At 39.4% G+C, this 72089-nt stretch overlaps 3 protein-coding genes and 1 long non-coding RNA gene across 7 annotated transcripts; 2 read left to right on the top strand and 2 right to left on the bottom strand.

Annotated features, from left to right (window-relative positions):
• Positions 1 to 29232: 29232 nt before the first annotated feature.
• LOC113023697 (protein Wiz-like) lies at positions 29233 to 36818 on the bottom strand. Of its 2 annotated transcripts, none has more exons than XM_026169982.2 (9): positions 36748 to 36818; positions 36130 to 36223; positions 35483 to 35971; positions 34071 to 34880; positions 33543 to 33899; positions 31726 to 31940; positions 31506 to 31647; positions 31248 to 31407; positions 29233 to 30066 (listed from the first exon to the last, which is right to left on the bottom strand). In XM_026169982.2, exons 2-9 carry the CDS (start codon positions 36140 to 36142, stop codon positions 29910 to 29912), a joined length of 2343 nt encoding a protein of 780 aa, XP_026025767.2. In that variant the 5' UTR covers positions 36143 to 36223; positions 36748 to 36818; the 3' UTR covers positions 29233 to 29909. The 2 variants fall into 2 exon arrangements, with proteins under 2 accessions (XP_026025767.2, XP_080158835.1); XM_080302709.1 differs by lacking the exon at positions 36748 to 36818 and adding an exon at positions 36387 to 36409.
• A 4076-nt stretch (positions 36819 to 40894) lies between these two features.
• prdx2 (peroxiredoxin 2) lies at positions 40895 to 45503 on the top strand. Its single transcript, XM_026169981.2, has 6 exons — positions 40895 to 41060; positions 41986 to 42106; positions 42227 to 42380; positions 44381 to 44503; positions 44630 to 44760; positions 45113 to 45503. Exons 2-6 carry the CDS (start codon positions 42004 to 42006, stop codon positions 45193 to 45195), a joined length of 594 nt encoding a protein of 197 aa, XP_026025766.1. The 5' UTR covers positions 40895 to 41060; positions 41986 to 42003; the 3' UTR covers positions 45196 to 45503.
• Positions 45504 to 46537: 1034 nt separating this feature from the next.
• On the bottom strand, positions 46538 to 48217 carry LOC113023694 (transcription factor JunB-like). 3 transcript variants are annotated; one of them, XM_026169980.2, is made up of 2 exons: positions 48076 to 48217; positions 46538 to 47815 (listed from the first exon to the last, which is right to left on the bottom strand). In XM_026169980.2, the coding sequence occupies exon 2, from the start codon at positions 47775 to 47777 to the stop codon at positions 46887 to 46889; it is 891 nt and encodes a 296-aa protein (XP_026025765.1). In that variant the 5' UTR covers positions 47778 to 47815; positions 48076 to 48217; the 3' UTR covers positions 46538 to 46886. The 3 variants fall into 3 exon arrangements, with proteins under 3 accessions (XP_026025765.1, XP_080158834.1, XP_026025764.1); XM_080302708.1 differs by having other exon boundaries at positions 48058 to 48189; XM_026169979.2 differs by having other exon boundaries at positions 46538 to 48192.
• Positions 48218 to 48701: 484 nt separating this feature from the next.
• On the top strand, positions 48702 to 50987 carry LOC145429377 (uncharacterized). The gene is made up of 2 exons (XR_013909615.1): positions 48702 to 48838; positions 50883 to 50987. It is a non-coding gene; the product is annotated as an uncharacterized LOC145429377 (long non-coding RNA).
• Positions 50988 to 72089: the final 21102 nt, after the last annotated feature.

Below are 72089 nucleotides of genomic sequence, written 5' to 3'. Positions count from 1 at the left end.
GGACACAGACAGTAATCTTTTTAGCATAGCTAGCAGACCAAAAAAACGTAGGAGCTAGCTGGAGTATTAACGCCTAATAACCAGTCAGTGTGCTCTTTGGCTGCCGTTTCCTTGTTATTTTATAGCACTGTTGTTGGTGGCGTCAGATTATTTGTAACATAAGTGATAAATACTGATTAGAGCCCCCCTGCCCCCGAGAATTTTTGCTAAGAACCCCAACAGTCTCCGCTAAAGATGTCTTAATTTGAAAAATACCAGTGTTTTTATTTCTTATCATAAGGATTTTTATACAGATCAGTAATGTTTGTCACTATTTACTGTTTGCTCGGTTCTCAGAACCATTTTATCAGCACAAAATATTCAACAATTGAAGCTGAAAGGACAGAAATGCCATTTAACGCAGACAAATGGAGTCAGCCCCAAGGCTTTAACATTTACAAAGTTAAATGACAGAAACAAAACAAGCAGAAGTAGTTTCTGTTTTGTCATTTTTTTAATATTCTGACTTCTAAAACAGACTCACAAAGACACATTAAGCTCCTATTTACCTTATAATAAATGCTGGATGGTCTCCATTTTTGGACTCTGCCCTGTCTTGCCAATTGGCAGTTCATGTTCTCGTGCATTCTTTCATCTTTCTTTCAACTTTCATCTGCCACAAATGAACTGTGTAAGATATGTGACTAGACTGATGAAGAAAATTTTTGACCACCCGGATTTAATGTGGAAAAAAACTTGATCATTTACATAAACTAATTTTTTATTTTTTCATCCATCAATTTATTGTCTTAACAATTTATCCAATTCAGAGTCACAGGATTGCTCTTGTTTGCAGATATCAATGAAGTCGCTTCATTGCTTTGAACTTTGTTGGCTACTGTGATGGACATCAGATATCTCTCTATGCATATACACAAAGACCTTAATTATACATTATTAATTTTTTAAATGTTTTTCATGCTGAAGATTTACATTGCTAGCACTAATATGAAACCTTACCACTGTGGGTGGGTTGAAATGTTAAAGTCATCCATCTTTCTTCGCTCCAGTCCCCTCCACCTATTTAATTTCCGTTTTGCCATCAGTGTCACAGCCGTGATGAAATGTCTGTGGGTGGCAGTGCTCTGAAGATTAAAGCTTTATATCAATAGAATACATATTAACTCAAGTGTCATTGCAGAGCTGTTGATAAAAACATGCTTTCTCAGATCAAAGTATTGAACTCACGGACCAGCAGTAATACCTTTAAATGGGCCAGTATTGTTGCACACTGTTGTGGTGGATTGGGAAGCTGTTTGCATAAGAAGCTCCTCCTTCACTTTTCCTTCATTTGTCTTCTACTTGAGTGGTTACGCAGGGATGAGAGTACTGAAGTGTGTGGCAGATTTAGTGCAGGCCGCCCACAGCTGTGTGACGCTGCAGGACATCGTGTTGGCTGAAGGACAGATAACTGCTTTCACGACACTGATCTTGCTCAGCATAGTTTGGTACAGGCTGTACCTGGTGACACAGCAAAAGTAACCTGCCAGCTCACACATAATCGTAACACTGCTGACAGTTATTGTGCTGTCTGACCTTTTTCTACTGTCAGGTAATTTGTCTTATGACTCTAATAAAGGTCAAACCTCATCTCTAGGATTAAAGGACATTTATCCTTAATAGCAGGAATAAATTCTTTAACACCCCATATAACATTTACAGAAAACCAAGAGATGATGAATACGACATGGCATAATACAATTTCAAGCACTTGTTTTTATAAGCTTTTAAAGCATCTGTAACTCATCTAAAAGCAAGTTGATGTGAGGATTTATATAAAAAACAAAACAGTATTTGTTTGAGAGACTGGTGATCTGCTCATGATGTATCCTACCTGATGGATAGATGTATCCATATATGTAGGTAAGTGTGGCAGCCCCTGGCATCAGCAATGACAGAAGAGTCTCATTCACTGGGCATCGTTGAGCAAACTACAAAAATAAGAAAAAATTTCTACTCACACAGTCCCTTTGAATTATGCTTTACCGATAAACAATAACAAAAAATTAGTTTAAATTAAGTCAGGTAAATTCAAAAATAAGTACTTCTGAGATTTACTTTCAGTCACTGATTAAATAAAACAAAAAAGGGTGCTTCACAGGTTAATCAAATAAAATATAACATTACATCACATACCTTGTTCCGCTTGCCAAGGGGGAAAACTCCCGTGAACATTTAAACATTTGATCCCTTCCTCGTGGAGCGCTGCTAGCTTAAGTGACACACATGCATCCATTTGCTAAAAATAGCAATTCAACGTAAGTATAGAACGAGAGAGTTTACAGATATATCACGATGCAAACACAGTAGCAAACCTTATGTCAGAAACAGACTTAACAGTGTATTTTATCCCATCCTATGATGCTCCATCTAAGCACATTTCTTTGAGCAAAAGGCTGATTTTCTCAGCCTGCAATTATTTCTAGATGAAGCAGTGCTGATGGGCAATCGTAGCCAATCAAAAATCCCACTTAACAGTCTTAAAGTGGCTGTAGCTTTTTTGCCAGTTGCCCTAGGTGTGGCCACTAAAGTGCAGTATCCTTTGCAGGAATGTGAGACTTATTAGCTGGGATGAAATCCCTTGTGTACACCTGGCGTAGTTGAACATGCAACTCACTGTTGAACCCATGAACTTGCAATCCACAAGCAACTTCACTATGACTGTCTATGTCAGCGTATTGAACTGCACTGACTGAGGCTTCACATTTAGTCCAGAGACCAGATGAAAGTTGAGTCACTCTGTGTGCTAAGAAGAGCATATGTGAAAATCTATCTGTGGGGGTCTGATGCCAAAGACACAAAAACTGGAACAATACTAGATGTAGCAGAGGAGTATCTTGTCAATGTGGGTGACATGACATTGTGAACTTCCTTTGTCTCATTTCCTTCAGATGGTGAATCACTTTGACATTTCACTGGCACCCTCATTTCTCTCTATGTCCAATCAGGTTGGATGGCTTCGACCACATACAGTGCATGTGTGCCTTCTCTTGCATTCTTTACTAGTGTGACCCGTCACCTGGAAGATAACTTTTCGAGTACAACATTTTTCTCCTGCAGGGAAGGATTTTTTGGCCAATCAATGCCATAAAAGATATCTTCCAGTCTTTAAACTTTAAAGGGTCACCAGTGAACACTGTGGGTTCAGGTGCAGGCAGACAGTTGGAGACAAGCTTGCAAGCTCCTGTGTCAGGCTGACCTCCTCCTGCTTTCACAAAATCTCAGGTGGTGCACATTGAGGTTGAAATGGTTTTTGGCCTGTGGGATCAATGAATTTAGAGATTCAATAATTTGGCTGTAAGGCTGTGATTTGTCATCTGCCTCATCCTTAAAGCCTTCCAATCTATTGCAATTGTTGTAAGCTCTCACTCTTGCTGCTGCTACTTTTACCTTATTTTCTGCTTGTAGCTGTTGTAGTTTATTTCTCTCGTCCTCTAGTTTTACTGTAAATTCTGCAATTGTTTGTGCTTCTTTGATTTTCCATTCATGCTAAGCTACTCAACTTTGCTTGCTGTTCATGTATTTGTTGCATTGCTTTCGTCTGTTCTAGTTTAGCTGCAAGGTCAGCTTCTGCGTCCACAAGTTTGCTAGAAGACATAGAGGCGGCTCTGGAGTATGAATCTGAGCCTGAGAATCTGAATGCTCTGAAATAACTGTTTCTGTTTCAGTTTCCCCCCCAAAACAGATCCATACTCCTCTTTACTTATTATCATCCTTACAAGCTCCTTCTTGAGCCTGTCATTAAAGGTCTTATCTATATCTTCTAGTCGTTTACCAATAAGATCACAAATTTCTGTTGTTAGGGCAACACACTCATCCATTCTCTCGACAACATCTGGAGTAGACGTATGATTATGGCAGATAGGCTCATACAGTTGATGCACTAATGCTTCTTTAGCCTTAATGTCAATTTGTGTTCTAATAAGGTCTTCTGTTGAGCAAAAACCTTTTAGTTTCGGTCAAATCCCTGTTGCTAACTCCTTCCAGGACTCATAAGCCTTGCTAAATGACCCTTTGTTTTTCTTGGCTTCCTGTTAATGCATCTCCTGCCCATTTTTTTGTTAGTCTTCACTCTCTGGAGCAGGACCTGGCCTGTCTTGTCTCTGTAGATTTGTCCGTTTTTTTCAATGGAGGAAAAAGGTTTTTTTGTTTTGTTTTGTTTTTTGGCTTGGTGCACCTGCCCTTTATGTGTATATATCTGAACTCAAATGGGTGAACCAGTTTAACCAAGGTGTACAGACCATCATCGAGCAGTTGTCACTTGGAATGTTACATCATTTCTGTCAGTTCATCTCAGAAATTAACATGTTGATTATTTTTCCCTTTCAACAAGAATCACCAATTTTTGGATAGGTCGATCGATAACGAGGGGCTTTTAAAGCACGATCCTGTTCCTTAGTCCGACTAAGTATGTATGTACGGATGTATAGGTAGTCTTTCAACACGTGAGCCTTTCTTTCTAGCAAAAGGTTTAACATTATAGGTTATTGCCTCTTAATAGAGGTTCCCTAATGTTTGTTAATTTTTATCATAGCGAAGGTTACAATGTCATATGAAATTTGCAAATTTAGGAAAATCCAGCACTAAACTGAAATACTGATAATTTTAAAATAACTATTTAAAGCAGTGTAAGTCATTTATTTTAAAATCAGTCCTAGCTTTTCCAGGCCATCTGTTGCTCCATGACTCCATCTGACTATTTATTAATCCTGTCAGGGTAGAATCCCAAAAACAAACACTTTTTCTTTTTATAAACACAAGATCTCAGCAATAAAAGCCTCATAAAGAGGTTAAAACAAAAGATAGTTCTTTTAAAAAGATAAATAAATTAGGAATTAAAGTCAATACCATTAGAAATTATCCCCTATCTTGGGGATAATTGCTAGCAGCTTGCCACATTAACCTTTAAACCCTTTTATTTTAGCTACTTAAGATGCATGGCAGCAGTCACACTCCGCCTTGGGCCTAGATGTACAGCTGTTTGTCAACACACCACTTAAAGACAACCCCAATATCCTTGCAGCTTTAGCAGATGCTATATCACAAACCTGGGTTTGACATTAGTTCAGTTGGAGACCTACTAATAATATGTTTACTAGCTTCAGACAGCTATCCGAATTCTATGGTCTACACAGACATAATCTTTTTAAATGCCTACAGATTAAACATTGGGTCAGGAGCCAAACATTAGCATACCATACCAAACGCAACTCCACAAAAGGCCTTATTTCTTCTGTTTATGAAATTGTCACTGACAATTTACCAGCCTGTGATAATTGTTCAAAAAAAATCAAATAAGGAATTAGACTTAAATTGAACATATGAAGACAGTAATTTGTCTGGTTGCTAAATTCATCTCAGACATGATTGTTATCTACTCAACACAGTTAATATTATCCACTGAATATTACACTTCATATAGACTGAGTAAACTGAGAGACTGTATCTCTGACCAGTTCAAAAGGTGTAAAATCTCTGTTGGGGATCTTGTTCATATGCTTTGGAGTTGTGTGCAGTTACAGTCCTACTGGAACGCTGTGATCACAATAACCTCAGAGGTGTGTGAATTTCATTTGGACTCTGCTCCTAAGATCTGGATACTTGGAGATACTTTGCGTTGCTTCCAACTACTGTAGCAAAATGCGTATACTTAAAAAACTGGAAATCAACAGCACTTCCGAGCCAGAAACACTGGATTAATGAGCTGTCATCAAACTACACTCCTGAAAAAATCCTCCATTCAGTATAGGGGGAAATGAACAGTTTGAGCAAACATGGACTCGCTTTTTGAATTTTCTAACATGACTAGGCTTGATGGACTATTCTTTTCTGGTTTGGCTACAGCTTTTACTTATTTTACTTATTTATCTTTATTCTATACTTTATTTACTTTATTTTCACTCCTAAATGTTTGTGTTAGATGGAACTGTTAAAATTAATTTTAATATATACATTGTGATTTTGTTTGTCCCTTATTTATTTACTTTTTCTTAAATAGAATGTACTGCTGTGAAGCACACTAGATGTCAACTTTTGTTAATGATCATATGTTCTTAATAAAAAAAAAAAAGATAAATAAATCTCTTATAGATTTAAAGGTTCATACAAACTTACCCAGTCCTGATATTTATAAAGTAATTTAAAAGTGTGGATATGAAGTCACTTTAATAGAAAAAAATACATTTAGATTTGCAAGGCTTAACAGTCATGCTGCTGGGTAGTGCAGTTTGTCTTCTGTCTTGCTTATATGTAGATAATTTAATTTGCACCATAATAAAACAATTAAAATAAAATAAAAATCACAAAAGTAAAAAAGACATATTTTGGAAATTCATCAATAACACGATAAAATTTGAATTTCCGAGCTTTTCACTGTGTCCAACAAACGGATTGCAAATGCAGGCAACTAAATCAACACTTTACGGTTTGCACAGAAAGACAAACAGCGTTTCTGATTACAGAGGCTGTCCTGAGGAGGCTGTTTATTTTCTCTTCTCTAACAGCTGGGGTGAGAGCCAGGGGAGGTCAGTCATTGTTCTACCCTTTCACGAGGCTTTATGGAGGATCAAAGGCTCATCACCGAGCCTTGTTTCCACAGCATCTTTACAGCATGGGCTCAAACTGATTTGATGGTATCACACATTTTCTTCCAGTTGGTTCCTCTTAGACAAAAATAAAACTGTGGAGTGGCATTTGAGAAACACAGAACCGGGACACATCTTTCAGAAGCTCCTGCATTTCTAAAGAATAAGTATTAGAAAAATAACTGGACCAAAGGGGTTTTAAAAGCTCCTGTAAGATACTGTAGCTGATTATGGTATGCGGATCATTAGGAGAAATGACATGGATCACTAATACTTTCATTGCCAGCTTAAAAATGGAAGTTCACAGCTGTTAATGGTTTTAATGTTTTGGTGTGATTGGTGCATGGCTCACTGTTTGTATATATTCACGGTTCATAGTCCTGTGTTGTTAATGAAACACTGAGAGACCAAATATCACACAAGGCTTTTAGTCACAAGCAACTAAACATGATTATAAACATGCTTTGGGTGAGCTGGCTTTATAGATACATGTGCACACTGCACAAATAAATACACAAACATATTCATTGACATATGCAGTCAAAAATGCACATAAATCCCAGCACTCTGATTTTGGCTGTGCTTGAACAACATTTTTCTGATGGACGTGTTGATGTGCAAGTTTCCACTTAGTAACGTGGAGCTTATTCTGTGTAGGTGGACGTCTGCTACAATCTCTGCAGTAAATATCTGAGGATGAAACTTGATGGAAAAATATGGATGGTAATGATAGCACTACTTTTAGATAGACGGGCATTAAAAGAAGCACATTACATCACTCCTTACAGTGCAATTTCACAAACATGGGAGAGTTGGGTAGAGACAGAGCTGCTGGCCAAGAAATGCAGTTGGCATAAAAGAGCGACTTGACTTTGTGACCTATACTGTAATTTCCTCTTATCGCATTGGAAACACTCCAGCTTGAATTCTGTAAGTGTTTCTTATTTACACAATAAACTCAGTGAAAGGCAGTAAAATAGCAAGGTCTCCACAACTCCTGCTTGTATGTATGGTGTGTTAACAGCACGAGTGCATGTTTGAATGACCCCGTGTCCTCATACACTGAACCAAAACCACATGTTTGGGACAAACAGCTGCTTTTCATAACCACACACTGTCGCAGTGTTATCCATGTTAGGGCACTACAGCCCACATTTTACGGGGTTAAAAAGCAGTTTGAGCTTAATTTGCATCTGTTAGACATCAGAAGGAATTACTGTAAAAGCAATAAATGAAAAAAGTTAACTAAAATTCAATTTCAGACATAGCTCAATATAAATATAGTACTCAAACAGAAATGTGAGTTTTTCTTAATATATTATAGCCTTTTGATTAAAGAATGAATGAGAATCCAGACTTTGAATCATCTGGAATCAATAACATGTAAGCTAAGTATTTTTTACAAGATCTGGGCAAGAGAGTGAATTTTTCACATTTTGCACATACTGAGAGCAGATGTCAGTCATAAATATTATAATGGATAATAGTTTAGACACTGTTAAATATGAAATTTGACATTTCTTGATCATCCTGATTCACTAATGAGAATATATAACGCATCTGAAGTCTTTGAGAGTCAACAGCACCTGAGGCTGGCCTCTGTTTGACCTTTCACCCTGTATGTCAAGTCAAAGTGTACTTCAAGACCTTATTTCAAAACTACAGCAGTGCCGCATAACTCTCAGGAAAAAAAGGCTATCTAAAACACAAACACACACGTAGAAAAACACACTGACTATCTCAAACAATGGGCACAAATAATACATAATAAGTAAGTTATTGCTTACTCATAGCAGGATAAAAAAATATTAATAAGTCTCAACTCAAGCTGGACCAAACGTCTGCTGGAAACAGCAGGTGTAAAGGATTGATTTAAAAGTAGATAATATTTTGGCTTATCTGATAAAAAGCAGTAAATTGCTTCACGCTTCAAGCTTTATGGCGGCAACCTGAAAAGCATGATCCTCCTGTTAGGTAACCACAAGAAGCATCTGGTTAGAGGCTAAAATTATTAAAAGACAGGCTGCTGCATTTTGTACCATCTGCAGATGTGCAAGACAGGAAATATTAAAAATAACATACCAAACTTTCACGAGTCAAGTCTACATGAAGTGAAAAGCATGCATGACTACCTGCAGGTCTATAAAATATTCCACCTTAAAAAACAACAGAGCTTTTAAAGTTGTCTAAAATCACAGCCTTTTTTTTTTTTTTTTTACTGTAAATGTAGGGTCTACAGGGGTACAAATCAGGAGTACTAGCAGTGTCTGATTTAACCTCATTTTAGCTACTTAGACATTAAGGAAGTTAATGGATGTTTTTAATGAGTACTTTGTATCATTTGGCAGCATTTCAAAGGACGCTTTAGTTGCACATTTTTAACCCAGCATGAGACGACCTTCCCTTTTTCGGGCTGTTTTGACAGGTAAGAGTATTTGTTTAGCTACAGTACAACCACACAAGTCCCTCAGCCCATGATGTGCTTTTTGGTTATTAAAATATATAAAACCTTTGATAATTCCTAATAGTGTCACTTATAATCTAATTTAAATGTAAATTAGATTATAATTTAAATAAAAAATACATTCTAGTATTCTCAGCTCACAGTAGTCTGCAATTCTTTGCTGAAGTATATAGTTATTGTGTAAAAGTGTGGCTATTGCTTCCTAATATTAAAGATTAAACTATTGGATATGCAGTGTTGGGGAGTAACGGAATACATGTACCGCCGTTACGTATTTAAAATACAAAATATGAGTAACTGTATTCCGTTACAGTTACCGTTTAAAAAGGTGGTATTCAGAATACAGTTACTTTGTTGAAATAAATGGATTACACTGCAGTACTTTCCTGTTTCATTTTGTCGCGGGTCAGGACTGTTTGGGTTTTGTTTGACAGCTACGTTCTGTTGTTCCAGGCGGCAGCGTTACGGTTGCCATGGTTACAGGGCGACTCTCTCTCTCTCTGCGACTGTGTGTTTCCTGGGTGAGAGAGCGCCTTTTCGTTGTTGTTGTTGTTGTGCTAAGCTAACAGGCAGAATGCTACAAGCATAGCTCTAAAGAATGTAGCATCATGGGCAGTGTAGTCCGTGCTGCAGGGAGAATGGACTGCCATACACGTTATGGGTCTGTGAGCGTGAGGAGGGAGAAAAAGGGGAGTGGAAAGGTACGAGTTGTCATCGAGCAAAAACGGGAGCTGGAAGCATGTAAATATAATAATAACCACTGCAGCCAAGAAGAGTGCCTGACGAGCCCAGTTGTAAGTAAGCTATTAAGACTCGACTGTACACCGTGTTCATGTTTTCCTCCGAAACAATAATTTCCGTTGGAGCAGCCTTTCAACGCCTCTCTCTATCTCTCGCAAGAAAAGTTGACCCACACAACAAAGTAAAGCTATTTTTCGGCTACGAGCCGACAGGGACCCCGCCGTATTAGTCAGAGGTCCCTTTACTACAGTTCGGAGTCGCGGACCTTCAGTAATAGTAATAAATCACACAGCAATAGTACATTCACGTTGTTGTAAAAAGCATGATAATATATTAAGTAATCCAAAGTATTCAGAATACGTTACTGTCATTGAGTAACGTAACGGAATACGTTACAGAATACATTTTAGGGCATGTATTCTGTATTCTGTAATGGAATACATTTTAAAAGTAACCTTCCCAACACTGTGGATATGTAATGGCTGTTTTTTCCTCCCAACATATTTACATATTGCAGATCAAATTTAGAGAAAAAATAAATTGAATCTTGGATTTTTTGTCTCTAAAAACAGAAGCAAAACAAATGAGCCGAGTGTGTGTAAATAAAATTGTCATTTGGTAATGAATGGAAGAAGAAGAAAGGAAATTTTAAAAGAAAAGTGCAAAAAGAAAAGAACTAAGCCTTAATACTGAGAACAAAGGAAAGCCAAAGTTTTATGAAGAGTGACTTGACTGGTGCCAACTTTCTGTCATTTAACGATTTCTCTGTTAGAATTTCTCATACTGAATCCTCATGCAGTCAATGTTACCATGTTAAATGCGTCCATGTTGTAAGAAAGGAAATAATTTCAAACACCACAAATACCATGAAGAAGCAGCCTAAATCATTCATTTTTAAATGCAGAGTTCTGGTTTAGATTTCATAGTTATGAAAGAAAGAAAGTTTATTTTATTCAGTCTATGGCTGTGATGGACTTGACAGACTAATGGTCTGTCCATGGTGCACACTAGCCTACCCTGGATAAGTGATTAAACAGACAGATGGATGGTGAACATAAGATTGGTATGATGATGACAGTTCTATTTCAAGCTTAATTTAAAACTCTAGTTTGTCCAACAGTGTTATTACATGTAATAACAAATATTTAGTAATAAGATATTTATGTATGCGTGACAACAGTAATAGTTCCTGTCAGACATCTGTTGGCAATTTTCAGATATGTTCATGTCAGTTCAAAGTAGGTCAAGTGCTGATTTATACTGCTTTTGAAACAAAAATGAACTAAACCAGGAGAATTCATGTTAAGTGAACACGTCACTGGCGCTGGCAATTATAAACTCCTCGTGACCGGAGGCTCGTGCTGCAGAGACAGTCAGCATACAGCGGTGACTTATTTCTTTCAACTCTGTCTGTTAAGTTTAAAATAAAATGTGTCTTAATGTTTTCTATTGCTCTATTACATCTAGCAGGCAAAACAAAGTTGTTTTAGTTGTGAATGTGAGGCTAATGCTGTGGGCCGTCCTTCATTGGTTTTCTTGAGACTTAGCTAGAATAAATTTGATATATACTTGCTGTAATTTTCATAAGCATTAACATAATTCATGTCATACTATAAATATAACTAAACAGTGGGCTCACGCATCCAATCTAATTTATTATTGCAAATGCTTGAAGGTTGTTGCCATCCTCAAAGTCCAGACTATCAATCAGGAAGTGGCGTTGTCCAAACATTTTTGAAATAAAGGGGATTTGGAGCTTACTAACTGGCTAACACAGAGCGAAGTTTATAATTTTATTGTTAATATTTTCAAATAGTCTTTTAAACATCACAAACACACTTGTGTATTTGTAAGAAGAGACTTGTGGTAAGTAGAATTTCTTTGTTATGCTTTTGTGTTTTTGTATACCTGAGCTGCCTTGTTATCAGCATTTTTAAATAAAGAGAATTCCTGTCTCCAAGTGCGTTTCCTCCACCACATCAGCAGCCCTCTTACAGTTGTCATCAGGGAAAGGTTGAAATAAATGCCAAATAGTTCCAAAGTATAGTTCCAAAGAACTAGTGCTGGAAAACCTTGGCTATGACATTCAGCAGACTGTTGAACAATTGACTAATCTGCATCTGCGTATCATTAGCAAGTCTGGCTGGGGTAAATCTCTTTTCCTTTGAACTTAGGCCCATCTCAGAGCACTGGTTTTCAGTGTTTGAGTCTTCATGTTGTACATATCCATTAACTTGAAATACAGGCTATGCCTCACCCTTAAAATGATCAGCTAGAAGAGGAAATGAGCTGTGCAGCCAATTGTGAGCTACCTGTGTTTTTACTTGCCTTGGTTGATTTTATTGAAACATCTGGAATCTAAATGAGGTTTTTTTTTTTATTGAAACAGTTGAATAAACGTTTAGACTTTGCCGGTAAAACCAGTAAGGAAATATAGTTTATTTCCTGGCCTACACTTGCTGGATATCCAAGTTATTACTTGGAAACCCATTAGATGTCCCACAGATCCCTCTTGAGAAACAGTATTGCCACTTGCTTTAAAACTTAAATGGAAGTGCTGACAACCTAAAAGGCTGTGCTAGCAATTCACAACAGATGTATCAATCCATATCTGTTGCACTAAGTGGTCCAATCCTGTCTTAGACACTTTAGCATAAAAGTGCAGATGCTTTCAGTTGCTCCTTATGTTGACACTGTATGGCTGAGGTTGTCAAGGCAGCAAACTCTACATGCAAATAGTTTTGCCTTTGGAAGGAAAAGTGCATATTTTTATATGATACATGTTCATCTTCTCTCATGTAAGCAACCATTAACTTCAGTAGTATATCCATAGTTAATATCATTAACTAGTTTCAACCTATCATAAGTAGTTTCACAGGAGCCAGTTATGAGGCAGCATCATGATGTGATGATATGAGATTGCTACATATGTATTACTTACAAGAACAATGCTGTTTGATCTTCAGCAGGCAAGGCTACCAAATTATCATTGTGGGATATTTTGTTTTAGTTACAGACCTTTAGCACAATGCTGTATTTAAATCTTTTTTAAAAAGTCTACTTGACACATGTCAGCTGCACCTGTGAAGTTAAAATAATCAGCTATATCTGTTTCTGTCTGTCTGTCTCTGAGTCAGACACTATTTCCATCGTAAATTACGGTTCTTTTCTTTTATTTCCCAACACCGCCCCACTCCTCTGGTTTCAGTTTTTGTCCTCTTGTGTTTACCACCAGGAAGATTGCTTTCTCCTGTTCTAATGTGTTGCACATGTGCCTAATTGGTATCCCTCTGTGTGTTTATAGTCTGCGGCCCAATTCCAGTCCATACCATACACCCTCCCACTCTGTGACAAGTGTAACTCAGTGTAGAGTCAACACTGTAGCTGATGCGGTGTTGGATTATTTTACTACTTAATTAACATGTAGGGGAGGAAAAAAGAACAGCAAGCTTTAGGATACCTTTGTCTTTCCCAAACAGACGAAGGATTCTGAAAGAAACACATGGGACTTGTATCTTTTACTGTGTGGACTTTCCTTTATATTGGACACAGAACAGGTACTGCACCAACACATCCACTTAACACTTTTTAATGTAGAACAGCATCCAGTGTAGGGAACTGTTTAACACCAATACACTAATGAAGCAAACATGGTTACAGGCTGCATTGTGATAAGACCTTTTTCATTCCTTCTTAGAGCGTCTTTATGTCAGATGTTAAGCAGCTAAACTGAACTGGAACTGAATGTTCCAGCTTGCTGCTTGACTCTGGATTTTGAACCTGCCTGTTTCCTTTGGTGATGAGCTCTTCCTGAGCTCTTTTGTCACCTTCTTGAACTTTTACCTTTTTGTTTTTGGTATCCTCCACTTGACTCATCCGATTTTTAAGCATCTGTCCTTTGTAGTTTTGAGTTCTTTTTGAATTTTGTGTTATTATTATGTTACAGATTGTCTGGTTGGTTATTTTCTCGGTTTAGATTTTCTTATTTTCATTTTTGTTGTGTTTTACAGTGACGTTTCTATTTTATTGTTAGAGTTTATATTTAAAGGCTTGAGTTTCATGATGCATGCTCAATCATCATGGTAAGGAAATCATAAAAAGTTGTTGTTGTGCATCTGGACAGAATCAACTGTCCAGATGAGTCAAGGAGGCCATTTACGTGAAAAGGGAAAGACCATCTCTGAATCAAGGAGGGAGCCTAAGGGTACATCGCCATCTTACAATGCTGTGATTGCAGCCATTCCCTAACTCTCTGTAAATGGTACTCATAGCCATTGATCAGTGGTCATTGATTATGGATTAATGGGCTTTGATCAGTGGTTGTTGATCAATGGTCATGACAATTTGCACATTAATAATCAAGAAACTGACGTCACAGCCCATTGTTCCTCAGTAATGTAAATGCAAATGCAATGTTTATGTTTAAGGTTGGGGAAAGCTGCAGTCACCTGAGACTGAAGAAGTCACTTGGATGAGTGACGAAATGTTTCTCCCACTGAAAACCTCCAGATGAACAGAATTAACCTTTTGGGGGGTCCTTGAGCTTCAGTTTAACCTGTGTTCCATTGCATCCTGTTAAGTCTGTGTCACTTCTTGTTCTGTTTTGGAAGCTGTTATCTTCCATGTCTCGTTCCTAGCTTTACCTTCCTTGTCTTGTCATCCTTGGTTAGTTTCAGCTATGTTTAGTTCTCCACTTGTTTCTGCTTCTTTCATTACCTCTCATGTCTTTAAGCCCTCAGTTTATTTCTGTTTTTTGTTGTATTGCCGTCTGTTTGTTTCCTGCTTTATCCTGTGTCCTGTAACCAGCCTTAATAAATGGTTCTGTTTGTATTCTGAACACTGACTCCCTGGGTCTCTGCATTTTGGTCTGTGTTTTCAAATAGCCTTATTAAACTGTGAAATAAATTTTTGAATCCACTTTGGCAACTTGGCACCAAACGGTTATGAAATATGGAACACGTGCAGCAAGAGTGGAATGTACAATTTTTCCTCTTTGCTCCTTCTTACAGTGAGCAGTCCCTAATTTTCACCAAAGGTAGCAGCACTGCTATCCATGTATGACCTCAGATCTCCACGGCATTCTGGAATGTTTCAACTCATGAAACACTAATCCCAACAGAAAAGAGGAGAATGGGAAAAGAAGCACAATTATAAGAAGTGATGAAAAATGAAACTACATAGAGGCTTAATCCAATGGGTGTGAAGCTGGAAATCCTGTAATTTCACAGATTTTAGTACAGTACATTCTTTTTGGCAGTTTGTGCAGCCGACTGGCTGAACTTTTTATTCTGTTTTTGTTCGCATGAGATTTGTACTATGCAGATCTCATGTTTGCCTATTTCTCTGTGGAGTCTGGGTGGATTGCTTTTTGTAAGTCATTGCACAATAATATTTTAAAACTTTGCAGTTTAACATGCATCAGGACCTGAAGTGGTCTTTGTGTGAATTTATGGGAAATTTAAAATTTATAGCTCCAGAGTATGATGTAAAAATCCCTTGGTGAAAAACTGTTGACTGGCTTCTGTGTACTGTGGGTGGAGAGGACATTGGGTTACTGGACTGCTATCCTCTATCCACAAAGGGACCAGGTGGAGCCTGCTGGCCAACTTCCACAAACATCTAAAAACAGCTCTCGAGAGAATAAAAAGGGCAACAGCTAAATATGCAGAGAGACAGAGGTGTTTGTGTGGAAGCAGAAACACTAAGAGGCAGAGACTGATAAACCTATTATTAGTCACCTTGTTTGGTTTGACTATAGTCACCATTTCGTTTACACACTTGGTACAAAGTCCTGCTTTGAATCCAACCAGGCAGATGTATGTCTTACTTATTGCCACAGAAACACACCATTAAACTCCATCAACAGGTCTGCCAATATTATATCAGCAAGATTCATCATGAAAAGGTCATTAGTGTTTGTTTGCAACCCCAGTGGGACTAAAAATGATTTAACTTGCAGTTGCTTGTAGACAGTGCCTTATCACCTTAATGAATTATTGTGCCTCTGTGTGTTGGTCCCTAGCAAGCAGGAACCTCCAAGGCCTCCGGGTGCCAAAAAAATGCAGTTCCTTTACTAGAGGTTGATAGCACTTTTTTCCAGTCTGTTTCAAAAGACTGATGTCACCCACAGTCTTTTGAAACTGTGGGTGGCATCACAGCAACTATTTCCATTTTTTATATACAATCTTTGTACTCTGTCTCTCTAAGTGTGGATTTAACAATGGTACACAATGAGTTTGTTTGCCTCTTATAAGAAAGTGAGCTTTGAAATTGGAAAAAAACTAACATACGTTTTGTTTTATTTAGTTCTTTTTTTTTTTACTATCACTAAAGTGTGTGTTTCGAGGGTTAATTTAGATGGTGTTTTCATGTTTGAAAAGAACTGCTGCTGACTTGAACCTTCACAGAGAGTGAAAGAGGAACATGATGAGTCCAAGGGGAGAGAGTGAACAATCAGTTATGAAACTACATGAGTCAACGTTTGTTCATCAGCCAAACTCTGCGTTTTTTCCCCTCAGCAGGATTAAGATGGGGCGGGTGGCTATATTAGCCTGTACTTGCTGCTGAATGAGGCATCATTATAAACAGCCCCCTGTAATAAAATAAAACAGTAAGCTTTGAAAGAATTTGGTCACTTCCCAATAATTTTGGTTCCATATTTGGAGTTTGTGCAGCCCTGCAGAGCATCACTGCACTATGGAGGAGGCTTCTGTTTATGTGACACAATGAAGAGTCACTTGGAGCTTGTACATAACATCCAATCAAAGGAGCTTGCAAAGAATAGCGTCTGAACTTATTTAGGTTGCTTGAAGACGTTTCACCTCTCCACCTTAATAACCTGATGATCCTCTAATCGCCTGAGCCAAGGTGTGAAAATGGGTGTGTGTCCCAATCAGCCAGGGTTTTGGGTGAGCTCATTGTGAAACCTGGCCCCACCTTATCATGCGAATTCCTGAGGTCAGATGGCCCAGGCTGTGAGTGGGCGTTAAGGCGTCTGGGGAGGGAACTCAAAACTGGATTATAGATGGCAGAGAGTTGGTGTCGTAAACCACCGCCTCTGTTCAAAGATGGTCGCTCACAGTGGACATAGATTCTCTTTCACTCCTCTTTCAAACCATCTGTCCTCTCTGTCCAGACGCAACAACATTGTCATCCCCTATGTATCAGAAAAACTCAGGAGAGTTTTCTCCAAGCATGACATCCCGGTGCATTTCAGACCCAGCAACACACTCAGACAAAAACTGGTTCACCTGAAAGACAAAACTCCAAAACACAAACTTAACAATGTGGTGTATGCTGTACAGTGCAGCGAGGAATGCCCAGACCTCTACATCGGAGAGACCAAACAGCCACTTCACAAGCGCATGGCGCAACATAGAAGAGCCACCTCCACAGGACAAGACTCAGCAGTCCATCTGCATCTTAAGGACAAAGGTCACTCTTTCGAGGATGCCAATGTTCATATTTTGGACAGAGAGGACTAGGGATGGGTACCGGTGTCCGGTGCCATTCTGACATAAACGGTAGTAACCAGACCGAAAAGCAGCGCACATTTCGGTGCTTTATTTCGGTGCTTTTTTTCCTGAGCTGTGATACACTTCTAGCCAATCATTTTACGTTTCCGAGGATAGTAGGCGGGGCCAGGTACGTACGTTCTGTTAGAGCAGAGCTACAGATTAAAAATGTCCAAGGCGAAGCGGTCAAAAGTCTGGCTGTACTTCACAGCAAAATATGCAAACTCAGCAGCCTGCAACAAGTGCTTTAAGGTGATACTGTGATACTGTCAAAGGAGGTAACACCAAGAATCCGATTAAACAGCTGGCGACGCATAGCGTTTTTTTAAAAGCCGAGAAATGTGCCGTATTTGATAGCTTGCTGCGAGACCTCATACCGTGCACGTCGGGTGGGTTGCCAGTTATCGGACCCGGAGCAACATCCCCCAAAAACCCGAAGAATAGAGTCCTGGCCCCTAGCCCTGCCAGTGTAGCAGAAATGATGACGGATGATGATGCAGCAGCAGCCGTTCTTCTCTGCGTGAGTAGCTTCATGTTGTTCGTGTGCAATTTACGTTGAGTAGGCTAAACACGTTATTACATTAATGCATGTAAGGTGAACTAGCAAACATCATCATAGCTACATGCGGCTGTCTTGTTTGATGGCAGATACTCCCTTCACCCTGGCCAAAAAGGCTAAAATGACCAAAGAAAAAGTGGGAAACAGTTAAACATGAGAGGGTTTAAGTTTGTGTTTTTTCCATTGTTTAAGCACTGCTTCCAGCCAAGAGTGATGCCATATATGCCCCATGGCTGCAGAAAAGGCTAACATTGTTATCTTTTTACAAAAAAACCCAGCTGAACATGAGAGGTTTTTGGAACAATTTTGTGTTCTCCATTCTTTAAGCACCGGTTCGAGCACCGTTTAAGCACCGGCACCGTTTCAAAAGTACCGATTTGGCACCGGTATCGGATAAAACCTAAACGATACCCATCCCTAGAGAGGACAGATGGTTTGAAAGAGGAGTGAAAGAAGCCATTTACGTCCACTGTGAGCGACCATCTTTGAACAGCGGCGGTGGTTTACGACACCAACTCTCTGCCATCTATAATCCAGTTTTGAGTTCCCTCCCCAGACGCCTTAACGCCCACTCACATCCTGGTGGGGCCAGGTTTCACAATGAGCTCACCCAAAACCCTGGCTGATTGGGATGAACACCCAGTTTCACACCTTGGCTCAGGCGATTAGAGGATCATCAGGGGTCCTTTTGTCCCTCTTTGGGGGGATACTCCCACTAGGTTTAAATCTGGGACTCCCCACAATTTGACCTGAGAACTGAAGAAGCTTCTCGGATGAGAGGTGAAACATCTTCAAGCAACTTATAGAAGTCCAGACGCTTTTCGTTGCAAGCTCCTTTGACTACGATGACCTGGATGACTGAGAACCTTCACAGACATAACATCCAATGTATACTTTTTCCACTCTGCCCATCAAATGATGTGAGACCTACAAAAATCTGAAACAAGGATTTTATTCTTCCTTACTAGCACTATTTATTACACATAGTGCTGAACTTATTTTTAGTGTCTGTTAGGTGCATAGTAAGTGAGATTACTCTGGGATTGTGAGTGAAGCCAGTTATATATTTGACCAAAGCAGGTTTTGAACTTTAAATAATCACAGGTAATATATTAAGATGTTTACTTTCCAAATTAAACAGTCAGACACCTGTTACGTGTGGGCAGGGACCTTACCTCAGGTTACCCTCTAATGAGTATGTTCCATGTTTAGTGCCTGGATCGGCTGAGTCTGGACCTTGTTGACTGTCTGAATGTGTCTGTCATCTACAGACTTTCAAATGAACCATAGTAACCAATAACGAGTATAAAAAGAAGACAAACTCTCACTGTATACACTTCCTGGAATATATTTACTTGACTTTGATGAGTCAGTCTGTAGAGTTCCCCGTAGCAAAAGAAGAAAATTAAAAAAAAACAAACATCACAACCAAGATATAAACCAGTGAGATAAAGCCGCTTGACGATGTTATGTTTTTCACTGTGTGACAACAGTGCATGTCAACGTCTGGAATACATTTGAAGGTAAGAGAACATCCAGTTTCTGTTGGATGCAGGGAAAATGACTAAATGTTATAACGTCCAAACAATTTAGTTCATCTTCAAAATGTGTGGTTTATAGAGTGAGTAACAAGGAGAGACAAATCTTGACCCAAGTTGCTGGAACATGTTTGAACCTCTTTGACCTTGCAGGACTTACAAGGATCTGCCACTCATGTCTTTGCATTTGATATCGCAGGGCACATTTAGGGGTCTTTTGGGAGTTAAAATTTGCATATGGAGATATGTTTTGGCTCCGTCATTGCATAGCAAAATGTAATCTATGAAATAATTGAATATTGAGCTATTTGATGTGTTAATGTGTGGTCATTTCAGCATTTTATCATGATTGTAAGGTGAAGAGGAGAAGGAGAAACAAGATAATAGCAGCATTATCCTTCCTACCACTCATACAGGGCAAGAGATCCTGGCTTTTGAGATTAGTTTTGTCCTTAGGTACCAACATCAACAGTGAGGTCGCATTAAGAAGCCCCGAGTTGAGTGTTTTTAAGAGTATGGGGTTGATCTGAATGACAACTTGATTGTGGACTGCATTCTTATTAGGTTGTGACTTGCAAATTACAAGGTAGGCCTGTTGTAAAGCATACTCAGCTTTGTTATTTCTGAATCTAATGGGAACAATAATTTACTAAATAAAGTCTTTATTGAGGTCATAAATTAAAAAGCTGGTCTCCATTTTCCCAATGACTTCTATACAATCAGACTACTTTTTTGCAAGCACAGGATTTCCCCCGATGCTGGTTTTGAGAAATAAATGCAGGTTTAAGGAACCGGCTAATCCTGGTTCACTCTGCATTCACTTCACTGTTCAGAATTGGAAATTGCATTGATTTTTTTAAATACTCTGTGGCGTTAATACATTTTTATTAAACAAATTGATATAACAGTCTGATGAAATATATCTGCATTTAGCAGTTAACACTGGGATTACAATACAGGAAGCGAAAAAACTCCAAAAAAGCTGTACCTTTATCAAACATGCAAACCAAGTTTGTAACAGAACGGGTGAAGGTCACTTCAATAGTTTCAAACGTTTTGAGGGTTAAAAAAAATGTATATTTAAAAAACAATAGCGACTGATTTATCGCTTTCCCTTGTTTTTGCACATGCAAGTAAGGCGTCTGTCGGGTACCAAAGTATACGGAAGAAAACCCAAGATCAACAAAACGCAAGTGTTAATACTTAGGACGATAATACAAATCCTCTTCTTAAACAGACACGGTAAGTTCGCAGCTCTTGTGACTGGAGGTCTAATATCCATTTTCCATGGTTTACACCTGATAATTCATTGCCTCCTACATTACAGGAACCACAGTGGTTTGGAACAGAGCGCGTTTGGCTAGAAGCTCCTCTGTAATGAGCACAGCTAGAGTGTCTGCCTGTGTCCTGTCACACTATCCTAGCAAGTTAAAAATGGTTCATGTAAGGTTATACAGTGTTTGCAGAGGAGACATGGATTTTCAGTGAACTATTGCTGGTGGTTGGAAATTCAGCCACTTTGATGATTTGCTTTCACTCAAAGATGTCTCAGCTCATTCATCTGAAATGAGATTTATCCCTGGGTGGATTTACACTATGTGGTTGATATGAAGGGGGACTGTTGGGGAGGAAAATGATGTTTAAATCAGGAGTTCATTAGTTAAAGCTGCAGGGGGAATATATTTATATTTATATATAAATATGTTTATACATAAACATATTTATGTATGTGCATTTTTGCAGTAGGCTGCATTTCATATTTATTTGAAGTGTTACAAATAGAGTATGAAACAGTTAAAGTGGCATACTGGTAGAATCCAGAAACTCTACAGCATAAACATGCCACAGGATTGCCTGTCTCAAATTCCTGTGCAATTTTATTGCTTTTGACAACCTCCTATAGAGAAATAAGGCATTTAACGCTCCACCACATAAGACCCCTTTAATGCTTCGGATCCCCTGTGTGTATGAATATAATTCTGAGTCATATTCTATGTTTTAGTCTTTGTTAGCCACACTGCCTTGGCACTTTCCCATTAGTTAAAATGTCAGTCTCAACTTTGGCCAGACCTGACTTAGAAGAAATATTCTGCAGGCCAGATAATTTTAACCGTGTCACGGTTTGCGGCGGGCGGACCGTGTGTGGGAGTGTGAGGTTCCAGGTGCAGACATAGACGAGGAGACATTACTGAACTTGAAACGAAAAGCGAGCCTTTATTTGGGCTGATTAACGTGGCAAAAAACAGAAAGCACAGAGGCAAAACTAACTAGAAGCTGAACTGGGAAAACTAAGAACTGACACTTAACTCAGACAGCAGGGAAAGCGAAGACAGGGTGACAACGATGCATATGACGGAGACAACTATGAACAGGACTCTGTGCTGGAACAACAAAGAACTGTGAGACGTATACACGTAAGCAATATGGACATGACCAGCACAGAGTCCTGAAACCTGGCGTAACATGGGGGAAGTTGAACAGACGACGCGGCGACGAACAAAGGAAGACTGAGGACTTAAATACACACATGAGGTGATCAGGGGAAGTGGAGACACATGAGAACACAGCTGACTAGAAGGAAACATAATGACAATACAGGGGAGAGTAACACTAACTACAATGAACAAAGAACACCATTCTCTTTCAGAATAAAACAGGAAACACAGAGACATAGTCATGAACTTAACCTAACCAGAGACATGAAACATGACAGGTACACGGACCAGGGAGAGATGACAAAAGGGACTAAGAAACCAAGGACTAAACTGCAAACTAGAAAACTAGATGCGTTAAACTACACATGTGGATACAAAAATATGCATTAGAACTTAAACCCTGGGCCTCATGGCCCAGTACCGTGGCAAACCGCCACATGTTGGTACAAAGTTTATTTAAAAAATATTATTTTGTTAACTCCTCTAGTAATTCAGTATTATCTTATGTGGGGTAAATAACACAACCAGTGCTTTAACTGTGTAAACCTGTCCCCGATAAATAAAACAACTGCAACTGCTTGCCCAGTTGATCGTCTGTGGAATTGGCACTATGAGTGATATTACTCATTTAATTCTTGACCGCAGGTAACAATTATTGGACTACAGTCAATACAAATTAATGCAGCCATGGAGGAAAAATAATAAGGCTGACCAATAATGAATGTGCAACCATCATAACTCTCTGGAGGAAATATGAACCAATTCAAGGGATCCAGTGTTGAAAATAGTTGCACTGTCACATAGCTTTATAAAAATACAGTGTTGTAAACAACAATATTGTGTGATAACAAATAATGACAACACCTGCGCCCGGTGTGCCAGCGCTCTACAAAAGCTTTCAGATCTCAGTTGCTTGCTGGTGCTTTCCCCTGAGACATCTCTTTGGATTTTGGTTGCTGCACCCCGCATTCTTCCACCCGTACACTCATCTGCACCACTGATTATACTGACTACACACGCCATGGTTTGTGTAAGGCTTCTTTTTTGTTTTATTTATTTAAACAAGTTTTTTTGGACAACACTGGCTGAACGCAGGGTTAAAACTGCTTCAGGAGCTGCATGTTTGGCTGATAAATATTTTCTTATTCACAAGACCCAGTGTGAGTATTTCGGGAAGCCTGAGGGATGTAGAGGTGATGGTAAGTTACGTGATTATTGTGAGGTTTCCAGGTAAGGGGTCCAGGGCAGTTCCAAGCAAGAGCAGAGAGTGTGTGTAAATTTTCAGGTGTCAATTCAATGGAAGATGAATTGCCCAGTACTCTGGGCTAAAGGGTGCTTTACTGGGGCTAAAAAGGTGAATACTATTGCTTTAGATTTGGACATGGAGTGTGGTGAGCACATTGAATGTGACATGGTTGACAAACCTGGTAAGTTGTTCCTGCTTTTTGTCAGGGATGGGTGTTGTTTTTAATCTACTCGGGAAGGACACAAAACACGTCAGTGCATTATGGGTATCCCCCCAGCAGCCTACACCTACTGCAGCATAGCAGCATAGCCAAAAAAACTTATGGCACAACCACTGCACATGGCTACACATAGTGGCTACACATAGTAGCTACACATCGACACATCTGTGCATACACAAACCAGATGTGTGTTTGACTGTGTATGCACCCAGGCTAAGATGGGGCTCAAATCTTTGGTTGTAGAAACAATGCAGTGTGACCGTTGTCTGTTCTGAATATTTACAGTGGTTAGAGATTTATGGTCCGGTCTGTCTTGGGGTGGAATAATAAATCTAAAACACTCAAGTAATCATTATCACACATCACTCTTCAGAAAATAAATAACAGGGATGAAAATAAAGAAGCTCTATGCTCAATTTGTAACTTGGGGATACGGATTCTTTGACATTTTGGCAAAAACAAAACGTTTCTATAATGAACATAATAATGATGAAAAACTTTCACAGAGGGTGAAAATATACAAAAGTTTGTTTTGTCCCTTTACAAAGGGAGGATTGGGGTAAAGTTGCATTAGGCCTGCCCTGCATCTGTTGCATCTGTTCACTTGATGACCTGGTACTTTGTTTTTGCTCTCTGGTGCTGCACAGCTTTCGCTTGTTAATTTCTTGTGTAGCCAAGTTGTGATACACAAATATGAGTCTGGGCTGCATTTCCAGAAAGCATTTTGGCAGAAAGCCATCCAGTTGTTCCACTGAAAATCACTGTAGTAATTAGTTGTTGGTGGCAAATAGGTTTCAGATTCTCTTTGCCAATCCGTGATCTGAAGTGACCTTAATGCAGGAGTCATCCAAGATCACCTGACAAGCTAGAGGAGCACTGTTATGACACCAGCAGCAACACAGCCCACCCAAAAAAGCTGTGCGCTCATCTCTGGTTTCCAGTGTCACTACAGCCAAGTACACTCACGACCATCTTAAAATCTTCCTGCACGAAAATAACCTTGCAGTAAACTGACAAATGAGGTCATGTGATTTCCTTTGGAGGGAAAAAAATCATTTACCTTTTTTGTTTCATCACAAATCATTAATTCTAATCAGACATGTTTATATGCAAATATGTATACGTGCTGAAAACCGTCCATCTGTGTGTGTGTATGCGTGTGTGAGTTGTCCTTGAACACAGACCAGTGTTGCAATGTATGTGCTACAAAAACTGGAAACAACTAAACGGAAAAGTACAGATACGGTGCCAGAGTTGCACAGTCTTGGGGGAATCTGTCCTCTTGGAAAGATGTCTGCAAAGCCACAAGTTGTGTGATAAAACTCCATCTTCTGCCAAGCCCCCAAAGCAAACTATAAATCATACTAGAGATGCTGGAAGAATTTACTTCCAGAAACATGACTCACAGACAGACTCGAGAAAGGAAAGAAAACCTTATTCCCTCCCGATACACTCCCTTGCTTCCTAGTTTTAGAACAAAAACATAAAATGATTTACCGTGTAGCTGCTAGTACGCTTTATCTCTGGATATTTGTAAAGTGTGCAAAACACCTTTTACACAGCAAGTGATAAAACCATTAAAAATTTTTTGCAAAAGATGGTTAAATTATGAAAATAGAAACTTAAGAACCACTTAAAGCTTTTTTCTTACCACTGTGTTTCACCAGACTTACTGCTGGTGTGAGGAACACAAGCTATCTGGTGAATGTACAGACACTCTGCAGCTATCTCAAATTTAAGTAGGCAAATTCTGGTCAAAGTGCAGGACTGCATGTTGTCAGTGGTGGTTACGGTGGTGGTGAAGTTTATGACTCTAGTTTCTGTGTATAGCATGCACTCCCTAATGGAATGAAGTCTTCTTCATTAGTATTCAGAAGTGACAGTACAACACTACATAAATAATGTTGCAGTTATAGTGCTTTGATTGACTCTGAAACCCTCACATCTTGACATAACCTTAAAATACTAAACTTGAACAAAAACTTGGAATTCTGTACAAGAAGTTGGGGAGAGTGAGCAGGTGAGGCAAATTTTGAGATCATGGAGCAAAAACAGAAATGGGTAAACATGACATTCTTTAACACTGACTGTATTCAAAATAAAGATGTAGCCATGGAAAAGGGGTTTTTGTTGTTGTTTTGGAGCTACAAATCAACACAACTAGAACTTGAACTTGAAATGCTAACTTATTAGCAAAAGCAAGCTAGTTTGGTTAGCAGGCTTGCATCTTTCTCTTGAAACTTCTAGTGAAGCTTTCCAACCACTCCCCCTTCACATTTGTTCTCTTTTTAAGTTACTTTTGTTCGTTTTTCTGATTCTGGTTAGATTTTCTGGTGTATGGTTTCAGGCATTTTTCTTTTTTATTCCTGTCTTTTACATTGTTTGCTATATTGATTGGTTCCCTTTCTATTTGTGGATTTTATTTCATTTTTATCTTTTGGGTCCTCAAGTGGCCATTGGAATAAAAGAAGTATTTGGCACTTCAGTGTTAGCTTCATTTTTCAGCCCAGAAGATTTTCAGTTGGTCTTTACATAAGCAGGTGGGTGATTAATTGATTCTACAGTCAGCTGTCCCGGCCAGTATTTAACAGGAACTGATGAGTAACCAAACCTATTGTACAAGGATGCAGACAAACTGACAGAGAACGAGGGAGGGGAGAGAAGAAACAGAGAGGAACGAGCATGTCTGCACTGAATGCAAAGAGGGGACATAGATGCTCTGGCTATTGTCATATTGAAGACCAACATTTTTTTGCATTAATATGGAGCCATGTTTTGGCACCCATTTAGTCTCACAGCAGGTTTACTTCAATAAATCACTGCGAAAAATATTGTATCTTTAGGTTGACAAATGTCATAATGCACAGTGAGGCTAAAATATATATAATTAAATTTTTCAAAAAGCATGTCATGTTAAAGTTAGCCCAGATGACGCTAGAGGCATCATGACTTGTATTGCCTGCAGCTGATCATATGTAGCTGATAACTAATTTAAACTACAAAGACCGCAACAGCTGCCTTGAATGCAATGTTAATTTAAAAGTCCATTGAAAGCCTTTTATCTTTAACTTAATAAAATCCTTATTAATTAATTATTGCTCTTATAAGGATATAAAAAAACAAGGATTTTGTTTTGATGATCACTCCTGTATTACTAGTCCATATTCAGGTGTACATTTGTTAGGAAAGCCTCATAAGGATGATGCCTGACAAAAAGACGTAAATGATCGAACTGTACTGACCAGCTTCATTGTGAAAAGCAGTCATACTGAAGCCATGTTGGTTTTAAAACCCATGAACCACAGTCAGGAAACCTAAAATTGTTGGCCACGTCTTCCAAATCCCACAGCCCATGGAAGACAGATGTGCTCCTAATTTGGGCTCCCAATTCAGTAAGCACTTTGAAACTTCTGTCCCTTGAAAGTGAGATGCTTATGCCTGCCTTTGAACCGTCAGGTGTTGACAGCTGTGAGCAACAGCCTGGTTAGTTCCTGTCAGGTAGGATAACTTGCTCGCTTTGTAAATGCCTTAAAGGTTGGCACAGCAGCAGAGGAGTGCAGATCAGATTAATCCATCTGTGGTTGGAGGCAGAATTTTGGTTGTAGTAAATCACAGAAAATGACACTCCAGGGACCATTGCTGCAAAAAATATAACAGAGACAGAAACAGAGAGACAGCGGAGAGTGATGATCATATCCCGTCTATTGCACCGGCAGAAAACAGGAGTAATATTATGCTGCCTGGAAACTTCTAATGGATCTTCCTCTCAGTTCAATCACTGCACAGAAGAGGGTCCCATCATCAACAATTCAATACTTTTTTTCAATTAAAAAACAAATTTTCCTCTCTGAACACAAGCACAATTAAATAATTATATTTATTTAAAATTCATTCTCAGCTTATGTTGATGGAAAAAAAAAATCCACCACAGTTTATGCGAATTTGAGCAGATAAAGAGGGGCAGATGATTACTGTTATTACTTTGGGACAGTGTAGAGTTTCATCCACAGTTCATCACTAAAGGATGAATTACTGCTGCAGAGGTTGTAAAGCTAGTAAGATTCATAAACTCCATCATCAAGACAATGGTGGCTACAGCCTGGAAAGTGGAGGAAATTAAATATAAAGCCATGTTTGGAACAGGTTGGTCACAGGGAAGAGGAGTTTAGAGGAGCTTGGATGAAGATGCACCTTTTTTCATGTCCTCAGAAGTTAAATTAACATCTTCTTATAAATTAGTTTGATTATGCTGGGGTGATGATTAATGCTGAAACACGTGCAACTGCAAGGGCAAACAAGACCTCAAAACCACAGTATGACAGGAAACCCTTGTTAGGTGTTCATTACCTGTGGTGTCCCAGGTTTATATCCAGCAGGAGACTCACGTCATTCCCATAGTCTGTAATAAGCACTAAAAATGCCTTGAAAATTATCATTAAACAAAGATGTGATTAATTAGTAGATAAAGCAAAATCAGCTGAAGTGAGTTCCCAAACAGCTCTTTTAAATAACCATCAATACCGGCAAGCTAACACAACAAAAGGAAAGTGGGGTGCAAAACGGAGGAGAAGCAGTGATATATCACCACATCACAAGTGATCTCAAGGCACTTTATATTATAATGTAAAGAAACCACAAAGTCATAGATAGAAATCCAGTGAGTCAACCATCCTCTATGAGCAATCACATGGCTCTAAAAAAGGCCTTTCTTGGTCCAGAAACTGGCAGCATCTTTCTATGCTAACTGAAAGAGACAAAAAAAAAGAGATAACAACACAGAACCAAGTGCAAACTATGTGAGAGAAAAAAGAAAACATTAATCGCGTGCAGTAGTGGCTTATGAAAGCACAGGGAATGAGGGGAATGGAGAAGAAGCATCACGGGGAATTACCCAGCAGCCTGAGTTTGTGAGAGAACTCTAGGTATTATCAAAAAGGAACGTTTGAAGCTCAATCTCAAAAGTAGAGAAGGTGGCTGAACCCAAACAAGAAGCCAGTTCAAGAGAAAAGGGATCTCACAGCATGAGACTCTGACTGTCACTTTTGCACATGGCAGTAATTTCTAAATCAATCAATTCTGGATTTTAAAGGCCACTGTATAAAATCTGCTTCATTTTGGATCTACAGAAGACTTTTCAAAGAGTTTTTGGGACAACATGATAGAAAGGGATTAAATTATTCCAGTCCAAAAGTTAAAATTTTTAGCTTACACAACCAATTAAAACAAAAGAATATTTTATGAGGTATAGTTTCTTATACTTTTACTTTTGATAAGCCTCAGTACTGGGCTTTGGGATTTCTCTCCAAATCAAAAATTGAAATAAATAAATAAATAAATAAAAGTTGCAGTAGGAAAATTGTGTGGGGATATATTTGTGTGGTCCTTTACAGCAAAACCTGCTGAACTTTTAGAGTTAAACTGAAACTTTTTTTTTTAAACTCTCAGGCGGTTTATGTTTTATATCATACAAAAAAAGTATGAAAAAGTAACTTCTACAGCTTTACAGTTTTTTGTGTTGGTAATAAAAATGAGTAAGCCATTTATGTTACTTTTAAAAGTTCATAATTACAACAACAACAAAAAAAAAACCCCCAGAAAATATTATTATAATGAAAAGTGCAAAGTTAAAGTAGAAAATAATGACTATGTGCCGTGAGACACTCATATGGTTCAAATGTTTTTGGTTTGCGCACAAATGGCTGTTTCAATTGAAAGGTTGGTGATCCCTGGTTTAGAGTATGGATTAAATGCTAAATCCTAATTTTAAAATATATTCACTTTTCTTGCTGTAGTATTGGAAACGGAGGAAATACCATTCAGAATATCTGGTTAAGTCAATGTTCCTGAAGTTCATTCCTATAGAGATTAGAAAAAAGCATATCACACACGATATTAATTATATACAAGATATAATTTATTTTATACAAGTGTTAAAAAAAATGTAAAATCTCCATCCACTGTCAGCTTGTTTTGCATTTTGTAAAGAAAAAGAATGGAAACACTTAACTACCTTCTACAACAATGGCATTAAGCTTTGTGGTAACAGTGTTGTTGTGTACAGAACACACAATGAAAAACATTGGCCCTACATATTTAAGGTAAAATGCCGTAAACATTTATGTATAAAACAAAGTTCAAAGGTAATTAAAAGAAAAAAGCTATTTTGAAATGAAATGACCACCACAGCAGTTTACACACACTGTAAAAAAAAGAAAAAAAAAGTGAAATTCATGTCAGTCTCTCTAGTTTCTTAACATCAAAGGCTGAATACCATTAAAATACATTTAACATCTGTTCAAATGGAAGAAATTTTAGAGCCCACGTAGAAAAGCTCTGTCTGTCAAAAAAACCCCACATCCACATTACTTTGATCTATGATATCTAATGGATTTAACCTGAGTGTATTAGGTTGTGCTGTGTTTCTCATATGGCTCATTGTTGCCCTCTTTAGGACAAGGAAGGAACTAATTTTTTGACAATTTGCTGACATCAAGTAGACATTAGGATAACACAACTTCTTGCACTTTGACATTTAAAAGACTGAGAAGAAAAACTGAATAAATACATGTCTAGACAGCTACTGGATGGACCAGCGCTGGAGTTGTCACAGGTGTAGCGGGAGGAGACACTTTGTCTTTATAGCCCAGCGACAGAATGTGTTTCTGCAGGTGTGTGATCCACTGCTCCTGAACAGACAGAGGTCCATGAAATACTTCCTCACAGAACCTGAACAGCAGGATAGAGAAGTTTTATTAACTGCATCATATGAAGCTGAAAAAGGAAGGCTTCTAGGAAGGCTTTCCACAAAGTTTGAGTGTTTATGGGAATTTCTGAACAATATTCCAGAAGCACATTTATAAGATTAGACACTGATGTTGGACGAGAAGACCTGGCTCACAGTCTCCTATCCAATTCACCCCAAAGGTGTTCTGTCAGGCTGAGTTCAGGACTCTGTGCAGGCCAGTCAAGTTCTTCCAGACCAAAATCGCTCATCCACGTCTTTATGCACTTTGGTTCATGCACTGGTGTGCAGTTATGTTGGAACAGGAAGGGGCTATCCCCAAACTGTTCCCACAAAGTTGGGAGCATGAAATTGTCCAAAATGTCTTGGTATGCTGAAGCATTATGAGTTCCTTTCACTGGAACGCTTAATGTGTTGTTATAACACCACTGTAGACTGTGGAAATATTTAGAAGGGAGGAAGTTTTACAACTGGATTTGGTGGTATCCTATTACGATACCATGCTGGAATTCACTGGGCTCTTGAGAGCGACCAATTCTTTGCCAAATGTTTGTAGAAGCAGTCTGCATGCCCAGATGCTTGATTTTATACACGTGTCCATGGAACTGACTGAGCACTTAAATTCAATTATTTGGATGGGTAAGTGAATACAGTGTAGTGTATTTTCTTGGTTCCAAATTAGCATCATTTAAATGCCACAGCCTATTTGGGTATTGCTGCTCCCTATCCTTGTTGTGATGCCTGCTTCCAGCTGGATAATACTCCATGTTTTAAAGCTAAAGTCCTCTCAAACTGAATTCTTGAGCATGACGATGATTTCATTGTAATCAAATGGCCTCCACAGTCACCAGATCTCAATCCAACAGGGATGTGTTGACACAGGAGATTGACATCATGTCACATTGGACAAAAATGTCTAAAGAATGATTCCATCGGAGATGAATGTGTGCCACTGGAAAGGCAAAAGGAATCCAATCCAATCCAGTAGAACAAAGGTGTATCTCATTAAGGGGTTAGTAAATGTATAATAATGCATCTGACATTCAGACATTTTGACAATATGTTTAAATATTGTTCAAATGTAGCTTACCTCTCCATCAAATTTAAGATTTAGGCAACCTAAAATTTTATAAAGCATTTCTACAGCTGTCAAATAGAGACTCACCTGCACTTGAGGGAATACATTTTACCCACCAGTTTGACCAGTGGAGTTAGTGGGGGCTTTGGCACCAGAGCAGGGATATTGCCAGACCGCGGTGGTTGCTGGGAGTTGCCGTTCTGATTTTCTCTACCTGCAGAGGCCCCGTGCTTTTGTGAATGCACCCCTGAAATCCCACAGAGAAGTTTTAGTATTGCTTTTTAATCTATTACACTGCATCTGTATCCAGCTATCTTCCACAGCCCTTTAGTCCCGTTACTTCACCTCTTGAGGAGCGCACGCTGTGGTTGCTGTAGTCCTTCCTGTTTACTTTGTATTCATAGCGCTGCATGGAAGACTTCAGACTACCGCCAGCCACACACTCAGATTCTGTGGATGGCGATGGGGATGTAGGAGTTTTGTGGGACTGAAAAAGAAAATTACAGTAAATTAGAATGAATGTAATACACTGATGTTTATCTGAATATCTCAGAGCACAGCCAACCTTCTTGATGTAAAGGTCTCCCATGCGATAACGCTTGGTAATTTCCGACACCTTGGCCGGATCTCTCCTGATCAGCTCACTAAGGAGTTCAATTGGTGAAGTCGCTCCATCTGCCTTCCATTCGATGATGCCCAGCTGTCGGAGGTGGGCCCTCGCGTGACTGGCCAAGGCCTTACGGTTCTCAAAGTCGAACCCACAAAGCTCACAGGATGTGTCTGACACAAACGAGATGGCACACATGTAAACTTCTGCTGCCACACTATTTCAATCAAGTTGAGGTGTGAAATATATCTGAGCCATCGCGATACCCTACTTATTTTATCTTTCAGGCACTCTCTTGGAGACTAACTGTTGTGCTTGGGATTATTGTCCTGTTGCATGAGCCAATTTTGGCCAAGCTTTAGCTCATGGGGAGGCTTCACATTTGACTCTAGAATACTCTGGTATGCAGAGGAGTTCACATTTCAGAGGAAAGAGGAGGGCATTGTTCCAGAAGTCTTGTGATTTGTTCGGATGCAACGATGCAAAGCTAAGTTTCCAACTGACAATTGTCAGTCCAATAATCGACGATGGGCGATATAGTCGCGCATGCACAGACTTTTTGATGGGCGGAACAATGTAATCACACATGGACTGAGTTGCATGTTTACAACACAGAAGAAGTCCAAACATGGACGAACTAATTTACAAAAAAAATTAGGGCTGTCAGAGTTAATGCAGCGCTAACGCAGTCATTACGATTAATGCGGTTACAATTTTTAATGCGCTCAACCCATCTGAAGCGCAGAATGAACAAACTTTTGACAAACTGCCCAAAATGCGTTGACAGAGACATTTCAGGGATTTTGACTCAGTCTGCGCTCCAGATGGGTTCATTTGTAATTGCGTTAGTCGTGATGACGGTGCAAAATTTGGGATTTCTTTGGCTTTAAACCAGACGAAAGAGGTAAACCTATGGATGTAACCAAAGGGGTGTGCCACCTGTGCAGACATATAATGCGAGCAAAGTACACTACTAACTTGCTAGAGCATGTACGTGTCTACCATCTGGCTGAGTATGCTGGGCTATCACCAGCTTCTGCAGCTCCATCAACAAGCATTTGGGCGCACTCTGAGAAGGGTGCATTTGTTCGCAGATGAAAGAGGGTGCTGTTAAAACAGCGCTATTATTTATCTATTTATTTTCTGTTGACTGCTTCAATTAGCTCCATCATTATTAACAAACTTACTCATGGGGAAATAAAGAAATAAATCGCCCTTGTAAAAACTATCAATAGTCGATATATATGTCCAATCGCCCAACCCCATTATGTTCTTTTAAGAAAGAAGAGCCTTTCTCCTGATGAACCTTCCAAACAAGCCATACTTGTTTTTGCTTTCTAACTTTACTGTTATCAACTTTATCTTTTATCGTTAACTTAGGTCTGTACAGTCTGATCTCAATGCTCCAGATCAGTAAACACCCAAAACGTTTCCTTTTATGTAGGTGGTTAAGTTCTGTACTTAGTTAAAATACGCTTTTCTACTTTTTTCTGGAAGTTAAGAGCACTGTTCTTTCTGTCAATTTAAGAGTCTATAGTCCCCAAGTAAGGGTCCAGTCAGGACATTATTCTAACCACACTTCATATTTGAAAGCAGTAATAGGCCAACACTATACACTATTCAAATGTTGAGTACATAAAAGTGACACAAGGAAATAGTTTCACCAAAAGGTTTCAATAATTAGATCATTTCAATAATTCACTAAAGCGTCTGGGAAAAATGCTATGATAACAAATGACAAAATATTGGTAAGTAAAGTAACAAACTTTACTTACCAAGGTGTATGACTCCACCCTTGCTAGATGGTGATTTCTCTTTCATGGAATAATCAAGAGGCGAGTTCGAAGCTGTCTCCCCAGATGTGAGGCTGTCTAGGGACCTTCTGGAGCTTTGAGAACCCCATGAGACTTTGCCCAATGCTGCAGACCCACTGGGCCCCAACTCTTTCCTGCCTTCTTCACCATGCATCATGACTTGTTTTAGAAGATCAATTGGTGATGTTTTAATAGACCAAGAGAGACCGAGCTGCCGTAGATGGGCACGGGCGTGGCAAGACAGGGCTTTGCGGGTGTCAAATAGCTGGCCACAGAAATCACAAAGGACTGTTGGTGGGGACTGCACATCTGTACAAGCTGGGGAAAATTATATATTACAACTTTATACATCTGATCTCACTGTACACACACAAACAGATGGAAAAATGCTAAAGCAAAGAGTGTGATTAAGAAAATAACAAATTAAGCCTGTTATAGTATAACATGGTACCAAACATAAAGCACTTGATTAAACGTTTTTTGCTTTACCTGACTCAGAAGGTTTTGCAGAAATGGCACCAGCAGACAAATTCTGCACAGGGGAGCTGCTCTCATTGGTGGATGTCTTCAGCTGAACAGAAACCTCCGTCTCTATAGGCTCAGGCTTGGGTTTTCTATGAAGGGGGTCCACTGCTAGCCGAAAACCTTTCTTAGCTTTTGGTGCCCTGTAAACGGGAGGGTGAGAAGCCTGAGAGACCTTTTCAGGGGTTGTAGACAGGGGTGTAGAGGAAAGAGAGGTCCAAGACTGGCTTGGACCTGAAGACTGAGCTGCAGGAGAGGGTGGGGCTGGAGATGGTGCTGCAGATGAGCTGGCTGTATTGTTTGTTTTGGGGGGGTGTACAGCTTCTAGCATGCCACTGGATACCAGATCCTCAACAGCATTGATTGCGGAGTTTTTCCCTACTAATTCACTCATCCCTATGTGACGCAGGTGAGAGCGTGCATGGCTTGCCAGGCCTTTTCTATTCTCAAATTCCTCCCCGCAGAGAATGCAGATGCACTCCTCAGATACTTTAGGCCGTTTGCTCGAGGATGACTCGGGTGGAGTAGAAAGGCGTTTGGATGAAGTTCTAGGTGGACTATTTGAAGTAAACTCTTCATTTTTCTCTAAATCAATAGGCTTGAGGTCCTCCTCTTCCATGACCTGATAAAGAAGATCAATAGGACTACCCTTGATGTCACTGTCAGAGATTCCAATCTGCCGCAAATGTGCCCGAGCATGACTAGCCAAGCCCTTGCGTGTCTCATACCAGCAGCCACAAAGTTCACAAACGTAGACCTCATCGTGGGGGTCTGAAGCTAAAAGAATGAGGAAATTGGTGAGAGAAATATACAAAGTTAGCATGAGACTAATGTAAGATCAACATTACAAATTTAAATACCCTTTATTAAGTTGTGCCTTGCACCTGCAGCTACTCTCCTTCAAAATTTTATGTTTCTTATAAAACATTTGCATGGCTTCCCTTACAACCGTCTTGAGGTTGTAAGTCAATCATATTTAATTTTTGTTTACCCAGTTTGTGTGTCCTGGTTTCATTTCAGTACAGAATGAGAATCATTTTCAGTTTGTCATTTTTGAGAAGTGAGTTGGTGATAACCTGGAAGCCTGCTATCACGACTATTAATTTGAATAATTAATGTGAGTCTCACATGGGCAGAAGGACTGGGAGATAGATTACAGGAAACAGAGGTTTGTAAGCGTAAAGTTCCTGTCTTATGTTTGCATATCTGTGGATTCTCCGAAACACATTGAAATAAGAAGAAAGAAAGAGATTCAAAGTACAGGGCACGGTCTTTGCAGATAAATACACTGACACACACATCTTCTATGTATAAGTTTAGATATTTTGTAAAAGAAATCTCTATATTATGTTAAAGAAAACAGCTCTGTTCAGTCATACCTAACGTGATAGGAGCGTCAGTTTCCCGTGGTGCCCACAGTGGCTTTGCTGGGGCTGTGTGCTCTGAGGAAGATGAGCTGCCGCCTTCAGCTGGCTTAACAGGAGAAGGAGATGATGGGGGGACAGTTGTTGAAGATTCATTCAGTTTTGCTGGAGATCCCTGATGATCTACCTTTTGTGGGGTTGCCGTGAGTCTAACCCCGGCCTTGTAAGAGGTATTAGCGTCTTCTTCTTCTGAAGGGGTCTTTGATTCCTGCGGCATTGTATTTTTTTGAGGCACTGGCCCAGGTGCAGATGAGTTTGATTTGAAATCTGGAAGGCAGCCATCTCTCTCCTGGATGATCTGGTAGAGGAGCTCTATGGGAGCCCCGCTGCTTTCTGACAACGTCACACCAAGCTGGCGCAGATGGAGTCGGGCATGACTGGAAAGTCCTCGCCGTGTCTCAAAGTACGTTCCACAGACTTCACACATTACTGGCTGTGGGGTTGCTGTGGGGGGAGTTAGAAGTTAATGATGACCAGTGAAATGAAATTAACAAGAATGGGCAGAAACCGCACAAGCAGACTCTAAATGACACTCTAAACCCAATTACCTGGAATAATGCAATTTTTGGTAATTCACCTAAAAGCATCCTTTGTCTTTTTACCTTGTGAATCCATTGATGCTGAAAAATGCTGCTGGTTTATTCTGAGAGATGAAAGTGTCGTCTTCCACTGGATCCTGTTAATACTGAATGAAAGCTGAAATTTTTAAAGGCAGAGGAGCTGTATTAGTGTTGACAACAATTTGCAGGTCATTTTTATAGCTCATTAAATAAACGTGCAATGCAATTTCCCTGAAATCCTACAGTTTATAACAAAAACATCCAAACTAGCTGCTTAAACAACACGATTCGACTGACACCTAGCATGAAGAAAGCCCTGTTCACAAACGTCTTCACAGCCGTGGATGAAAACCGGACTGCATCTCTTAACACAGCTTACAGTTAAATAAACTCATCTACTATAAATGTTACTGTACACACTTTAACAAAACCATCTGTAAGCAGTTGAAAGACATTGTAACTTTAAGCTAACTCGGGCTAACCCTGTTACAGCCTTTGTTTTGCTCTATAATGCTAACTTTAGCTGTTGTGCTAGCCTTAAAATAATCTTATTCAAGCTTAGAGAAGACAAGCTACAAATGCCAAAGCCTTAAATGGAAACAAATCATAAATCCTCTCTTTAAAGTATAGCAAATTTTGCCAAAAAACCCAAAATACTACCTGTGTGCATCTGTTTTCCTTATAGTAACAAGCTCAGCGGAAGTAGTGTTCCACACATTCCTGGCTGTATGTTTTTCCAAAATAAAAGTGGTGGAATAATGTCTTTTGAATTATATGGGTGGTATTTGTCATGTCAAACAAATACAATACAAAACTGACAGACATGTGAACATATTTGAATAAAAATGTGATTTTAATCCTCCCCTTATGATTTGATTGAACATTTTTAAGCTGAATATGCCACATGCATAGTGTACTTGGAAAGAATTTTGAGCTACCCTTTATTTCTTTACATTTTGTTTATAAGCAGCTAAACTTTCAGGTAAAGTGGTCTTAAGAAATAGTTCCCCAGCCTTTCTGGAGGTCTTTCAAAGTTTCATTTACTTTGTTCATTGGCTGCTTTTTCATTCATTGTCAGACTAGTTTTTGTACCTGACCATTTTCAGATATTGACCTATAAATTATCAAAGCACAAAAAGAGACCTAAATCAACCAATGAATCAGCGTTGTGTCTACACACGACAGCTTACCAAAGAACCAACTTTAAGTAGTGTCTTCAGACACTTTGTTGCTAGCAGGGTGTTGCCTGTACCTTTAAGTTCAGTTAGAATGTCACAATGTTTGTCACCATCTAGTGGTGAATCCGATTTACTGCAAAGTGTTCAACCCTTTAACTTTCACCTCTTAGGCAGATTTAGCAAGTTAAAGGGTTAACTTTAATATCACAACTTTTTTTATAGTTTGATTGAATGTATTTATGTATTTATTTAAACTCTCCAGTAAAGTGAATTTAAAGAAATAAATCAAACTAGTTTTGACCCAAATGTATCACAAGAAGAGAAGAAACTTGTGTGTCTGTGACGGTAAATTGCAGACTGTTAAGTTGCTAGCATCACATTTAAGGTCTATTTTTAAAATTTGAATTTCTCATCAGCATCAGCACACATCAGACATTTTTTGGTAGGCTAGGTGTTTTGTAACGTGGCTGTTCAGAATACAGTCTAGACAACCAAAACATTTCTAACTGCACAACCACAACTCCATTGTGGCATATAGATATAGTCAAGATAGCCTGTGTTCAAACTGAGTGTTAAGATGGGAAGTACGGTGTAATACTCTTGACATCTGTAAAGAATATGTGTTTTTGTGTTCACATAATTAAATGATGATAATTTTAGGTTGATAATATGAATGCAGTCAATCATTCAGGTAAATTAAAATGAACATGCCTAGAGTTTGGCTTTTGTACTTATGATTCGTGTCATTTGCCTAAATGTTACAAGGTTACTAATTGTTATGTAAAATATATATTTCTTCTTTTTTTTTAAAAATAAAATGGTAAATCTGAGGCGTATGTCTCACAATTGAATAAACATTCAGTATTTGTACTTTTTTTTAAATTGGTGTAAAAGGTGGAGAACTCCATTCTGACCAGTGGGGACATTATGTGACCTGAAAGATGTAGAACAGGGTGACGTGATGGAATCACAGACAGTACTGAGAAAAGCCATCAGTCCTCACAGCAACTGAAAACCCACACAGTCATCTTTTTCATCCATGTTTCAACATTTGTCTTCAAACATGGCATCAACTAGCCTATCAGGTTACGCCAAAAAAAAAAAACATTTTTGAACAGTAAACTTGGAAAACTAAAATATAGTACTGAACAAAGCTCAAGTCTAGATGGTTATGAAATAAGGATTAGGTTCTGTGGCAGATAATCATCTCAACAAACACAGAACTTTGTGATTTCCGGGCTATTCTATCAGAAATGGAAACATGATTTAGTATCTTGTAATGTTTCTGTTGAAAACTGAGAGTGCCAAAGTGTGATCAGTTTGCTGCAAGCAATTAACATAATTTTGACATATGAAATTGAAATCATATATATGTATCAGAATGTATGTTTCTATCAATCTATGTATCAGAATCTGAAAACTTTATTAATCCCTGGGGAATTTGTGTATGTGGATTTATGTGTTGACAATATAATTATATGTTGGCTTTGACATGCTCTTTGTAACAGTTTGTTTCTCAGACTCTAAATTAAACCTACTGAGTTCCAGCGATGAGGTGCAAACCTTTCTCGGGGAAGGAAGCTTTGGAAAAGTCGTCAAGTGTGTCCACACTGTATCCAACACAGAGGTTCCTATCAAAAAAAAATTGAAGACAAGCCCGTGATCTCAAGCCCCGTGATTTTGTAAGGGGGACTAGATCATTCTTCCATGAAGGATTCATTTGTCTTGAATTTGAGCTCCTTGATCTTAGTCTGAAGGTGTATATGCAAGAGAGACTCTCACCCAGTTTCACATCAGGTTTGCCATCTTTACCTATTTCACTGTGTAAATACAAACTTTAAAAAAAAATACTAATTTGCACAGATGTGTTTAGTTAGAACACATTTGTGTGATTCCAGCTGACCACAGCGTTGTTCCTGCTCGAGACCCTGAAAATCATCCATGCTCATATAAACCCTCAAAATATTATGGTTTTGGATTGCAGACAACAGCCACTGCAAGTCATGCTCATTGATTTTGGCCTGGCTCACCATGTCTCCGATGTTGTGCAAAGATCATGTGTGCAGTCCATGTGGTACATGCAACCTGGTTAACCTAACAAATAATGTTAAAAATATGCACAGAAAGCTGAAAACTGCATTTTTAAGTTTTGAATAATGAATGCCCTCATATGCAACTGCTTCACTTTGCAAAGTGAACTTAAAACAGTGGATTTGAGATATTGTTCTTCACTTCAACCTCTTCGATACATTAAAACCTATTTACAGTTCTAGATATGTGTAAGAGAACTCAGTGGTTTCCTGCTTTTTCCTGGGAACAATGAATATGCTGTAGTAGATATCTTCTGCACAGAAGGGAAATAAGCGCTACTTAATCAAATCTTTATGCTTTTTCCAGATGAGGTTCATTGTGGACAGTCTGAGTCAGCCACCAGATTATCAGTTAAGATAAGATAAGATAACCTTTATTAGTCCCTCACGTGGGAAATCTGTTGAACAGTGGACAAAAAAGCCCAAGGTTCATTCACCTTGAAAACAGATGTAACCAGGAGACCTGGAGATTAAAGGTCCCTACCTCCTTTCCTGCCTGCCTACCTACCTACCTACAACTAACTTGTCTAACTTAACCACTACTTCTTTATAGACTTTTACAAAGAAACTGGGCACCACCATAGCGACACCAGATTTATTTGTCTCACTTCTTTAGAGGCCTTGAAGAAGGTAGGGGTTCTTTTTGGATCAGGCAGCCATTAATACAATATAGAATAGTTGCTACAAGGACATCTTCCACTGACTTTCATTATAATTCAAATGAATAAGTTTTATTAGAAAAAGGGAAACAAAAATCTAATTCAATTTAAAAAAAAATTGACTACACAGAAAGTATTTTGGTAGCCAAGGAGCTAAAAATGATTTTAAATATTTAACATTTTCTTAATTCCTAAATTACATGTACTTACATGCGCATATACATGCACATCAGTTTAATCTAGAGGTGCCAGAACTAGCTTGCTAAAGGGTACTGGATTACTTTGTAAAGTGAATCTTGTAAACAAGGATTGTTTTGGACTTTTGTTTTTGGTTTTACGAATGGATTATTTTCATCCAAGCCAGAAGTCTGAATTATTGTTAGTTTCTCGGACTTTTTAATCAAAACAGTATTGCCGGTTGGTGGTTAGGCTGAAAAACTATTGTGATCTTTGTTATTTATATTGAATATTTTTAAAAAGTTCATAATTCATAAATCTATATTTAATGTCTCAAGTAAAAATGGCCATGAAATAGAAAAAGCTGTAAAACTTGTGAAAATACAGTTAAAAAACCAAAATGTTTTTCCATCTTCACATTTTCCAAAGCCTTGACACTCCGGCCCTAAGGTGTCGTAGACATACATCGTTTTTGTTTTTATCTTTATTTTAAGAACATTGAATTTACAAGTAATAATTGAGCTCTATATATAAAACTGACATTGTCATTGACCCTGACATTAACACTGGGGCCCCAAGAAGCCAGTCACACTTTTCCCTCACTACGACATCTCTGCATTTTTGTTCATATGACAGTGTTTACACGGTGTACTTAGAAAATATGATCTTATATCAGAGATATACATATTTAGAAACAGCTAATCTTTACTTTTAATCGTTTTTATCTTCACTTTTACTCTGAAGGGATTGATTTTTACTTCCGGGTGGCCTCAGCCGTCTCTGCGTACTTATCGCACGCTCGCTTTTCCACTTTGACTCCTCTATTCTCTTGCAGCTTCCAACTTCTTTCGCGCTTTACGTCAAGACAGGTGAGTAGGATGTTTATGGGATTAGTCAGAAGTTTACAGCGTGTCTGTAAAATCGACTTTGTATTTCCTCTGAAACAAACCGAAACTAAAGAAAGCAGTTTCGTACGTAAAGCTAACATTAAGCTAGCCTGTCAGGCGGGTGAGCGGCTGGCTCCTTCATGAAGTGTTTGGCCATGTTTTCTTTCTTTGTCCCTGTGCTGCAGCTTGCAGAATGCACTACTCACTTCCTCTCCGCTCTGTTCTACTACAGCTTTTTCTGTTTCATTTCGAAAACGAAATTTAAACATTAAAAGCTTAACTTTTATGACTGAACTTTGACCGATTACGTGCATTTATCTCTTTAAAACCAAGCACAGTTCCTTGACGATTGTTAGCGTTTCTTCGTATAAATTGTGACGAGGGAGAAATAATCCAGATTTATTCATACATCACTGAAAAGCATAGGCCTTTGGATTAATACCGACTGCTATTTGTTTAGTACAGCGTATCTTATTTGCAAGTTTATCGTTTATTTGCACATTAATTTTGCATACAGGCAATAACTATCCAAAGTAACTGACCGCGCAATAATCCTCGGAAATAGTCTTTATAGGCACAGCGAGAACCCTGCCGTTGGTTTGTGCGTATCATGGTTATGTAACCTTGCTAATAGGCCATTGTTCCCTGCAGGCTGAACATGACTTGCATGTGACACTATCTGGGTCTGCTTAAGTTACCAAGTCTTTGAACCTCTGGGCCTCCTAAGAGCTGTAAAACCTGGCTCTTGGATTGAACCTCACCGCATTTATTTTTATTTTTCCAGTCTAAATCTCATATTTTTTGTTTATCAGAGCTTCATCTCAGGCACCACCCAGCTGAATTTATCTGTGGTGGTCTGCAAGCATTAGGAGTTTTCTGGTAACTGTTTGTGCTGTTTCTCTTTCAGTCATTTGTCTCAAACACCATGTCTGCTGGAAACGCTAAGATTGGCTTCCCTGCCCCAAACTTCAAAGCCACAGCTGTAGTTGATGGACAGTTCAAGGACATCCAGCTGTCAGACTACAAAGGTTTGTAGCTACATCTGTTCTAATTGGCTCATTCTGGCTTTTATAAGCCTATACACTAACAGCTTATTCGACTAGAATTAATACTTAACATTGTTTTTATTTCCTCCCGTTGTGCTGCAGGGAAATATGTAGTTTTCTTTTTCTACCCCCTGGATTTCACATTTGTGTGCCCCACTGAAATTGTGGCCTTCAGCGACAGGGTAGAGGAGTTCCGCAACATCGGCTGTGAGGTTATTGGCTGCTCCGTGGACTCTCACTTCTCTCACTTGGCATGGTAAGAACTCACGGATAATGAAACATAATGAGCATTTGTGGGAATTTGACTACTTCCTGAGCTCTTTACCAATAATAACATCCACACTGCTCACATGTTAGCAGGTGGATTAAGCAGAACTTCAACAAAAGACTTTTTACCTGTATTACAGTGATTATCTTCGCAGGTGAACTGTATTGCTGACTCTTGTAATTTTAAACTAACTGGGAAGAGGTGACCTTAGTGAATCTTCACATGTGCATTTGAAAATCTACTTAACAAAACAGTTAAGTGAAAGCTGTTCTGTGCACTTGTCTGTCTTGCTGTTTTTATAGCGAGGCCGTCTTAGGCTGAACTTATCAGACGTTTATACAAGGTCCATCAAACTATCCTCGGTTGGCCGTTTCTGTTTAGACAGTTAAGGGTGAAGGATTTTGGCTGCTGTGAAGGAGTGCCCAGCCCAGTTTATCTGCAACGTGTTGATAAGGGCGGCATACAGCAGCTTCTAGAAGGCATAAGAAGACATGCGGCATTACACAACCTGCACAGGTCTTCATTTGGAATGTTGTGTTAAAGTTTAAATGCATTATATTTGATTAGGAAGATCAATCGGTATGTTTCCTCACTCACCTGATCGGATTCATTACTTTAAAATAAGTGTATATAATATTTTTGGGGTTTGTTTTTGTTTTGTTTTTTTTGTTTTTTCAATGAGAAGAGATTGAATAAGCTGTAAAACCTCCATTCATCAATCTGAAGCAAAATGAGTATATATTATAACCAACAGTTAACTGCTAAAGCTCATAGTTAAAATTCTACACAACATATTTGCTATTAAATATACTGAACGATTAGTTTTGTCAGTCTGTCAGACACTTTATCATTTTATTGAATTTAATACCGTAGATGCCTTTCAAGACATTAAAATCAATGTGTCATAGATTTTTAAAAAGTCAACAATGGACAGGCTTTAATAAAAACGTCTTTTAAAGATGGGGAGAATCGATATTGTGACTGTGGTGCAGGCAAGTTCTAAAAATGAGAAGCAATTTGGGTGAAAGTTCTGAAGCAGGTGGTGAGAGCAATGAAGGAGGAGGAACTGAGTAGATCAGAGACAGATGAGGTTATGGAGACAAGCAGAATCTTGAAATAATGTGGCATTGTACAGAAAGCCAATGAAGTTGTTATAGGATGGGAGTAATATGTTGGCGCATGCTCTGGTAATGACACAGCAGCTGCATGAACAAGATGAAGTCTGGAGAAGTTTGTGCCGTATACCAGAGAGGATAAAATTACAATAGGTAATCTGGCACGTAACCAGAGCACGTGCAAGAAAAGCTGTATTACTACCTGTAAGGAATGGGTGTAGCCAACTAATATTACATAAGTGGATATATGCAGACTGACAAATATTGATTTGCGTTTCAAAACTTTAGGTGATATTGAATTTAAACCCAACCTGACTCCTCACCGTCATCTTTGCCTGCTCTATTAGGCCCTGTGCTACTCTGTTTGATTGGCTAGTTAAGGTTAGAAAGATATTTCAGGGTCAAAGCTAACCAGTAGCAGAGGAAAGTGGTATCTTCGCTGAAGATGGTTTAGTTAACCTCAGAGTGTTGAATCTCACAACAGGCAGCAGAGACCAGAAGTGAGATATCTGTAAACTACATAAAACTGCAGTATGAGGAGAGTTTTCACCACATTATTATTTTGCTACTTGGTGTTTGTCAGACTGTCTTTTGAAGCATTGTGGAGAACCTCTGAATGCAGTGTGTCCTCATAAAGTTGAACAACTGATATGTTATCCTCTCAGACACCGCCTGTATCTTATCTCTAACGGCGTGTTAAATGACTCTCCCATTTCAGAGAACTACAAGGTCTAAGGGGTGGCGGGGCAAACGCAAGGTTTATCAACCAGGAGACCTTCCCTGTGGACATTACGTGTTTTGTACTTGTTTATAATAAATAATTAAAAAAAATGTTTGTTTGTTTTTGGGTTTTTTTTCCCTCTCTCTCTTCAGGGTCAACACACCAAGAAAACAGGGAGGTCTGGGTAACATGAAAATCCCCCTGGTATCGGACCTCAGCAAGTCAATCTCCAAAGAGTATGGTGTGCTGAAGGAAGATGAGGGCATCTCATTCAGGTCAGTTAAATGCCCTTTTAATATAAAATTATTTTAATAAAAACCCACTGGTTATTGTTAAAAAGCAGCTTGGTCTACTGATACTTTAAAGTATTTGTAAAAACTGCAACATCTTGTGAATTTCAGGGGTCTCTTTGTGATTGACGACAAGGGCGTCTTGAGGCAGATCACCATTAACGACTTGCCTGTGGGTCGTTCTGTGGACGAGACTCTGCGCCTGGTTCAAGCCTTCAAGCACACAGACAAATATGGAGAGGGTGAGTAAACTGCCGTACCTTCCCTCAGTTCATCCGTGTTTACTCAGCATACACTGGTGCTCAGGTTTAGTGGTATAACTTATTAATCATGCACTTGTCATAAAAATAACCCAAATACATGTCATTAATTTTACCTGTAACTTCAGATGCTCTAAACTGCACATCACACACTTAAAATGGAAATAGCTGATTGGTAAAATTGACTGCGAAGCTGTGGCTAGATTTGGCGGTTTAGTCCTTCCTGTGTTTCCCAACCAGTCACATATGTACTTTGTCCTTTAGATTATACCAAGTTCAGTGTGTATAAATGTCAGCTTAAAGTAAACTTTGTCCCTCCTGCCACTTCACGCAGTGTGTCCTGCTGGCTGGAAACCCGGGAGCGACACGATCGTCCCCGACGTCGAGAAGAGCAAAGCATTCTTCTCCAAGCAGTAAATGTGAACGTCTCCTACTCTGCTGTTTTCTTCAACATAGCACTTGACCTCAGATGAGAGGGATGCCTATAAAGCAGTATCATCACGTCCAGACTAACCTGTTAAAACACACCTCAGCTTCATGTAGGGGGGAGGAAATGTTTGTTTTTTTTCTTTCATGTCCAGTGTACAAACTTTTGGGTAACCTCATCGTCTTGATCACTGAAAGTATAGTTTTGTTGTTCCTTTTTCAAAGAAAGCACTGAAATTTGTTTCCTGGCTGTTGATAATAATTTGCTACCATCTTTATTAAAACATGGAGGAAAGTTATGATCAAGTGTGTGTGTGTGGCTTTTTTTGGGGGTGTTTTTTTTTTTTTTGTTTTTTTTTTTTTAAATCAAAATGTGAATGCCTGTCCACTTGCAACCACTAGGTGGCGGCAGAACTCTTCTAAAGCTACTCTTGGCTCTTTTTCTTGGTGACTGAGAACTTAGTTCTTGGAATAAACCTTTTTATTTGTGTTTTTTATTGTGGTGTATCATTCTTGGCTCCTGTACCTGGCAGAAGATCTGAGTGCGTCACGAAGCTGCCAAGAGTTGGTTAATATTGGAGTTGCTGTGTTTGACTCAGCACAACAGCCTGTTATTGCCAAATGGTACTGAAGCACATTGGGAAAGATTACTGGATATGATTATATGACCGTCCTAACCACAACCTGTATTTCACAGTTCCACAAACATTTTTGATATCTCACTGTTTAATATTTCCGATTTCCTGATAACATTTGTCTTATTTACTAATTCAGAGAACAACGCTCCAGTACACAATCCTGCTTGTTTTACCGAATGTTCTCGGCTTACTGGAACATTTTCTCAGTTTTACGCGAGCCGATTCTTGTAACTCAAACTAGCTCTCAGTAATCAGTCTAACATGTTTATCTGGAACTTTTTTTTTAACCATTTTTCCTCACCTAGTGTTCTCACGGCTTGTTTTGGGAAAATGAAAGCAGAATGGGGAAACTCCCTTAACGCGAATAAACCACTCATTGACAAACCTTTTCAATTACACACACACTGTGGTGTAAAGGGGAGCGCGCAGCCCTTCTGACGGGCAATGTGGGAGGGAGTTCCCGGAAACCTATCGTGATGTGACGTTTGACAGCAACATGCACCATATATGGACTGACGCTTGTGCGTCAGTAAGGAAAAATCCTACGCTGGGACGTCTCCAACGTCAACCAACTTCTGGTGTTGTAAACTTCACTGCTGATCAGAGACAGCGGTGTGGTTTAATGCTCACGAGAAATACAATAATTTTTGAAGTGGCACTTAAAAAATACACGACCTCAAAAACAAAGCAACACATTTCTTAATTTCATAATGTCATTTACTTAAATATTTACTGTACAGGTCAAAAAACAAAAAAACAACAAGAATGGTCCATGAGGTTAACTCTAACACAAATAACTTACATAAAAAGCATCACAAATAGCAATTAAAGAAAATGTAAACAGGAAACGCCAAGACGACACTTTCAAAAACTTATTCAAAAATGCCCTAAGTGTTTTAGTCTTGTATTATTTCTGTGTATGGGTGATGTTTCTTTAGACGGCAGAAATCACAATAATCCAGTTTTCATACTAAAAACGTATAAAGACCAGGTTGGGTTGTCAGTCCAGGTACTGTCCAGTGTTTTAATAAGTGCATTATTTCTTCAATAAGACTTTACTTTGGGTGCTAGCATGAGCTGGCAGCCACTGCTCACATGCGTCATGACTTTCTGTTTGAGTTGGGCCACCTGTTCCCGCAGTAGAGAAGCCGTGCTTGACAGCCCAGCGTTGTCATTTTTCAACACTTTAACCTTGTCTTCGAGACGGGCGATGCGCTCCAATTTGCGCCTCCGACACTTTGAGGCTGCGAGCCGGTTCCTCAGCCGCTTGCGCTCCGCTTTTACCCGCTCCTGATTCTCCATGTCGACAGGGGACATGGGCGGAGAGCTGTTGTCGCTGCTCTGCATGTCGGGGACTGTCTGGGGCTCCTCTTTCATCCCTCCGAACCGCTGAGGGTGGATGCCGGCCCCGGACAGTGAGTGCTGGAAGTGGTGTGATCCGTGCGCAACGGCTTGAGGATGCTGGTGGTACTGGTGATGAGGCAGGTAGCTGATGGTGGTGGAGGGATAGCTGGCAGCAGAGGTCAGGCTGGGGTTCGTGGTGCAGCTGCTCAGGGTTGTATACTCAAGCGGCTCCGGTTGCATGGATGAGCCGAACACCGAGACTGGAGCCGAGCAGCCAATCCCGCCTGTGCCGATGGACACGTTTGGAGGAGCCATCTGGTTCATCTTGTGTAGGTCGTCCAACGCTTTAACAAAACCTTCGGCAAAGCCCTCCTGCTCCTCCGTGATCCCGCGGTTGTACAGGTACTGAGCAGGTGTCGGCGTAGTGATGACCCCGTTGCTGCTCTGGACGATCAGTCGCTCTAATTCAGGAGAGGCGAGCTTCAGAGAGCCCACTTCTGCCGTCCCCGCTGGATAGAAATCACTGTCGGCGCGCAGGTGCTGTGACTTGAAGTTTGAGTTCCGATATGTATCGGAGAAGTTCAAGTTCATATTCTGCTTAAGCAGCTTGTAGTCCTGCAGGGCTGCGCCTGGATGGCCATAAGCAGAGAGAAACGAGTCGTCATAAAAAGGCTGTTCCATTATTGTGGACATATTTCAAATCAGACAGTCAAATACAAGAGTGCGCTGCAAAAGATGTTGCTCGGACACCGAGGCTCCAGTGTCCCAAAATGAGTCAATCTCCAGCACAAAAGTCCCGCTGTATTACTATACTGAAGACCAAAGCTATCAAAACAGAGCAAAACTTCCAAATAGTGGAACTGTACTGTACCAAGTCGTCGATTTGTACCTTTAGTTGGAATCAAAGCGGAGTCCAGTGACTAACTCAGATGTTTTCATTCCACTCGTGAGAAGGAGAGTCTGTTCTTCTACAAGTGTGCGCTCCACTTGTGTTTCCTTGTTAATGACAGGCGGCTGACGCGCTCTGCTGTATTTATATAAGCCCTCCAGAAGACGCTCTGATTGGCTGTTTCTGTATTGTCTCCGTCTGATCTTGACTTGACGCAGCTTCCAGGAAAAACGGACTGTAAACACGACAAGACGTATTCGGCGCGGGGGAAACTGAGTCCAGGTAAGCATAAACACATAAAATAGGCTCCCTCAAGCATTCACACTCATAGTCATTTTTAACAAGTCACTTGAAATGTTACCAACAGCCCAAAAGCGACTCAAAGCCAACCACAAACGGCAACGAGCGCTTTCCAGCTCTGTTCGGACACCTAAACCGCTGCCACTTTGCCTTTCATCCTTAACAGTAATCCCACCAGTGAAGATATATAATCTGGTGCTGAGTCATGTGCTACAAATTGATATCAGCCGGTCCATATTTGGCTATCCTGGCGCACCGGTTCCTCAATGACAGGAGCAGGAAGCCAATCCCAACCTGGCGCACTTCCAGCTCCATCTCTGGGGGATGTGGGAGGAGAAGGGGAGGAGGTTCGTCGCTGCCCCGCTTTACCCCGCAGGCAGGGAGAGGATGGGTAACTCTTGGGCGAGATGTCTTCAAAAACGCACGAAGCCTAACGGGTGTCTGGCAAGGGAGGACATGTTCGGTGAATCAGAGCAAACTATTAGTGCATTAAAAAAAGCAAAAAAAAAGTAATAAACAACCTTTAAGGCTTATACTCATAAGATTGAGGGAGATAATAGTCAGCCAACTTGAATTCAGTGCTCGGTACTTTGAATTTACCATGTTTACTTGCTCATGTGTTATTTATGTTTAATTAACAGTGTAAGTGTAGCCTTCTGAACCTACTGTGTTCCTATGGCAGCATGAAAACATGACACAACCTCTCAGGTATTTCAGTCTAAAGACACGTCACGTGCCCCCAACACCTGTTTGATAGAAAGACGTCTTTGTCTCCCCCGTATGGTAATGACTTCTGAATCACGACCCAGAAGGCCATGCGCACACGCACATCCATATTTTTTCTTCAGTTTTTTCTGTCTTCTGCTTACACTTGTCCTTAGGTCACATTCTGTTTTGATCATGAGTCTACATGTGTTTCCGTTATGGCGGAACCAGAAGAAGTCTAGCTGCATTCTTTAATCGTTTAAAACGTTTTTTTTCCCGGTATCTTGTATAATATTAGAGACTTCTGCCAGGCTGCGCCATGTGAGTAAGGAAAATGTGGCTGATAGCTGGGTAATTGCAGGTCTTTTGGATGGCAATTTGAGCAATTTTGTCTGCATTTGTGGTTTCAAAGAATTACTTCAGCATTTTAGTGCTGTAATTTGATCACAAAAGGCAGATTAAATAAGAAAACTCAATGTAGAAAGCACAGAAAACACAAGGTGAGATATTTTGACTTTTATTTCCAAGAATGGAATTATTGGAAATGAAATTCACAGAACTCCATAAATCTGAACAACTCTACTTCTGAATCCTACATTTTCTACATCTTTCTTTGCCTCTGCAATTCAAGCCACACACACCATGTTTGAAAATACCTGATTATTATTTTAAGTCTCTTGTGAGATAACCTGATGTTATCACAGTTATTTGTCAGGGTTATTTGTCAGACTTTTGTGAGCTCCTCAAAATACACAAATACAGCAATGCATGAAGATACTGGTGAAAAAAACTGATCTTCATGTGGAAAATTGGTTTAGTGAACCTTAAACCCTCCAAGAAGAAAAATGAACATACTCAAATTCAGTCTGAAATATCTCCACAGCAATAAAATGAACAACCTTGATCTCCATGGCTGAGAGACTTTTGGGGGAATTTGGATACAATGAATACAATAAACCTCCCAGTCCCCATTACGAGGCCAGTGGAAGAGTGGTAAAACTCCAGAGTGCACTTGCATTTTTATTTCCACTTGATCGAAGCCAAATTACAGACTACAGAGACACTGATATTACTGAGGCTATTTTAAGACCTAAAACTGCTGCAGAAATTAAGGAAAATAAACAATATATCCATTTTAATGTTTCATTTCAAGATCCAAGTTTGTAGCCATCCAAAAATGCTACCGATTCTGTTTTTTAAATGGACCCAAAACACACACCTCCTGATTGAAGGATGCCTAGTACTGATTAGCGGCCACACAGATTTCATGAGATTGCATTCACTGAATGCGGCGTCCACATCAGCGACAGGCTCGGTTGAAAATTGCAGTAGTTACTTGAAAACAGCTCTAAGTTACCTTGATTCAGCTGTGCCTCTTACCACATTCTAGGTGTTGCTGTTACTTTTACTGTTTTATTATCCTCAATACTTTACTTTTTTTTTAAATGATGTGAGTCTAAGTTGAAGTTTGGTCAGCTATCATGCAGCGGTCAGCCTGTCAGTGTGGACAACACCAGGGGAAACAGAGAAACAGAAGTAGTTCAGGGAAACAGGGCAAGGTATCAGTCAGTGGTCAGTTCCACTTTCAGAGTGATCTCATCCACTTACTAAAAGTCACGATAGTCACTGCTTTGAGATAGCACAAAATTGTGACCTCTTCTCACTCATGGCTTGATACTGACAGCTGTTTGCCTCAGATAAGATGGTAAATAGTGCGATTATTTCTGGTAATATTTTTGTATATGATATAATCTAATGTATATTATTGTGTTGAGTTTTTTTGTCTTTTCTTTTTTTGGCAGATTAGGAGACTGAGAATCTCATACCTGTTCTAATCAAGGAAATGAAAATGCTTTCTCTGGCTGGGATATTTACAGCATATAAAGCTTCTTATTTGGCATCCCTAATTGCATCGTTGTTCTGTTCCGAAACATTTCTTGCTCCCGTGCACATGATTATGTATGGCAATAGACAGAAATTCACAGAATTACTGAGCAAACACCTCATACATGCAATTCTGTCACTTTCTTTGAACACTGGTATGATTCAGGTTGACAGATAGGATGGCAAAGAACAAAAGCAGCAGCCAGAAAAATTAAGAACAGTAAAGGATGAAAGCATCCAAGAAGCATATAGGTGATATAAACCACATCAGCGTCGACAGAAGCTGTGGCTAAACTGTATAAAGATAGTTTCTGGTTTTTCTGATTGTTTGGTTTGTCAGTGGCTATTAGCACATCACTGACTGAACCCAGCAGAGACACTGAAGTGAGGTAGGAGTCCTTAACAGCACATAAGAGAAAGTAATTAAATTTGTCACAGCTGTAAAGTGTGTCATTTAGAAGAAAGTCTATAATGTCAGTGAGACACCTGTATTAGTTTAATTCTGAGTCAGACTTCCAAAACATTTTTTTTACTGAGAATTGAGCGATCTGGATATTGCCTGCACTGCTGACATTTAACCACAGTATGAGATGAAGTGCAATAATTGAAGCATTAGAGCCAATATGAGTTTACAGGAAATTAGAGAGTCTGATTTGCAAAATTCAGGTTGTTTGGAAGAATTAACAGGAAAAGTGATGGCTTGAATTCCTTTCTTTTGTGTAAATGTTCTCTCGCCAGAAGGAAAATGCTGTTTGATTGCGTCTTTTCTAACCATTTTCTTTAATGCGTCTGTTTGACTTTAAACAAAACTTTAAAAAGGACAAAAGTGAAAAAATGCCTGTAAGCTGCTGATGTTCATTTGGCCTTGATCTCAACTTTAACTCCCTCCTGTCCTTCTCTCCTACACAGCTTATTCAGGCACTAAAACACTTCCTTGCTTAAGCAAATGAACTAGAACTAACATCTCTCCTGTGTTTTTGGCAAGGTCCTCCATGCTGGAAGCTCAATGACCTGGAAGGGGCCTGTAGGTGTGGTGAGTAAGGTGGGGGTGTTCATCAGGGCAAAAAAGCTGGCTGTCCCCTTAAGGAGTGGACAGCTCACTGCCCCGCGCAGCATAATAAGTCAAAGGACTGTTAGTCAGTCCTTAAAGACTGTGAGGGTCATTTTAAATCAACGCATTTTAAATCAATTTCTCTGCCACCCCCCTACCCTTCCCTCCGCACTAAACCCCTCCATACACCAACAGCCCCTTACTTTCCTTCTTCCTCCCCTTCATTATTATTTGGCTGCCTGTGGGAAATTGAGCCGCCCTGTGCATGTAATCGCTTTAATGAATGCATGTTTAATCAGCATATTTTTCATCTTTAGCTCCCAGATAGTGCCAAGTAGCCTTGTAGCAACGAGAGACCTTTAGCACAAGGCATGATGACTGCTGGGGCCAAATGAGCGTGGCAGGAAAAGACAGTCAGACCCAGCTGTCCCCGCAGGCTGACGTAACACATATGGAGCTGTCTTTCCCACTTCCTTTCCATCTACACGGATGCTTTAACTCCATGTCACTCTGCCAGTCTCAAAGAAAAAAGGCAAACAGCAGGAAGTGGGGCAATTAGATCTAATCTGATTTTACATGCTCATTTGGTTATTAATTGAGCTGGCTCCTTGTTGCTTTTTTGTTTCAAAAAGATGAAAATATCATAATTATCATCAGTAGGAAGAGAACTGTAAGTGCAGTGACATTAACCACGAGCTTCAGAATCGTTTGATGCGTCACTTTTCAATCAAAGCAGTTGGAGACTGCAATATCAATGTCAATCCATTATTAATGATTGCTTACTGATCTGTTACCTAATACCAGAACTCGAGTATATTGCCTTGCTGGCAGCTTCTTGAGGCGCTACGCGGAGTGTGTCCTAAATGCTACATAACAACATGAACAATGACAGTGTTACGTGTTAACTCGTTAATGTTCACAATCTAACTTTTAGTGGGAACATGCTAATGTTTTCTAATTAGCTCTAACATAAAGTTCAGGAGTTTTGTCACAAATAGAGAAATAAACCAAAAGTCATTTTCGGACTGCAGCTTTGAAGTTTTCTAGAGATTTCCTGATTGAGGTGTAGTGAGAGGACGAATGTCTGGCACAATCAGTGGATCAGTTATGAAAATGTTTTAACGCTCTAGTTTCATAATATAAAGTCCATTTCTTGTTTTGTGCCACAAGTGTGAAAGGAAACACAAACAGCTCTTTTTCTTCTTTTTTTTAACATGAAAATTCCTTCAACAATTTAAAAGAAATTTTATTCAAAACCACAAATATCAGCTTTATACTGGAATTTGGGAGAAATTAGCCAAAAATCAATAAAACACATCCTATAATGATCACAAATGTCATTCATTTTCAGTCCTTCAGCAGCTTTGCAAACATGGTTCTGTTTGCAAAGCTGCAAATTTCCCCTGTCATTGACTCAAACATTAAAGGAAAATTGTGACTTTTTGATTAATTACAAAACCCTGACTTTATAACCCCTGTTCCTGTTCCTGCAGTAAACGTGGCAACAATTAAAACAAAACACACAGACTGTCTCAAAATGGTCCGTGACTTGTATTAATGATTTTTTAAAAATAGTGCTAAAATGAAAAAGGTGAGCAAAAAGTCAAACACTCCATTTTCCGCAAACTCATCCAAACAAGACACGTCAAACCTTTGTTGTGAAACTATGAGGGAGGGCTGACATACTGTAAATGACTAAAAGACTCAGACTGTTGTGACATAAAGAGTGGCTTAACCTTTAGTACATACGCCCATGTCATTGTGAATACAAGGCAATACAATCGTCAGATAAAATTTGAACTGAGATTATAGTGGGATTCAGGCTTTCTTTAAACTGCTGGATCAGGGAGAAGAGATGCTGTGTATTGCGGATGTTTGATTCCTGTCTGACACCAACCGAGAGTTCCTCTTTGTGTGAAATTTGGAGAAGTGAATGTGAGCTGGCAGGGGGCCAGGGTGTGGAGGATTTGGGTACACCACATTTTCATTTCCCCAGTAAGTTGCAGTAATGGGTCAGCTGTGGTACCAGTGTGGCAGCAGCAAGCTTTGAAGGAAGGGTTCAGGTCAGGAATCAAGCAAAAGGACGCGCAAGCCCAAAATACATTTGAGAACAAATATTAATGATTCAATGAGAAACTCCAGGTGCTTTATGGACTTTATTGACCTTTAAAAGTCACAAATGACTTTCAAAAGTCATAAACAAAGTCATAACGCAGTAGTCCTTATTGCAGTGCTGTAACTGCTTGCCATGTCTTAGTTGCCGTGGATATATGATTTGATGTCTTACTGCAACTCAGTGTAGTTGCATGGCGGTTTTCCCTCCTGTTTTCAGTCTTTATGCTAAGGCAGGCTTACTATTGATTGTTTTTTATCCAACAGGATCTGAGTGATGTAAACTTCTTTGCTGAGAGAGTGTTTTATTTTAATTGCAAGGGAACCCACCTAAAACTCAAAAAAGGAAGTGACTCTGTGCATAAATAGTCCATCACTACAAGCATCTGAACAGCCTGTCTGACAATTCATGCAATAGCTCTATTATAATATAATATAATAATAATTATATAATAATTTGGGAGAGGAATAATTTTTCTCTCTGCAGACACAAACCTCCAAGATGACCAGAAGACTAAGGAAAGCTACATATCTGTGTTTTCCATTTAAAAGCTCTGTTGCATATCTGGGAATACAGTCACAGCTTCTGGCAGAAAATCAACCATTTCCAAAAATGTTTCAATGCAGACGGTATGTCTTTCTATCAATAAGCTCTCACATAGCTTTCCTTTGTAGTGAGTAACTTACTTCATGTACTCGTGACACAGTATGCTGTTGCATGTCTATCTTGGATTTTAGATTACTGTAATTAACATTATTATTGAGAGCAGGAGCAGGGCTGTGATTTATTTTCATCATGTTAAGGCTTCATCTGTGGGCATGAATTTATCTGTGCCTTTTGGATTTGTGCGCATGCGATTTCACAGGAGCAAATCGCTCCTGTGAAATTAAGAAAGAGCTAAAATATATGTTGACCTGTGAGAAAGAGAACTCATTCACATGATGGTTGATCATAACATTAATCACAGTAGCGGGTAAATGACTTGGTTATTTACTCTCGGGATGTCAAATGAGAAGCTGTGGTATTGGTTTGAGGTGAGAGCCTCACTTCAGCCTACACAATTTCCCAGCAGGTAATTTAAATGAGAAATGGTAGCTATGTTTATCTTTCAGGGCAGAGTTAGTGTTGCTAATGTTAGATTATGTTACTGATATAGAAAAAAGTTTGAAACCCAAACAGCATACCCAGGAAACAGATTTCCAGGATATCTTGGAAATCTGTTCGTGTGTTGTATTTACATAAATTCAATTTTAAAAGTTTTTGATTTGTGTGTAATTTTCTTTGTTCCCTGATTTCTAAAACGTGAGGGAACAATTTAATAAAAACAAAAATGAAATATTCTGAGTAGTGGTGAGAGTTAGGGTTAGAGTAAAGGCTTGAGGTCATCACCGATGATGACTTAGACCTCAGAAGTTTAACTGCCATGCAACCGAGAGCACCTTCATTATGAGAAATGTTTACCAAAGAGACACACAAAGGGGGAGGACAGTCTATCTAATTGCGTGTTTACTAGAGATCAATGTTGCGAGTCTTGGTGAAACTGTGTAGGCGCCAAAAGCGCATTTTTGATGCACTCACTGTCACTGATGATCATTGAACTCAGCACTTCTGAACTCCATTGCTTCCTGGAAAAGAAAGAGACGTGCATAGAAACAGATGCCATGGTATAATAATATAGCTGTTGCCATTATCATCAAAGTCTGAATGTTGTGCACCAGCAAACGGGAGCTATATATACAGAGAGAGGGAATCTAGACGACTTGCTAATTTACGTTCAGTGGGTTCAGTGGTTCAACGGTGGTTCCCCACCCATTGATTCATTCATCAGAACAGCAAGTTCATCATGCTGTACTCAATGCAGCCATGTACATTTTGATAACAGTGCTGAATCCTGATGGCCACTCTGTTCCAGATGACCGCTTCTTAAAGAGACTCAAAATCAGATTATTGATGTTGTTAAACTTTTAAATAAGCATGTGCAACTTCGAAGTTACTGTTTCGATTTCTAAAGCAATTTCATTACAGCGTACCAACCAACAATATCAAATACTTAACACAAAACTAAGATAATATTATTTTCGTATTCAAATTTCTTACAGTGAGAGGGGTTACAGTCATAATACATGCTAAGTTAATCTCCTAATTAGTCATTCAAGCCCCTCAAACTTTCATCTGAATTCAGGAGTAAGAAGCGTTTCACTCAACCTCATTATTTACTGTCTGTTTCACAGCAATGTAGCGATGACACCAGCAAGTGAAGCCCACTTCTATTTAACTTACCAGAAGTGGTTCACCAGCTTGGGTTTTCACACACAGTCGCATATATGTGCGCGCACTCACACACACACTCACACACGCCGACAGGAACTTTCCTGTCAAAGGATAGTTGTTCTCATACTAAGAAAGCCAAGTGAGAGAGTACAAAGGCGGTCAAAGGGGATTGCTTTTTATATCTACATGCACTGAATGCCTTCACGCAGCGCTATAACTGGCTTCCGCAATAATTTGGGCCAACCTGTAAACGAATCAAACTGTGAAAAGAGGCATTTCAGTCCTTAAATGAGCAGCCTGCTCCATCATTTACTGGATCTGCTGTTTTCAAGTCTTTTTACTGACGTTTGTGTGTGTGTGAGTGTGAATCTGTGTGTGTGTGTGTGTGTGTGTGTGTGTGTGTGTGTGTGTGTGTGTGTGTGTGTGTGTGTGTGTGAGAGAGAGAGATAATTCTGTCAGCCTTTTGTACTGGGATGCCTGTTATCTGACAGCTCTCTGATGTAAAAAGAATTTCCTGATAAATTACTCACCATCATATTGCAGCCTACAGATCTTGTAGTGTAATACATATGTAAAGGTGTATAGGTGGCTGCCTTGATCCGCCACACAGTGTGCAGGGAAAGATATGCTAATTATCATGTGACACATATCAGAAAGCCATTTTAGCACCCAGTATTTAACCAAATCTAAGACATATTTGTACTGCTGTAAAATTCTGCCTAGCCACAAGGAATACTGACCAGCCACAACATTAAAACCACCTGCCTAATCTTCCGTGGATTGCCCCAGTGCCACTTAAACGACCCCGACCCTTTTGGGGCGTGGGTATGAGTCCACTGTGGGCGTTTGCGTATGACGTCTGCAGCTGATCCTTTGGGTTCTGTGGGTTGCAGACCCACGTGAATCGAGTTTGTTCCAGCACATCCCGCAGAAGCTCTTTTGGGTTCAGAGGAGGTGGAAGCTTCCTGGCTTGTTGAACCATTTCTGACCAGGTTTTGCAATATGACAGAGCAGACGGCTCTCCAGGGGAGGCTGCTATTGATAACGTGACTCTAACTCTTTCCCCCTTGAATTCCTTGTTTCTCTTTTCTGAAATGAGAAGTTTCTGTCATATTTCAGGCCTGCTTTCAGAACAAAGTGGCTGGGTGTGCATCAGAAGTTAGTAAGGGTGATCTCTGCCTATACAGCGTACTAGGGGTACCCTTGGAAAAACCCAGAACCTATTCTAATGGTTGTCAAACCACGTCTTTATTGATGTATATACTGTGGTGTCAAAATTCGTCATCAAGGGTACACAGGAGGTCACATGCTGTCTTTATGGGGGAAAAGTTAAAACATTTTCCGAATAACTAAGAGTCTGTTTTTTAAAGTAACTGTTAATATACCATCAGTGGGAAAAGCAAAGGTGATCGTGTTGTCTTTTTTCAGTTAATAGCTGCCAACTCATTGCACTGATTCCGAAGCACTACAGTTTTGAAACAAGTCCTGCAAAACAGACATAAGGAAACTTTTGTCATTTATAGAGTCAAGATAAAGAGAGTCAAGAGAAAAAGTAGTTTCACTAACTTGATTGCACTGAAGTGGTCTACAATTGGAAACAAGTGTTAATGTGAATGAAAACTTTTTATCCCTGTGCAGCAGATTTGTTAAACCGAGCAAATGTAGATTGAATCTGCATTTGCATGTAACTTTACATGATGAATTTAAACTTGGTTTTCAAGGCCGTGGGATTGCAAAACTCTTTCAGCTGCGTCACCTCAAAAAAATACATGTGCAACTACATAGGTGTGAAGTGTTTTGGTTTTACTTGTTTTCAGTTTTTGTGGATTCCACTGTGGTTAGCTTTCTGCGGTCTGATTACTTTTTAAACAATCTTCTGCATATTATGAATGAGCAAGTTAGCGCTAATTAGCATGCTCATCCTAGAAATAATTTTTTTTTAAAAACTCCACCATATCTTTCTTTTTTCAAGTAAATCACCCTCACAGACCCACTTTTTCTGTTATGACAAGTAGTTTATGGTGAACCGTGAGTGGGATTCTGTCGTTGACTGCTGTTACTGAGTAAGTTCACCGTGTTGCTGATCTGCTCTTTTCTAACAGCTCAGAATTCCTCAGAAATGTCACTTCTGACCACATACTGTGGTTGTTAGCCAAAGTTCCAGAGACTCACTTTAAAACAGAAGTAAGGCAGAACTTACCGAAAGCCTGCATTAACTTTGATTTCATAAACGTCTTCATCATTAACCACGACTCTGTTTGGTGTTATAATTTCAGTTTGCACGACTATTGCAAAATCGAGCAGTGTTGATAGCATAATTTCCTGATTCCATTGGCCAGTGCACGGGCAAAAATGTTCAGTACAGCAAAGATTTTGTGAAATCAAGCCTCCTCATTCAGATAGCACGACATTTAATCAATCGGTTAGCACAGTTTGCTCCACAAATTAAAAGAAAAAAGGAGTCCAAGTGCATTTGAGCAAGGTACTGAACTTCAGATTGCACCTGATGCATCGATCAGTGTATGAGTGTGAATGTGACAGTTAATGTGGTGTACATGTAAAATACGAGCTGTATGACTGTTTGAATGTGGTTTGAAGAGTTAGAGTGCTTCAAGGAAAGTGCAATGTACATGCCAGTTAATGTACCAATTTGCTTATTCCTTATTCACATTTATTTGTAAATGCTAGCAAAACTCATTTGTCTACTCTCTATCCTCATCTGTTTTTCATTACATAGTTTCACCCCTCATATTTACCCCCTTAGACTCCCATGAGAGCAAAGGGAAACAGAAATAGAGCAAGGGGGAAATGCAGAGTCATTTGTAGTCATAAAAAAACACCCTCCTGCACAAGCACTGAAATACATAAGTGGTGAACACTTTATCAGCATTTCACAAGACGTGAAGGAAATGCGCTTGCCTTGAGAACTCTTGAGTTTATCAAAACATTTGGATTCATTTCAGAAAGGTGCAAATTATAGAGCAAACACCCAGCCGTTAGCGATGAGGCGCAAGGCTTAAAAATGCGTCCTCATAGCGTTCAGCTGGGTATCAGGTAGCAGTAGAGACGGGCGTGACTGGGAGAGGGCTAGGGACACTTTCATCAATACTCACTAGAATGAAACTACTAATATAGAGAGACTGAGAGAGAAAGCTTTTAGTCAGATAACCACAGCCAGCTCAATTCTGTCTGGCAGTGAAACGGTTAAACTGCACTTTTGCTTTTTCTGCCTCCCAGCTGTCTGGTATTACTGGTGGAGCCTGATGCCCAGAAATGAGGTGGAGGGTGTTATCAATCAGATGGGTATGATAGTAACCATTAGGCAATGCGTGAAAAAACAGTCTTTGAGATTTTTCTCGGGAAAACTGTTTCCCTTTGTTTCTTGCTGTCTGTCTTCTCTTCTTATCTATCCATACTTCTACCTGTTTGTCTTCCTCTTTCTTCTTGTGGGCATGCATACATTATGTGTGCTTTGCTGAGCATGGTGTGTGCCCTTTGGGTGTTTTTTTTAATGCAGACATTCTTGGCACAAGCATAGTACTTAAAATTCTGCCCAGGGCAACACTTGACCCTTGTTTACAGCACAGGTGCATCCACAATAATGATGAGATTAAGTCTTCTTGTCATGTTGTTACTTAACTTTATAAAACTAAACAGGATTGCAAGTGTGCACATGCAGACGCTCGACTAACTGATGCCTCGCCTTCTGCCCCAGCATGGCACAGAGATCATTATAGTTCTTTAAGCAAGCCTTTAAGTTTGTACAAATGTTGTTGAACACATGCTTTTTATTTGAAAAAAAAAATCTGTTTTACTGCACTGACTTTGTACCTTGACTGAAAATGAAATCTCAAGTTGACGATTGAATTTGTTACTTGCTAAGTTCTTCCCTAAGTGTGCCTTTTTAAGGGTTTTGATATTGTCTGGTTTGCTGTGCAAGAGTTGCCTAATCTAAGAAGATTTTCTTCTCTATCATAGAGAATAACGTAATCTTATTTTATAAGCTATCTGCATGACAAAAAGCTAAGTCTGCAGCCAAGCGGATGGATTACCATTGTCATGCCCATAGCCCAAACCTGAGACACTGATGCTAAATCTGATTGCCCCAGAATTAAAAGAAAACAAAGTCGTAATCAGTTCATACTACATGAGATGAAATGAAAATAAAGAAGCTGGAATTTACCCCAGTTTTTCCTAAAACACTGTTTTAAAAGAAAAGAGTTAAAATGTAGAAATGTGTAGCTAGCTACCACTGTTCATATACCAGTGTTGTGTTGGATTATAATGTAGGTATACTCCACTAGGCTGAGCTTTAAAAACACGTTTTAAATGGTGAGTAATAAAAGTAACATGTGGTGAATAAGTTCATTAAAAGCCAGGATTAGTTTGCTTCTGTATGTGGTCAGCTAATTAGCCAGCTATGCTAATTAGCTGCCCACAATGATAAGTGTTAATGACCAAAGCCACAATGAGAACCTGTTAATCTAACTAATTATAATCAGTAATGATCTGGCTGAACACTTCAGATGTGCAGCACCTCTTTGTCGAATGAAGCTCACCATCTTGGGTGTTATTTTACAGACTTTTACTTTCCTAAATGAAGGACGATGCTTCTCACAGACAGTTTGATGAAGTAAAGTACTAAATCATGGTGACCTAGTGTGCATAATTTAGTTTTAAATTGCATTTACACTCTACTCTAAAAGAACTACACATAAGGAGGGATTTGGGGCTTATTTCAAGAAAACAACTGCAGCCCTGCATGAAAAAAACCTTTGAAAAATCTTTGAAATAAATTGATGTAATGAGCTAAATCTAATTCCTGTCTTTGAAAATACTCAGTTGGTTCTCTCAGCATGCATCTTGTTTTTAATTTACCATCTCTCACACTCATACCATTGTGGCATTTTAAAAGACACAGATCTTCATTCATTAAACATGTGGGAACGAGGACCTCATATAAATATGATTACCACTGATTATAGTACTTCAAAAGTACTGTGAGTGAGACTGTGGTACACAGTGAGAGTAGCTCTCATTCATAAGAGACTGAAACACGGCAAGGCACTAACCTCACATCCTGTGTAAAAGCAGCAGGAAATGCTTAATTTCCTGTAGTGAAGTGTAGGTGGGGGCTATTACATATTTGCTCGCTGTGTATATTTGACACATTAGAGTGTATGATTGTCTGTTAGAATCTACATTTTATCTGGAAATCTGTCACCCACTATCTTTTTTTTCTTTCTTTTTTTTTTTGCTAGAAAGATCCTCTTAGAAAGGCAACTTGATAAACACATTCAAACATTAAAACATGGGATAAGGGCAGGGCTCTTCTGGGTGATTATTAGATTGCCATAGATGCATTAGCATCACTTAAGTGTGAAAATCTTTCTTATCACCTCCATCAGTCATTTAATCGAGAGCACCTGATACTGTAGAATCAATCCGGCTTTGTTGTCATTACTTTGTTTTCTTATTGCCTTAAATGATGTCAGTAAATTTCTAAGAAATTAGGTCATCTGACATAAGAGATTTGACGCACTGATAAGATTAGGTGTCTGTGCTGCTAAATAAAAACTCAAACCTGTTGCCTGAGGCCCTTTACATATACATCGCACTTTTCCTACATTTTATCGACTTGTGTTTGATAAACTTTTACACCTGTAATGACTTTAAGATGGAGAAGTAGTCCTTCTGTTAGTGATGTAAACAGTCGAATTCACCAGAATACATGACCTTGTTTTGCAGTTGCGGCCACATCCCTCTTGACTAACAAGGTGCATGGAGCACATGCCCGCACACACACACACACACACACACACACACACACACACACACACACACACACACACACACACACACACACACACACACAGAGCTGCTACTTCTGATCCCTGAAAATACTATACTGTTGTCAAGGAAACAGCCAAAGCTTATTCTGTGTGTGTGTGTGTGATTGTGATTGTGTTTGTGTTTGCGTGTGTGTGTTTGTGTTTGCGTGTGTGTGTGTGTGTGTGCACATTAGTAAATCTTGGAATAGCTTCAGTGACGCATACATTTGCTCGCACCATGCCAGCTAACCGCCCTCTTTCACCTCCCCATTCTGTTACAACATACATCCATCTGTCCTCTGATCTTTTCCTTTTCCATTTCTTTTCTTTCTCCTCTTCATGCTTCAGTCTTTCTCTCTTTTCTCCCTCTCGCTCTGGTGGTCTCTTACTTCTCATCTGTCTTTCCTCCTTTCCTTTCATCGTATCCAACGCTCTCTTTATCTCCTTGATCGATTACTGTTCTTTTCAGTCATAACATCTTATTGGCTCAGCAGAAACACTACTGATCAATCCAAGTCTAATGTCTATTGAAAAAAGTTTACAAAAACCAGAATATTTCACCGGGAAAAGAGAAGAATGCACCACAGGCTGCCAAAGCTTGTTAGTTCGTGAGATCAGTGTTAGCAACTCTGCTTATGAGCCATGTAAGGTTTATTTTTACAGGCAGTAAAATCCCATGAGGGAGTGATGACTTCATATTGTCTCTGATTAATGGTTCGACATGAGGATGGGGGGAGGATGGAAAGCTCAGCCAGAATCCCTTCTCCTCTGTCCCTTCAAGGCATCTACAACCTACATTTATACAACAACAACGATGATCTGGTGGCAAACATAAATCTTATTTTCATATCTGACTGTTGAGTGAAAGGCTGCCCAGCTGTCACTTTCCACATGACATGGATTTTATTGTTGCTGATCTGATAATTATCCCCGTAAATAAGAAATCTGAGCAGCTCCAAGATCTTGTATAACACTTTTGGCATTTTTTAAGGCTGTGCCACCTAATATGGATTAATTCTGACATGACAACAATAGCTATTTTTAAAGACTAATCCTTAATCCACCATCAAATCCATCCTTCACTACTGATAAGTAAATTAAATGTTTGTGTTCACACTTTTATAGCTTCTGAACATATATATTAAAGATGTTTATTCGTTCCTGCTTCATTTATAATCACAAACAGAAGTGAGCACATGTGATGACACATCATATAGTCATATGCCATCGGATCTTCCACCTTTCTGTTCGAAGTGAGGTTAGGAAACTCTTTGTTTCAACTTATATGAGTCCAGCTTATTTAACTCCCAGACTAAATATAACGTCACTCGTCATAATCAGCTCGCATCTACGGGAGCTCAGAGGACCACAACCAATAAAGTTTGTAGCAGTTTGGCATTTTGTTTGCGTGTATGTGAGAGTTTGTGCTGCGTGTGTGTGCATATGACTCGCTCTGAGTCACCGCTGCCCCTCTGGGTGCACAGCCAGGGCAATGAACACGGGTTTATGTGCGAGTGTGGGTTAGTGAGAGTGAGGAGAGTGCACATGTTTGTATGCACATGTGTGGATAATAGCATCCATATATTGGTGTGTTTGTGTGTTTATTTGTCCTGTGGAGCTGCCCAGACCTGAGCACTCTCCTCGGATGAGTCAAGACTGAGTGCATCCAGTCCTGAATCTGTTCAAATCTATATTCTTTCAAGAGAGTTTTACTGCCTGGTTTAAGTTTCTCCCACACACAGTTCACATTAAAGTTCATCATTTTAAATTTTTTAGTTTTCTTCAAGTGATTTAATACATTATCTGTCATAATGTCACAGTGGTGTTCATATCAAACACGACCAAAGGTTCAGGAAATGAGATTATTAAACCAAGACGTATGAGACAAAAGCTGAAGATTTTTTCAGTTCTTGTCACTGCATGATGTCATAGGGAGCAGATATTCCTAATACGGTCATCTCAGGCACAAAGCCGGGGCTGTGAGCACAGAAACTCCACCCACTTGGCGTTAAAAGTTTCTGCTCGTGAGGGGCAGCGAATCAGGAGAAAGTGTTCTTAAAGTAAAGGGAAAAGTAGCTAAAACTGCCCCAACACTGAGTAGGATGATGAATCACAAATGATGTGAATAAAATAAGAATAGTGAGGTATAAATAGTAGTCTTACTTTAGCAGTAAGAAATCATATTAATAGTCCAAAATCACCAGTGAACTCTCAGTCCATAAACAAGTCTAGTGTATTAGATTGACACTGGAAAAAAGCCCAATACCTCTATACAAACGTTATACAACAGCTGTCTAACATTTAAAGATTTATGTCTTATTGAAAGAATAAACTTGATGTGAATGCCATTTTTTCATTCCCTTTTGAATTCACAATGATAGCAAGTATGTGAGATAGTAAGTCATTATAGCAAGAACTGAAAATTTGGAGAACAGCATGGACACGATGATGACTTAACGACAGCAAGAAGCCCTCATCCAGCTGGTCTTAATCGTGTGATTGGTCATTAATCAGACCGCCTGTTAAGAGTGAAGAGATTCGGCTGAGAGCTGCTCCACCTGAGCTTCAGCGTCTGAGTCAGTCCCACCAGCAGGAGAGCTGGTAGAGAACAGATACCATGGTCTCTTCCTTAGTGGAGTCAATTAAGCTGTCAGCATGTGTGTGTGATTGTATCGGGACCAGCAGTCTGTGACTCAGGATGATGCCTGTGAACCAAATGGAAAACCAGAATTTTTGGGGGGTTTTGTCTGTTTTTTGGGGGGTGTCTCTGTCTGAACTGGGGGAATAGATGTAAAAGATGAAAAGAGAGAAAAGAGGAGGGTATATTCTCACGATTGTAGTATGACTTTACTGTAAAACTCTTTTTCCTGGCATCATCAAGGGTGGAAAAAGAAATAGTAGCCTCTTACAAACACTCAGCTGTGATTAAATGTGCGGTTTTCTTGCTGGGAGTTTACATCATGTGTGCTTATGTGTGTAATTTTGTGGTTGTATATGTGTGTTAGATGTTTAAGTCTTCTGAAAGATTAAAAACATATTAAACTGTGATGAATGTGTAGCTTTTTTAGAGTTAAATAGCTCTTCCCAGAATATGCGGTACCTTTATGACCCCCAGATGAACTGAGTAGATGAGATCAACGATAACTTTCAGCTGTAAGGAACCGCAGTCAGCAAATGAGTTGTTTCGGTTCAGACTGGACAAATGGCAGGAGGCGTGACGATGGAAGGAGCGACAAAATCAACAACATCCGTCTGAGACGACCCACGGAGGTTGAAAGCGCCTTGTGGAGATGTTCAAAGACAAAAAAAAGGGCCAGTTTCTAACTGCTCCAGTGACTCACTGCTCCTTCTCCCGGCTTTACGGGAACGGGATGTGTTTTTAATTCTTCGCCTTTTTTTTTTTCCTGCTGCATGCTCAGGTGGAGCAGAGGAGCGTCAGACTGTGGTTTAATGTTTGTCTGTCTGTGTGAATGCTGTGGTGTGTCTGCTTGTTCGTCTGTGTGTCTCAAGTCTATAGCTCAGGGCAGATAACCCAAATTGTTTCACAGGTGTCTAGAGAAAGTTGAAATGTTGAAAGTGCTTCTGTGGGAGAATAAGACCTGCTTTGGAATCAAGTAAATAATTGAAGTTAAAGCACAAATCATAAGTACATATAGCTATTCTGATCAGCTTAAATTAAAACCCAAACAAGAAACTAAACTAAAAATAAATCTAAAGAGTAGATTACTGAGTTTTAGTTTCTGTTAGTTGGGTTAAATGTTTTACATGGTAAACACGAGGGGGGTGTTATCAGGACTTGAAGGTAACATTGAGTCAACTTTCCTCTGAAATTGTTGTTTGTAATATAATCTATAACATCTAATCCCATATTAGTTCCCTTGAAAAATATTCCCAGCTAAAACTGAAAGTAACAAAAAAATAACAAATCAATACATTGTTAAACTGTCAAACTGAAACTGAAATGAAACTATAATAAAGGTTATGCTTCCAACAAAAATAACTTTTAAATGTCATACTGGGTACAGCTTAGCTTACCAATGAGAATATGGGGAAGGAACTAGCTTTCCTCTTTCCGTAGTAATTTTAATAGACTTGCCAACATCTGTAAGCTTCACCAATTACACGAACATCTTTTTAGTTTATTTTGTACAAATACTGAAATGTAAAACTGACGTGTTAGGTTACTCTCACTAGCTGTCATGTTTCTATTATGACGTTTAAAAGCCACTATGTGACCAGCTATTGGTTTTGTGGAGCCATAAGTGACATAATTTTAGACAATTATTATTATTTAGACGATTGCTAAGTTACTGGCCAAGGCCTGTTCAGGGACCACCGGTCGGTAGCGAAAAACACAAAATTCCCCACTGGTTGTAATTTCACAGTTGTAAGTACTTGCTGGTTGTTGCTAGGTGAAACTCATCACAAAGCGGTGCGTGGTGAAAACCTTTTTGTGATCGCTCTGGTAGCTAGCAAGTTGCATGGAAGATACTCAGTTGTCTGCAAACACTTGCCAGCTATATGCTAAGTGGTAGTAAAAGTTTAAAAAGTGTGATGCAAACCAGAAGCAGAGAACATTTCACTTCAAGTTAATTCCCTTCAATTTCAATTTTATTTATAGTCACCGGAAGGTTTTTTTATAGTAAAGACCCTACAATAATACAGAAAAAAACAACAATCCAACAACAAACCCCTTTGAGCAAGCACTTGGCGATAGGAGCTTGCTCCTGCTGGAGGGTTCTTCCTGTTTAAAGGGAGTTCTTCCTTCCCACTGTCGCTGAGTGCTTGCTCATAGGGTATTGTCTATTTGTTGTGATTTTTTCTGTATCATTGTAGTCTTTACCTTACAATATGTTGTTGGGCACGATCTGATATCGTCGTGTTGGTGTTGTTCCCAGATCAACATAGTAAATGTTGTTCCAGGATCAACATTGCAAGTGACCAATCAGAATGTTGTGACGTCATACTTTTGCGACTTCAGGAAAAACCGCCGTAAAACAAAGAACTGTACTTAAGCTGCGAGAAACCGCCTCTGTCCGCCGATCAACGGACCCTGACCCTAACCCTAACCCTTTAATAAACGCTAAGCAGAATTGATATTGTCCTTGCAACTTTGGAATTTCATAAATGCACGAATGGCTTGGCGCGCCAAAGAATAACGTCACAACAATGTGATTGGTCACTTGCAATGTTGATCAACACCAACACGATGATATCAGATCATCCGTGTTGCTGGGATTCAGTGCTATATACATACAGCTAAAATGAATTGAATTGAACTGAACTGAAACCACTAGTGACCAAGGCAACCTCTAGCAAACAAAAAAATAACAAAGAGGTTTTCAGCTACACCAATTACACATTTTTCTCTAGAGACCAACAGGTTGCCAGGGGTTGGGTAACAAGTCTCTAGACCTGTGTAATAGAGGCTTAACTATAAATCTTGGTTTGCGAGGTATATCCATAGACTGCATGGGTGCATTGCATACACATAGATACCTGCTAATTACTACTAAGTGACACATATGAAATACTAGAATTTCTCTCACTGAAACTGGAACAGAAATGTATTGGATAAAATGAGTTTAAATACCAACACACAGCAAATCAATTTTGACTAATTTTTGGAGGCATCAACATTGATTCAGTGACTTGAATTAGTTAAGGTAAAGCCTAGCGGACAGCTACCAACCTGTCATGCAAAATAGCCATAAACATGTTTATTTCTAATGGAAAGTTGGGCATTGTAACTTGGAAGACAGACTCAAGCAGCGACTTCATTAACTGCAGTTTTTACCACGTCATGTTGACTTTATTTTACAGCAAGGAAGTTGCAGCTTGGTTTCTATTGATGCCATTATTTCTTGGCTGGATGCAGTGACTTCCTGAAGTTTTCGCTGGTTTCCTGCCTTATAACCTTATAATGACAGGAAGATAGGTTAAACAATTTCTTCAAGGCAGTACCGGGGGGTGAACACAGGTTTAAAACCACAGCACAAGTTAAAAACAGAAGTGAAAATCATGAGGTTTGTCTCCTTTTTTCCTGTTAACCTTTTCAGTCCCAGAACATTTTTTGTTGTTTTGTTAATTTTCCTCTCAGCGGTTTAAAATAGCCTAAAATACACCAGTATTTTCCATTGCATTTTTCAGAGTAATCTGAACTTTCTAAACTGATGAATATGATGGAATATATTATAATTGTCTTACACTCGCCTCAAAATTATTACAAAAGGCTATTATTTTGGAACAATTTACTAACTGTTGCTACCTATGTGACTTTTCTAGAAAGTGAACTCTTTTTTTTTTTTGTCAATCTGGAAGTGAAACTCCACAGGTTAAGAAACACTCTCGCGAGTGTCTTTTACAACATGGTGGGATTAACCAGAGCTCTGGGAAAAAACCTACTCAAGCATGGGAAGAACATGCGGGGGCCTCACCTGGATTCAAACACAAGACAGTCTAAACATGCTGCTGTAAACAACTTCTTCAAAGGTCTACAGATATATAGGGGAAGTTGTTCAGTTGAGCTAGGTCAGTGGTTCGCAGGCTTTTGTTTGCCCTACCCTACTTCAGACTGAAAAACTTCACACTCAGCACCCCACATTTTTTATCAGTCATAGAAAATGAAGGAAAAACCCTCCAAAGTCAGCAATGTAACATCAACAAAGTCTTGTACTTCCATTGTTCAGTTTAGTTACACTCAGAGTTTTTCCCCTGGTCCTCCACACCTCACCTGCAGTGGCCCCATGACCCACAGTTTAAGAACTTCTTGGTTATTAAGTACATTTGATGGAATTCATGAATAGACTCATTAGTGTTCATTAAATCAAAAATGCAGGTGAAAATGGAGCAGCTGTTTCTCGGTAGGTACCTCCAATCCAATGCTTTAAGCTGCCGATATGAATACTACATAAATACAGATAAATCTATCATAGTTTGGATTGTTTCATGTCTAGCCTTTAGTACGTTGAATAACATTGCTTCTAAGGGACTCATAATAAAAGTTGCATGTAATAAAAGAATCATTCATATAATAATAATTCATATAAATGAGTTTAAATTGCTTTGTTTTTCCTCCCTTGAACTGCACTTTAGAGCTGTTGTGGTTCTAAGAAGTAGTTGTAATGATAGGAGCTTTTATTTATCTGCGTTTAAACACCACTTTAAGTGTTGGAAATGTAGAGTCTTGTTCTGTTGCCCCGTGGCTGCTGTCAGTCAAAAGCATCACCTCCAGTCCAGACCAGCTTCCTTGGAAACTCTTGGACTATTTCTGTTTGTCTAGGGTTTTTCCAGCCTGAGGTGGCTATTTTGGTCAGATAAATACACTGTTGTTTTGGGAGCAGGGGCTGAGGAGCATGGCACAGATGAGATCACCTCTCAAGACTCCTGAACAGCAAAACAACAGGCAGCAAGACAAGACAAGAACAGAAGTGGAAAATGAAGGCTTGGGAAATTATTGACATCCCCTCCTGGCTTCAGGTTTGCCTGAGGTGAGGAATCGGGAAAGAACCTGCCCCGCAGTCTCCTCACTGAAGAAGTCATTGAAGAAGTATTTGCAATCACTGAACATATTGCTTTGTGAAACTAAAGAGAGGGAGATGTGTTTGATAGGTGTCGACAATATTTTAAGGTCTTTACCACAAAGCTGATGACTATATTTTGTTATGTGAGTAGTTTGTGTGTGTGTGGCTTTGAGGGCCATGGGAAAATACTGCTCACTACTTTAGAGGAGTTTCTTTCCCCTTGAGAAGGTGGGAGTGTACTGAAGTCTGCTTCGTGTTTGCAGAAATGTTTCGTGCGGCCTCACTGTCTGTCTGTCTGTGAGCATGTCTGTGTTGTGACAATGGCAATGACTTGTGCCCCAGATATCATCTCATCATGGCTACAAATGAGAGTGTGGTGGTGTGTGGGTGTGTGTTGTTATGTACACTCATGTCTGCTTGTATGAAAGAGAGTTTATTGCCAAGTGGTTGTCTGCGGTTCCAGCCAGGTGTGGCAGTAGACGGACGGGTGTTTAGCTTTGCTGCCAGGTACTACACCTATGTGGACAAAAACAGCTGAACACAGTTTAGTGTGTGTGTGTGTGTGTGTGTTTTCATTACATTACATTACAAAAGATTCTAGAAAGCCGCCCACTTTCCCTAGTAAAAAGAAAGAAGACATTATTATGTCACAGACCAAGGAAAGTACCAAGTGATAGAGGAGTTCTCCATTTTCTTTCCTTTCTTAATCATGTAATTACTCTCAGATATTTTTTCTGTTGGCCTCTAAACAAAGGGTGTGTTTTCTCCATGTTTGCTCAGTTAATTGGTGGCTCTAAATCATGGACTCCCAAAGTGTGGCTGTGCCCACAACGGTCCACTCCTGGGAAGATTATCGCATTTAATACGCCCACGAGTGCGGCAAAGAAAGAAAGTGCATGTCATACTATGAAAGCGCAGAATGAGACAAGGATTTCTTTATAAAATTGAATTGTACCAATGTGACCGTCTTAATCATTTTTGACATATACGTCAAAGAATGTACCAGCCACTGCACTTATGGTTAAACCAGTTCAGAAGTTCATTTATCATCATGAACCACCAATTTATGAGCAGAAAAACCAAAGTACACTCCAAGATTCAGTTGCTGCACCTTCAGCAGCAATAGCTCAAAGTAACTGTTTTCTGTATGACTTTATCAGTCTCCCACATCATTGGGGAGTAATTTAGGCTCACTCTTCTTTATAATGTTGATTCACTTCATTGAGGTTTGCAGTCATTTGTTTATGCAAAAGTCATAATATCTCACCACACTACTTCTATTAAGCTGAGGTCTAAACTTTGCAACACCTTGTTTCTTTTCTTTTCCTGTCATTGTGTTGCAGATTTGCTGCCGCGCCCGGCTTCAGTCTTTCCAACTGTCATGAACTTTAAGATTTAACTTAGAGTCTGAGATGTAGCTCTTGAGGGGTTTTTTTTTTCACCCCAGTCCTGAGGCTGTGGCATTGTGTTAACACACACCTGAATCCTCTAGACCAGCAAACTGCTTTTATAGAGCTTTTCACACTTGTCAATGATCAGTTGATCAAATGGATTTGATTATCAGCACCTGGCTGCTACTTACTCTCTAATTTCCCACTGAAGAAATAAGAGAGTACTTAGTGCATGAAAACTTTCTTTTCACATGACTTTACTTATAAAGTATATGTGCATTTTTTCTGCACAGCTGTAAGTCATATGCTGCCTGGCATGCAGCGATAGAAAACATATATCCCAATGGAGGAAAACGCTCCAGCTGTGAACCTTAAATGAGTGTGGGTATACATTTGTCTGCCTAAATATTATGTTAAATATAATATAGCATAATAACTGAAATAAAAGGTACGCAACATGACCATGTGATATATAACTTAAAGCATCTGTGCTCCCTCTTGATATATGTCTTGTAGTTTCCTGCACAGGAGGTCAGATTAGGCAGAAAAGCGTGCTGGCTTTCATCCTGCAAAATGTGACCAGTTACTGTTATCATACCATAAGTATTGGGACATATTAACTGGCATACTAAATAAAAGAGTGCTATTTTATGTAGCTGTGGTGCTGCAAAGAGTAAGGGTTCTTCTTGCACCGCTGGCTGTGCCTATAAGAGTGTGTGTATCTATATGCAGGCGAGAGAAAGATAAAAATGCTTCAGAGTAATTACATTTTAAGAAAGTCTACAGAATGTCTACTCCCTGTTATCAACACAAGTTAATGTTATTATTTTAGACTTATTATAATTTAATGATTAAAAAAAGAAAAGAAAAAAACAGCACACACGTGTTTTTAAGGTGTGTGCACCCTCGTGCATCTGGGGCTCCTTAAAGATTGTGTGGGCGGGC

The sequence above is a fragment of the Astatotilapia calliptera genome, chromosome 6 (genome assembly GCF_964374335.1).
Source record: "Astatotilapia calliptera chromosome 6, fAstCal68.1, whole genome shotgun sequence".
In the NCBI taxonomy this organism is placed as follows: Eukaryota; Metazoa; Chordata; class Actinopteri; order Cichliformes; family Cichlidae; genus Astatotilapia; species Astatotilapia calliptera.
This window is presented reverse-complemented; position numbering and strand designations above follow the sequence as displayed.

Bases quoted from the DNA above. Each gene is read 5' to 3' on its own strand.
- LOC113023697 (XM_026169982.2), bottom strand. The intron at 33,900-34,070 runs GTAAAGCAAAAA...AATTTTCCCCAG, and splicing joins TGCAAAACCTTCTGAGTCAG to CTTGTACAGATGTGCAGTCC. The intron at 31,648-31,725 runs GTTGGCTGTGCT...TTTCTTTTTCAG, and splicing joins GAGACCTTTACATCAAGAAG to TCCCACAAAACTCCTACATC.
- prdx2 (XM_026169981.2), top strand. From the start codon at position 42,004: ATGTCTGCTGGAAACGCTAAGATTGGCTTCCCTGCCCCAAACTTCAAA. The intron at 42,107-42,226 runs GTTTGTAGCTAC...GTTGTGCTGCAG, and splicing joins CCAGCTGTCAGACTACAAAG to GGAAATATGTAGTTTTCTTT. The intron at 44,504-44,629 runs GTCAGTTAAATG...TGTGAATTTCAG, and splicing joins GATGAGGGCATCTCATTCAG to GGGTCTCTTTGTGATTGACG.
- LOC113023694 (XM_026169979.2), bottom strand. From the start codon at position 47,879: ATGTCCACAATAATGGAACAGCCTTTTTATGACGACTCGTTTCTCTCT.